A 68,876-nucleotide genomic window follows, 5' to 3' on the forward strand; every position below is an offset into this window, starting at 1 on the left:
CATAGTTTTTAATGATTTTATGATTTATTTTTCAAAATATTTAGAATCTAATTTTGTTGAAATTGTAAAGCCTCGTAAAATAAATATAATTGGCTGCATTTATCGTCATCCTTTAGTAAATAAACACGAACTGGTTTCTAACTCCTCTACTTGAAAAATTAAATTAAAAATAGTATTTTTAATGGGCGATTTTAATATGCATCTAATATGTCACAATGAATTTAATCCTGTTTCTCAAATATCTTGAGACTTTAACGACTTACTCACTAAACTCTTTTACTATTACACATAACGGCTATATCACTAACATTCATTAATAACATGTTCATAAACTTTCATCCTTATTACCAGTTTTCAGGTAACTTTACTATTTCAATCTCATACCACATAGCACAATATAAAGCGTGTACACAAAATAAATGTGAAAAAATAAATACGCATTTTTTTTTTTCAGTGGTTGTATTAATATATTTTTCATTGGGTTTATATTTTGTTGGCAACATGTTATAATGATGATTGATGATTGATGAGATCGCAACATGTAATGATGATAATTAATGATTGATGACATCACAACATGTAATGTTTCAAAAAAAGATTTTAGTTTTACCATTTAACTTCAAATAAAAGTTATAAAAATGACAAAAGAAGAAGACGTTTAAAAATATTTTGCACAGATTTTATGGAAAATCAAAATTCAATAGCAAAAAAGTTGTAAACACATTTCTACATCTTTAGTCATGTTGTTTAAGGTTTTTCCTAAACAAAATCAATCAAATGCAAATCTGGTAATGGAGGAAAAAAGGTTTTTCAAGACATAAAGCAAGTTAAAAAACTGGTTCACAGTTTTAAAGAAAAAAATTTAATAAAGAAAAAAATTTAATAAAGAAGTATTTATTGAGGAAATATCTAATATCAATTAGGCTTTTTCTATTAAAAAAATTATGATGTCAATTAATCCATGAAATTCATTTTTAAAACATTTGATGATATCTTAGATTGACGATCTTCCTACCTAAGATAATGAAATACCTAAATCTATTTCAGTAAAAAGCAAACTTTTTAAAAAGTTTTTAAAATGCAACACCGATACTAAAAATAACTGATTCTCAAAATTTAAATTTTGTAGAAACAAAGTCAGCGACTTGTTAAAATTTAGTAAAACGTACTTTATAACATATTTTAATAATAATCTAGACAATTTAAAGTGGGAAAATGAAAATCATTATCCCTGTACAAAGCAGGGGCGGATTCAGCACTTTTTAAAATTTGAGATGACTAAATTTTAGAACGTAGAAAGTCAAAAATATTTATATGTTTATACTTATGTCAAAGAAGGATGCTTTGCATAAAATTGCGAAAAATTGGAGCCTGGCAACAAAAAATCTTTAGAATTTTAGCCTCCCTGCCCCAAACGTTAGAGCAACAAATTAATGAAAAAAATTTTTTATACTACTCTCAACTTAATTTATTTTCATCGATAAATTTTAAATTTCATAGTATTATCTCTGAGCGTCCAAAAATTATGACCATATAAAGTTTGCCACCCCCCCCCCCTCCACCTTCTCAATTTTAGGAGATAGCAAATTTTATATGTTATAATTTTTGAATGTTAAGAGATTATTGTATGAAATTTAAAATTTATCAATGAATATAAATTCAGTTAAAAATAGTAAAAAAAAAATATTTATCTACTTGTTCCTCTAATAATAATACATAAGAATATCAAAAGGAAAAGCACTACAAAATTAACGATATTAATGCAACAACCACTGTTTAAAACTTGTACTAGTAATTAAAGAACAATTTAATCCTAATTGATGACTTGACATAATAACTAACAAATAAATTTGTTAGTCATGACAAACAAATAAATCATCATGACTAACAGTAAATTATTAGTTATGATTAACAAATAAATTTGTTTGTCATGATACCAAGTTATCAATTAGGATTAAATTATTCTTTGATGATATTAATTAATAAAGATCTTTCTGGATATTGGTGGTATTTTCTAAATCAAATTGTCTAATACAAGATAAAGCGCCAAGATTGACGTTGTTAAATCTTTTGTTAAAGGCCTTAGAGTAAAGTTTTTACACCGTTTTTTTGTATGTAATAATAATTATTAATAACAATATAAACATTCATTCTATTAACTTTTGTAAACAAAAGTTGAGTTAAAATTAATTAAATTTTGATTATATGTTTTACGCAGCTAAAAAAAATAATAAATTAACCTCCCAGAAACCATTTTAAAGCTTTATATGGCATTTGAAATCATGAAAAAAAATTAGGGCGTGAATTTATAAATATACTGAGCGCTTTCGTAGTTGCGAAGAGCAGTCGAAGATATCGTTTTCATAGATTTAGAAAAAAAAAAGCTGAAGAAAAACTTAAATATTTACAACTATGGCAGATCCAGGGGAATTGGAATTAAAAGGAGTAAGAAACTAGTACACTTTTAAAAAAAAGCATTATGTTACGTTAGTTACAATAACAAATTTTTTTATTTTATTTTGTACTATAAAATTTACTTGGTGCAATTTGCATAAAACATTACCTATTAAGCATATGCTATTTATAATATAGATAAGTTTATATGCATAAACTTATCTATTGTATTTATACTTTGATCCCTTTGCTTAGGGAGAAACCAGTATAAACAAAATAGTTTAAACCGATTAAGTTAAATATAACTTAACGCATCAGCACTTACATAATACTATAATGCACAATATTTAAGAAACAGTTTAGTAAGAATCGATTTTTTGAAAATTCTAAGGTGCCTTTTAATTCTCAAAATCTATTATTTGTGTTATCATAAATTTTAAAGGAATTATCTATAAAATTTTCTAAATTATTTTCTCACTAAACAAATAATTTTCCAAAACTTTAAGTCTTTGTTGCATTTAAACTAATGTCATTTATTTGCCAAGATTATGGAAATAATAACCATAAAATAAACCAAGATTATGGGAATAGATTAGTTCATAGTTTTAGACATAGCAATACTTTATTTTTTGTTTTTATTAAATTTTTAATACCAGATGTTAATAATGAGAGTTGTTTACAAATCCAGAAATATTGCTATTTATAAGCAATACTTATGATTATATAAATATTGACAAAGGCCTCAGAATGAAATTTTTTTGTAAGGCCTAGACCACAGACACCTTGCAATCAAAAACTATGTGTAACTGATAACACATATAAAAGTTATGTATAACTATGATATAGCATAGTGCTGCAAGACCAAAATAAATATCAATAAACCAACTATATAACTCTAAATTATCTATAAATTTTATTTTTAAAACTCTAGTGATTTGCATAATCATTAAAATCACTTTGATAGTACAAAACTTTAAAAATGGTTATATACTTTAATAACTTTATCTGAACTTAAGAGTTTAAAGTATATTTGTATATTTGGATTTTAAAAAATAATAAAGTTGCATGGTGTTTTATTTGACTGCCTTCAAATGCACACTAATCTGTTAAAAATTATGCATACTGTCGTACAGAATACTATAGATAGAGATACAGCATGCTATAGCATATATTTTCAAATGATGTATATTCACCTACAGTATATTAAAAAGTATTTCAATGTTTTGCAACTCAGGTGAAAAAATGTATTACATTGAATTATTTAGTTGATAATTTTGTTATAATGTGTTCAAAAACTAAATGTGTATAACTAAAGAATTGTTATGTATTAATTAAATCAGCAGATTACAATAGCAGGGTCAATTTAACAGTCGGACATCGCTGCCCCTCAGACTATTTTTGAGACCTTCTAGAAGAGGGCAACAAACCATTGTTGATTTATTCATTAAAAATGTGAAATGGTTGGTTGCCCCCATAAATCAGATCTCAAAAACAGTTCGGGAAGCAGCAATGTTTGACCTTTAAATTGAGCCCTGAAATAAACAGAAATATAAAAAAATACAAACTCTTTTTATAATTTAAAATATATTTATACTTAAATATAATTTGATTATATTTTTTGTTGTTATCAAGTTTTGAAAGTTTTTTGAGTTGTTATAAATATATGTTCTTAATTTTTTTCTAGAATGCAGATAGCTATTCTGTTATTACAAAAAAAACTACTAAAAAAAGTCAAAAAAAGACTAAAATGGATGACCTTAAAAAAGAATTAGAAATGGTAAGTGTTATAAATACAAGTAGACAATATATATATATATATATATATATATATATATATATATATATATATATATATATATATATATATATATATATATATATATATATATATATATATATATATATATATATATATATATATACATATATATATATATATATATATATATATATATATATATATATATATATATATATATATATATATCAACCTAACTATATAGCAGACCTAACTGCTGACCTGAAAGTGTTTAAGGTCAGCAAAAAATTGCCGACCTCGTTTCTATGTTTTATGGTAAGACCTTTGTATCAGATAGTTTTTGCTGACCTGATGCCGACCTCAAAAAGATTGAGGTCGGCAAATTATTGCCGACCTCATTTGTCCTGATTCTACGGGTTGATATATATATATACGTGTATATATATATATATATATATATATATATATATATATATATATATATATATATATATATATATATATATATATATATATATATCAGGCCTTGTTTTAAATAAAAAAATGCTTAACGCAATAGCCTAATGTGAATTTGATGTTATAAAAGTCTCTTTATTTTTTTATTTTTTAAAGACATTAATTTTTTTAATTACTGCAATAATATTAATTACCGCAAAACGAGTTAAATATTAATTAACTTCTTTTTTATTATTACTATAAGGGAATGTTTTTTTTCTTTAATTTTTTTTAATAGTAATTTATTAAATTTAATATCAGATTTTTAAAAATGTTTGATATTAAAAAATTTCTTTCTTTTCTTGACATTTGCTTAAATGAATTAAAATATGTTAAATTTTTGAATTTTTAAATGATTATATCTCAAATTTCCAATTGCGACTTTCCAACTACAAATGATTTTTTTACTTTATTTATTAACAGTTTATTATTTTTATTAACAATTTTGTTGTGAAAGCAAAGATTATTTTTCCAAGCATCATTTATTAAAATGATATCGCTGTATATGTCATTTATTAAAAAATAATTGCTGCGATTTAACTTGCATTTTAATAAAAGTTTAACTTACGTTTTGTGCAAATTTTTGATGCAGCCGTTTATTTAAAATTTAATTTTGAGTAATAAATAATGTTTAGGAAGAAAAACAGAAAAAAGAAATTGCGATAAAAATGAGCTAATTTTTTTATAAAATAATAAATAAAATTTAAATATTGAACAATATTTAGTAATATTTTTAAATAAATTTGACAGTTAAGTTAAACCCAAGCATTAACTTTAATTTTAATAAACTTGAATATATTTTATAAATCAAAATTAAGTTAAACATTTTTTAAATCTAAATTGAATTAAATACTTTTTTTATCAGAATAAAATTATATTTTTTTATAAAGTTAGTTTTAAATTAAATTATATATTTTTTATCAGAATTAAGTTATATTATTATGATCTTTGCTTCAAGCTTAAAGCATTAGCGTTTTCTAAGCGAAAGAATCAATCATTACAATTAAATAAAAATAAAATATAAATTTTTAATTTTATATTACGATATTACTTTTAGTACAATATTACTCTTAGTAATACGTTCATATTGATGATAAAATGCGTTATTTTTAAAGAATATTGAATTGTTATTGTAAAAAACTGTAAAGCAACAATAACACAAACTGCAAAGTTTAGAGCTTTTGTTAATATAAAACAACTTTGTGACGCTATTCATGTTGCTGTTTTATAAAGTTAAGTTTTTATAACATAAAACACATTTAAAATAAAACAAATTAAATAAATAGAAATGTTTTAGAAAAAAAAAATGTATACGCATGCATATCTGTAGATCAAACGAGTAAGGTCGAAGCAAAAAAACATTACCACCTATACCACATACATACGATATACAGTAGCGTGCAAAAGTAACCGGACAAGAGCATAGCTCGAGAAAACTTTTGAATGAAAAGTCCAATTTCTTTCAAATTTTCACTGAAATGTTGAAAAATTGATTACAAATCTCAAAACAAATGAGTTTTTACTAAATCTAAGCAATCTAATCTTAAAAGTTCATTTAATTAAAATTTGTGCGTGCTAAAGTATCCAGACAGAAAAAAAACTTGAATTAGATTTTTTTTAAACATTTTTTAAAATGGAAATGCTTTTTATTTTAAAGTAAATTGCTTTAGTACTTTGTCGGGAAGCCCTTAGCATTGATTACTGCTTGACAGTGACAAGGCATTGAGTCCACCAGTTTCATAATCACAATAATTTTGATTTTTCCCCATTCTTGTTTCAGAGTATTCAATAAATCACATTTACTTGTTGGTTTTTGACCTGAAATTTGTCGATCACATAGACATTCAATAGAATTAAGGTCAAGAATTTCGATTAATTGAAAGTCCTGACCTTAATTAACTTACTAACTAATGCTATTCGATTAATCGAATTTCTTTGCTTTTGAAAATGTTTTTCGCAAGGGTTGAAGTGTGCTTTGGGTTATTGTTCTGCTTAAACATCCTTCTTTGAAGCATTTTTTCTTTAGCATGTGTAGCATAACATCCTTTATACATATTTTTGTCCATTTTGCCATCAATCAAATGAATAGGACCAATACAATCTCTATTCAAGTTAGCCCAGTTCATAACGTTTCGACCTCTCTGCTTTACTGTTAGTAGCTAGTATTTAGGATCGTTTTTATGGCTTTTTGGTCGACGGACATATCTAATATTATCAGATCCAAATAACATAAACTTAAATTCATCACTAAAAAGTACTTTCAATCACTGTTCTCTTGCCCAATTCAAATGTTCATTAGCAAATCTTAAGCATGCTTTTCAATACATTATATAAATAAAAAGTTTCTTTGTAGGACGTCATCCAAATAGATTTGCAGATCTCACAAGATGTTTGATTGTGTTAACACTACATTTTACATTATAAAGTTCTTTAATTTTAGCATTTACCAAGACATTTTGTGTGGATTATTTTTCATGGCTCGAGGATGGATATTTTAGCAGGGTAATGACCCAAATAACACTTCAACCCTTATAAAAGACATTTTCAAAAACAAAAAATTCAATTAATGGAATAGGCATTGCAAAGTCCTGACCATAATTCTATTGAACATCTATGGGAACACATAGATTGATAAATTTCAGGTTGAAAACCATCAAGTAAACGTGATTTATTGAATATTTTGAAACAAGAATAGGGAAAAATCAAAATTATTTTGATTATGAAGTTGGTAACCAATGCTATGGGCTGTGTGACAAAGTACTAAAGCAATTTACTTTAAGATAAAGCATTTTCAATTAAAAAAATGTTTAAAAAGAAATCTAATTCAAGTTTTTTTTTCCTGTTTAAATACTTTTGCACGCGCAAATTTTAATTAAATGAACTTTTAAAATTAGATTGCTTAGATCTAGTAAAAATTTGTTTTTAGATTTGTTCATTTGTTTTTAGATTTGTAATCTATTTTTCAACATTTCAGTGAAAATTTGAAAGAAATTGGACTTTTCATTCAAAAGTTATCTCAAGTTATGCTCTTGTCTGGTTACTTTTGCACGCTACTGTATACCACATACATACAATATACATACAATACTACATTTTTTATAATTTATTGCTATTACTATTAAAATTCTTAGAATAATAAACGTACCATTAAAAATTTAATTATAAATAATTTTTTCATTCAAATAGTTTTTAAGTTTATGTTTTCATTTAAGTTTTTCATTCAATTTTTTTCGTTCAAATTTTTTTGTAACAAAAATTGAGAAAAAAATTTGGTTTAATAAATCGATTTATATTTCATTAAGTTTAAGTATATGCTTAAATTATTTTTTTTGAAAAAAAATTTCCTTAAACGCCGTTTTTTGTAAGAATCAGGCAAATTCCTGAATCTGTGGAAGTGACCTCCTCCAAATTGCTTGAATTTTTTATATATTGATCAGAATATAGAGAAAACCTGTTGGGGAAAAGTTTTTGAATCCATTTTTTTGGCAAGGCAAAAAGCTGCACAAAACTTTTGTAGTTAATATCAGACATAACCCAAAAGCTCTCTCCAAAAAATATAAAAAAGTTGTGTGACACTGTGCAGTGGGCAATTATCATAATTCAAAAGTACAAAAACATTCAGTTTTGTTAATTAATATAGTTGTTAATATATATAATAATAATAAATATAATAATAATAAATAATATAGTTAATAATAAATAATAATAAATAATATAGTTAATAATAAATAATAATAAATAATATATATAATAATAATAAATATAATAATAATAAATAATATAGTTGTTGTCGGTCACTTTAATGCTCACCACTCTGAATGGCTTGGCTCTAGTGTCAGTGACTCTGCAGGCATTAAAGCCCACAACTTTTGCCTTTCTCAATCCCTAACTCAAATAGTCAGCTTTCCAACTCGCTTTCCTGACAACCCTAATCATTTACCTTCTCTACTCGACTTATGTCTTGTTTCTGATCCTAGTCAGTGCTCAGTTTCTCCACATTCACCCTTAGGTGCTTCTGATCACAGTTTGATCTCTTTAAAACTAATATCTCATTCTTCTTCATCACCTGAATACCCCTATTATCGAACCTCTTACAACTACAGTAAAGCTGACTGGGATTCTTTCCGTGATTTTCTTTGTGATGGCCCTTGGGTAGAAATCTTTCAACTTCCTGTCGACAAATGTGCTTCTTACATAACTTCGTGGATTCAGGCTGGCATGGAATGTTTTATTCCCTCTCGACGATTTCAGGTCAAGCCTCACTCTCCTCCATGGTTTTCCTCACACTGTGCTGCTGCGATTGCCAATCGAAACCGTTACTTCCATATTTATCAGCAAAACAATTCTCCAGAAAACAGACGTCTGTTTATTACTGCTAGAAACAACTGTAAAAAGGTTTTGTCTAACACCAAAACCCGCTATTCTCAGGTCATGAAATCTCGTATCTCATCTCAAAAATTAGGCTCTCGTGACTTCTGGAGAATCTTTAATAATATCAATAATAAGGGCAAATCTATAATTCCACCTCTCTTGTATGGTTCAGACTTTGTCACCTCACCTAAAGACAAAGCCGAACTGTTTGCTAAAAACTTTTCATCAATATCATCTCTTGATTCCACTAATTGCGTTCTACCTGATATTGCCAACAAACAGGTTGATCCATTGCTTGACATTCATATCACTCCAGCATCTGTATCTAAAGTGATCTCCTGCCTAGACTCTTCTACAGCTTGTGGCCCAGACAACATACCTGTTATTGTCTTGCAGAAGTGCTCTCCGGAGCTGTCGTCTATACTCTCAAAACTATTCAACAAGTGCTCATCAGAGTCTTGTTTTCCAGCCTGCTGGAAAGCCGCATCTATTATCCCTATCTTCAAAAATTCTGGGGAGCGATCTGATTCGTCTAACTACCGTCCCATAAGTCTTCTTCCTATCATAAGCAAGGTTTTTGAATCTTTAATTAACAAACACTTAATTTCTCATCTTGAATCTAATAACTTACTTTCTGACCATCAATATGGATTTCGATCTTCTCGTTCTACAGCTGATTTGCTAACAGTAATAACTGACAGGTTTTATCGTGCATTAGATGAAGGTGGAGAGGTTAAGGCCATCGCTCTTGACATTTCAAAAGCGTTTGATAAAGTTTGGCATGCTGGTCTTCTCCATAAGCTTTCTTTTTATGGTGTATCCGGCAACATCTTTAAGATCATTGAATCCTTCCTTTCCAATCGTAGCATAAAAGGTGTCCTCGATGGACAACACTCTTCTTCTTATTCTGTAACTTCAGGGGTTCCTCAAGGTTCTATCCTTGGCCCTATACTCTTTTTAATTTACATTAACGATCTTACAGATATTCTCACATCTAAGGTGGCATTGTTTGCTGATGATACTACCATTTATTCTTGTCGTGATAAGAAACCAACACCCTCTGATTGCCTGGAGGGGGCATTTGAGCTTGAAAAGGATCTCACTTCTGCTACAGCATGGGGCTCACAGTGGCTGGTGAACTTTAATTCAGATAAAACTCAATTTTTTTCAGCCAATCGTTATCGCAATAATTTAGACCTTCCTATATTTATGAACGGTGATGTACTCGATGAGTCACCTACTCTTCATCTTCTAGGATTAACTCTTACTTCCAATCTTTCTTGGAAACCATATATCAAATCGGTTGCAAAATTAGCATCTGCTAAGGTTGCATCTCTTTATCGAGCTCGCCACTTTCTTACTCTGGATTCTATTCTCTATCTCTATAAATCTCAAATCCGGCCTTGTATGGAATACTGTTGCCATATCTGGGGCGGATCTTCTAATGATGCCCTTTCTCTTTTAGACAAGGTGCAAAAACGCATTGTAAACATAGTTGGACCTGCTCTTGCAGCCAACCTTCAACCATTATCACATCGTCGTAATGTTGCTTCTCTTTCTCTTTTCTACAAATACTATAATGGGCACTGCTCTAAAGAGCTAGCGTCTCTTGTGCCATCTACTAAAATTCATTCTCGTGTTACTCGTCATTCAATTAAGTGTCATCCTTTTTCTGTGACTGTTCCTAAGTGCTCCAAAAACGCTTATTCGTCTAGTTTTTTTCCTCGAACATCAGTTCTTTGGAATTCGCTTCCTTCATCTTGCTTTCCTGATTCATATAATTTGCAATCTTTTAAATCGTCCGTCAATCGTTATCTTGCTCTACAACCTTCATCTTTTCTCTTACAGTAACTTCCAACTTTAATTAGTAGCTGCTTGCAGCCTTGTTGGAAGCGAAGATGTTTAAAAAAAAAAAAAAAAATTTAAATGGGAGTTAATTCTAACGGCAAAGTGTTGCACACGATTTTTCTTTCAGGATTTGTAAGTATCGTAGGTATTGAGTCTAAAAATAAAAGAAAGTTATGTGATCCCTAAGGCCTATTTATAGATTAAGGCTTGAAATTGAAAAAAAATGTTATAGTATACTTACAAAAAGACCCATTATGGCAGAGGCTATGTTTTGTGAAAATGTAAACATGCCTAAATGTCGATACAACATGGTTCTAACATAATTAAAAAAAATTGTGTCATTTTGTCACACACATGATATAACATGAATTAAAAACTGAACAAAAATTGAACAGCAAGAAAACTTTATTGCTAATTAAATAAAACATAAGTCAAACATTTAATTGTAAAAAACCTCCTCTTTCCTTAAAACTGTGGCTGCGACAATGATTTTTTATCATCATTTCAATCATTTGTGTTTATCTTGTTAGTTTTATCCTAAGATAAGGAGTTGATTTAAAGACATTTGTTGAATACATGAATTTACTGGTGGACGATGTTACTCTCGTTTGGATAAGAAAACTATTTTACTTAAGACTTGGATAAACGCTTTTGTTCCAAATACCACGCTATTAGTAAATATTTATTGAAAATTGTTTAAAGTATTTTAAGCATTTATTAACTATATTTTGTAAATTTAATTTTAGTAGTTATTAATATTTTAAATAATTATTATTTAAATGATTAAAAGCTTTAAACAATTTTTAATTAATATTTACATTTCATAATATATTTTTTACATATCGGGTAATATTTGTAAAATTAATAAAATAGTTTTATGTCTTCAAATAACTATTTCAACAAAAAAAATGTTTATGTCTTGTATTCAAATAACTATTCCAACAAAAGAAATAGGCATTTAATAAATGTATTTAATATTATTTTAGTTTTAAAATTTTGATTTAAATATTAGCAAATCTGTTCAATGAATTTTTACTAAAGGTTAATAATTTTTAAAGTGATTTTAAGGCGTCTTTTAAATTAATCATAATTAAAGGAGATATTATTAGATAGGAGATATTATTAGATAGGAGATTTATTAGATAGGAGATTTATTAGATAGGAGATATTATTAGATCATAATTAAAGCGGTAAACATAATTTTTAAAATGTTATATTTTTTCGATTAAAAAACGTATTATATTTTAAAAAACATACTTTTAAGAATATAGAGTATTTTTTTAGTTATTATGTATAATTTAAAAAATTACGTTTAATAAATAAATTACATTTACTATGGGTTATTTTAAACAGATCGTAATAAAACCTTTATTAGCTTATTGTAATTGTTATTTTTATTATTTTAAAAGCCAAAAAAAAAAAAAAAAAAAGGAAAAGAAACAAAACTTTCTGAAAAAGTTTAAATTTTGTCTTTTCATTTTCCTCCAGTAAACTAAAATAGCAAAAGATGAAAAGTTCATTCATTAAAAAATTAAATTTGCGTGATAGTTATTAACACTGAAAATTTTGACTTAAGTTTATTTATTATCAAAAGCAGTTTACTCTTAATTGCCATAAAACAAAAGTTAACTTCACTCTGAATGAGAATTTTAAAATTGCTCCTATCTTTCAAAATAGCAAATTTATATACATTTCATTGTTATAAAATTTTGCAACAAGTTTTTAAAATGAGGTTTTGTAACGAGATTCTTTTTTTTTAAAACAAACATAACCAAAGGACAGTTTAGTCACGTAATTACGTAAAAAAGCAATTTCTTTTTAATTCATTTTATTGACCTGAAGAAAAAACGAGGTAGCTAAAATTAACTGAAAGTTATTTATATTTTTTTTTTTTAATAAAAAAAGTAAAAGAAAAATTAAAAATAATTTTAGGGTGCCTTTTTTTGGGCGTCCATACTGCTTCAGCGGTACTAAAACAGGTCTGGGTTTGTCCCTGTATACAGTAGCAACCCAATCATTCACTTTTCATGCAAGACAAATTTCTTTTCCAAGGTCGGCGATGTCTTCCTTATATTTATCATCATCTTCATTGTCCCCTGTCTGATTACAGTCATCGTTTTTGCCATAAACTTCTTTGTTACCGTTAATCTGACTGTTTTCATCATTTTCTGTTGTCGGTTCTACTAGCGTACCTTTTCTTTTCAGGTTACTAAATCTACAACAATGTCAATTGTACATTTTTTTAAACATTGTGAACAAACAAAATTACAGTTTTCACTGAAGTTTTAGTTTCATATTTGCAAAAGAACTATTTAACAATCAGAAACATAATCTAATTTGTAAAAGTTTTAATATCAACAATGCCTACCTTGAAAATAAAGATCTTATCTGTTGGCTAGTTACATATTGATCAGGTGGAAGGAGGAGGCTGAATAAGTGCGAATTTCATAACTGCGAATCTGCATAAGTGCGAAGCAGTTGCAAAGACTGGCATAAGTGCGAACTGGCATAAGTGCGCCGAAAGAATTTGCAAAAATTGGCATAAGTGCAAACTGGCATAAGTGCGAACTGGCATATGTGCGAATCAATTGCAAAAACTGGCATAAGTGCAAACTGGCACAAGCGCGAACTGGCATAAGTGCGCCGAAAGAATTTGCAAACATTGGCATAAGTGCGAACTGGCATATGTGCGAACTGGCATATGTGCGAATCAATTGCAAAAACTGGCATAAGTACCAACTGGCACAAGCGCGAACTGGCATAAGTGCGCCGAAAGAATTTGCAAACATTGGCATAAGTGCGAAGTGGCATAAGTGCGAACTTGCCAATTCGCCACTTATGCCAATTTGCACTTATGCCAATCTTTGCAAATTCTTTCGGCGCACTTATGCTAATTCGCGCTTGTGCCAGTTCGCACTTATGCCAGTTTTTGCAATTGGTTCGCACTTATGCCAGTTCGCACTTATGCCAATGTTTGCAAATTTTTTCGGCGCACTTATGCCAGTTCGCACTTGTGCCAGTTCGCACTTATGTCAGTTTTTGCAATTGTTTCGCACTTATACCAGTTCGCACTTATGCCAGTTCGCACTTATGCCAATGTTTGCAAATTGTTTTGGCGCACTTATGCCAGTTCGCGCTTGTGCTAGTTCGCACTTATGCCAGTTTTTGCAAGTGATTCGCACTTATGCCAGTTCGCGCTTGTGCCAGTTCGCACTTATGCCAGTTCGCATATGCCAGTCACACTTATGCATGTGAACCTGCTCAGAGCTCATTTTATTACCTGATTCTCCTCAATGAATAAAGTATCTATATAACAGTGCTTTCTGTTGACTTAAAAATCTAAAAAAAACTTCAAACTGGTAATGTCCAACCTTTTAATACAAAAATGTTCATGCAATGTGGTTTGTCTTTAACAGAAACATTGTTAGAGAATGAAGAAATCTGTATATTTAGTTGTGAAGTAATTTTCATCTTATGAACAAATGAGTTGCAAACTTTATCCAATGATGTTAATGATTTTGGAACTGTATGAAGACCAGATAGCATGTGTTCTTCTAACTCGGCATCACTTTCAAATAATAAGGTACAATTGATTTCAGTGCAAAATCTTAATAAACATAATTGTCTGTCAATTTTCTGATTTTCCTTTAGTGACTTTTTTCGCTTAATTGAATTATCTGTTTTGCTATATGGCAACAACAAATTAATCAAAGGTTGAATTTTAAGATTTCCATGCTCTTTTTCAATTCCCTCACCGATATCGAAATAGCATCTTCATACTTATCTCATCAAACTCAAATAAGTGATGGTTGCTAATGTTCTTAATCTTTGGCCCAGTAACTACAGTTTTATCATGCTAATTTGAGCAACTGCTACTTTTGCATCTTTAGCGCCAAAACTATAATGCATAGTCTTGTGTATATCTTCAGCAGTCAAAAGATTATTTCCAGAATCAACGTAACTCCTTAAGATTGTCTTTCCAACTGCACTATCCCTGCCACATTGATCTTTTTCACAACAGGGTTCATTATAATCATATCTCAGCAATTTTATATTTCTCTCTTTGTATATATTGTAGATTGCTTCAGCTGAAAGATTTCCCTGATAGCAGTCAGCATTATCAGATTTGGTAAACATCTTGAAATGCAATTGATCAATTCTGAATTGGTCTATAACTGCAGTGGCTAATGAAACAACATCGCCTATTCTCTGATCACACCTATACATTGAAGTAAAGTAAACACGCTTTAATAACTTTCCTGCTATTTTTATGAAGAATATATCCACATGTAAACTCATTCCTTTCTTGCCAAAATACTCTCTTTGGCCCTCTCTGTATCGAACCGGAATAATTTTTGACAAAAATCTTTAAGCCAGAAAGCTGTTTCATCGTTTAGTTGCTTAAAAGCTTCGATTTTTGCCTTTTTCTGTTGAGAATCTCTAATCAGATGTAATATGTAGTTTAATACATCCTTTACAGCAATTTCCAAATCATAAATCAAATCAGCACCAGAATTTTGAATTGCTACTTCTTTAATCATCTCGATAGCTTTGCACAAATCATAACAATCAACACATAGCACTTCTATCTCTGTGTTGGATTGAAGATTTTTTTTAGATGGATCTGATAAAGCATGTTTTGAGCTATGAGAAGAAATGTTTGAGTCATTGACACTACAAATGGTTTGATAACTTGTTTTCAGATACCTTTTTTCTTTCTCAAGGGCAGCTTCGAGAGGTTTAGAATTAAATCTTCATGCCAATTTTTGTAATGTTTGAAAACCATTCATTCCTGAAGCAGTGACATCATCTTATCCAGCTAAGCTTTTTCGACTTAGGGTTTTATTGCATGCAATACTTTCCACATACTTGAATCGGATAATGGTACATAATTATTTTCGATGCAACTTTTTTGATAGAACATGATAGCGTGGCTAAATCTTTTGCTCTTCACCGCTGTCGTATTTCAATTTTTTTATTCCATAAGCAAAATCATGCAAAATGCTGTGTGTAAATATAAAATCTAAGAAATGTTCACACTTTGTTTGACCAAGACTAAATTGGATGAACACTTTCTTCTCTGGAAATGCCAACCCTTCATGCCATTTTCTTGCTATTTCTATACGGTGTTTGGTACACTCAAATGTATTCATTATAAACATTTTGGTATACTTAGTATGGTCTAATAATGAAAGGATAACTAACTTTCCCATGGAATCACTTTGTTTATATACTTTCTGAGCATGAATAATTTCATTTGGGAGAGGGCTATTTATTTTATTAACATTTTTACTGTTAAGAAAATCTATAAGTACTTTCTCTTGTCCAGGAGCTACAGGTTCCGCAAACTTTTTTTTTAATAAGTTTCCTAAGAAAACATACTTGCGCTTTAACTTATCTTTAGTAGTATCTTCAAGATATTTGAACTTCCTTTTTAATCTATATTTTATTAGACTTGCATTAAGAACCTCAGTTACACTCTCACAGCTTCTAAGAGATTCGTCCTAAATCTCTTGTGAAACAATAATTTCACCGGGGTCAAATTCTTTATCTGGAGTAGCAGGTGTCATATATGTTTGTTCTTGTTTTGTTTGTTTTTCTGTACATAAATTAGTGTTTTCATTGACTCTAGATAAAACAGTTACTTGTTTTAAATGAGTAAAACACAGCATTGCACCAACTGAAAATACTTCATTGTATCTCATTGACGTTGATAAGACAACATGTATTAGTGATGCTTTTGACTTTTGTCCAACATTTGCATGTTAGACGAAAGTAAAAACCATTAATTTAATTACAAATAAATCGTTTTTAAAAAAAACCACAAAAACGCAAATTTAATTGACCAGAATGTTTTAAAAACATTCTGAATGTTTTTAACAATATAAACAATGTTTTTATTTTTATTTTTTTTAATAAAATGTTTTTATTTTTAATTTTTTTAATAAAATGTTTTTATTTTTACTGTAAATCATGCGCAGAGTGTTGCTACATCGACTATCTTATAGCCTGACTTGCAAGGGAGTGCTGCTACATCGACTAACAAATAGCCTGACTCTCAAGGGAGTGCTGCTACATCGACTGACAAATAGCCTGATCCGCAAGGGAGTGTTGCTACATCTACTATCTTTTAGCCTGACCCGCAAGGGAGTGTTGCTACATCGACTGAGGGTTTGGTTAGGGCAGGCAGTCTATCAATTAATAAAAAAAAAAAATTCCGGGCTTGCATTTTAATTTTTACTTTTTGTCAACAAAATATGGAAAAAACTTTCAGACAACATCTACGGGTTGTATATATATATATATATATATATATATATATATATATATATATATATATATATATATATATATATATATATATATATATATATATATATATATATATATATATATATATATATATATATATATATATAAGGCTTGAACAGGAATAGCGTGCGATCGCATGCTGTAACTGATCACATTTATAGTTTTTTTTCTTTACAATTTTACAAGGCTGTTTTGATGTTTTAACAATTTAAATGCTATAAAATAATTGTTGCACTATGAATAACTTTTAATCATTGATCTTTTCTGAAGTTTTTAATTTACGTGAAGATTTAAATAAAATAAAAAAATAATTATAATGATTGTTTAAAATAAACGCATTTTGTGTAAATTACCAAAAAATGATATGTATACATTTTTTTTATGTTGGCATTTATTTTTAATGATTAAATTTATGATTTATTGTTTAATTAAATGATAAGCGTTTAATTAAATGATACACGTGATAAAAATTAAATGATGAGCATTTAAAACTAATTTTTCATATCTTTCTAAAAAAAATTTAATTGATTGTTTTTTGAAAAAAATTTTAAATGTTACTTTAAATTATGAACAAATTAGAGACTTTTTGTTACTGCAAAGAACAAGTGTATGAACAATTTATATAAGTTATACAATAATGTGTTTTATTGGCTAGTGTAAAAGTTTTGAAGTATCTTGTAATCTTACGTTGTTGTTTTTTTAATCTTTTAAACAAATGTTTTTGATGGCTATCATAATTAAAAGTTAAAAAAAAGATTTTTTTTTTTTTTTTCAATTATGATAGCTATGAATAAGTTTAGACTATTTATTTATTTTTTAATTAAGTTCATTACTATTTAAAATATTTATCTTTTTTTTGAAAAAATAAATGTTTATACAATTTAAAAATATTATATATAAAACTTTCTAAAAACTTAAATAAAATTTGTTCATTTATTAAACGATAATTAGAAGCAATTTGTTGCTTAATGTAAAAGCGTTTTACATAACTTTAATAAAACCCTTTAAAAAGATCAGTTTTAAAGTAATTTATTTCAAATGCAATTAAAAATATAACAAAAGTAATTTTTGCTTTCGAGTTAAAGTTTTTTGAGTTTTACATTAGTGCTTTTATTTTTTATTTTTCAAAAGGAGTTGTTTTCATTTTTTTTTAAATTTCTTTCTAGTTTAAGTTTAGTATAGTGTTTCTTTTTCAGCGCATTTTTGATATTTTTAAATCGTCAAAACATCTAAACAGTCGTGGTCAAGTTGTCAAAAAAAATCAAAAATCATTTACATAAGCAATAACATTTGATCGCACACTATTCCTGTCCAAGCCTGTATACATACACATATACAGCCCTCAGAATTAGGGTTGGCATTCGGCAATGCCAACCTAGCTGGTAACTTAAAAGTGTTTGTGGTTGGCAAAAAATTGCTGTTTCTGTGTTTTATGGTAACCTCTTTGGGGTTATCATAAAGTTTTTTTGCCAACCTGATGTTGATCTCTTACAGTATGAGGTCAGCAATAAATTGCCAACCTCATTTTTCCTAATTCCAAGAGTTGCATATAGAGGGCTTCAGTATATAAATTGACTTAAAATCTAAATCCTATAACATGCTGCTGCAAAAGAGTGTCGCTTCATCAAATGAGGGTTTAGCATGGGGCAGCAATCTTCTTTCATTTTTCTTCATTTTTTTCTTCATTTTCTGAAAAAGTCCTATGCTATAAATATAAGCACAGAGGTGGAAAAAGTAACACAATTTTCTACTTAAGTAAAAGTACTGTTACTTGAGTGAAGTTTTACTCAAGTACAAGTAAACGTTACAGATTGAAAAATTAACTCAAGTAATAATAAAAAGTAGCTCATTACTAAGTAGTTACTTTTTTTATTACTTCTCATTAAGTTATTTTTTCAACAGCCATTTTCAGGTGACAGACCTGTTGAATAAAAAACATGAACAACAAGGTCTATTCTTTTCTGTATATCTTTACAGTTATTATATTTAAGTAATATTTTTAAGTGTGCGTTTATTAATACAAATAATACAATATTACAATGTCATTATTTAATACTCATTTTATCAGTTAAAGCATTTTTTTTTTCTTGTTTCTTGCAAAATTTGCAGAAATGTAGAATAGGCAAATTTATCATTATATTTTGTGAAGATATGCTTGCTATGCAAATATGTAAAAAATGCTTTAATAAATAATTTTTTTCCTCAATAAAAGGAGCATTTTAAAGGAACATCTTTAAAATAAAGCCAATAATTTGTGTAACTATGATATATAATTAATTAAAAATAACAAGTTATTTTTCATGTATAATGTAAACATAATAAATCTTCATTTTTAATTTTCTTTTAAAGTTCTTTTTAAAATTTTATTTTAAAGTTCTAAAAGAAAGATTGAAATTCAAAAAATAAGCGACGCACGTTTTTAATGATGAAGACATTAAAAACGTGCTTACTTAAAACATTAATAAATGAAAATTATAAAGAAACACTTTTATAAAACAGTTGCTATCTTTTATCGACTAAAAAAATTAAATCATTCTTTTTGTAATTTTTTAATGCGCAATATTTTTTTTACTCAGTAATGTATATGATTTAAAATGTGGCAAAGTACAATACTTTAAAAAATATTTTTAAGTAAAAGTAGATATTAATGGCAATAAGCCACCCAACAATCAATTATTATTCTAAAACTGTTTTAATTTTTTAAGGTTGTTTATAAACAGTAAGAATACTTATTTTATGACATTTTTTTAACCCTCAGAAAAACAAGATCAGCAAAAAATTGCTGTTCTTGTTTAGCAAAAAATTGCCGTTTTAGGTTAGCATCAGATCAACACAAAATTTTGAATCAGAGTTTGACAAGTTGACAAACTTGTAAATATTTAACGATTGATAGAAAAATAAGCACAGATTCGCCGCTGTTTGCTTAAAAATCAGAAGAAAAATTGTACTATTATGTATTTTTTTGCTAATTTTGATTCCTTTATTTTAATTAATAAAACATTTTTTCATTTTTAATTTAATTATTTTGTTTACAACTTGAATGAAATGTAATATTTTTGGAATTTAAATAAAATGTTTGTTTTGCCGTTTTAATTTAATTATTTTATAAGGAATTAATTTTTTATATAAATTTAATAATTTTAATATTTTATAACGAATTAGTAAAAACCTTAGTTTTTTTTATTTTCCAAAGTATTTTATTTAAAATTAATTTAAAACATTTTTTTATTTTTTGTTTATTTTTATTCTGATTCTCTCTCAACTGCAAGCTGGCTGCAAGCAACCACTATTAAGTTGGGAGTTACTAGAAGAAAAAACTAGAATTATAGAGCAAGGAAAGTTGGCAGAAGACTTAAAAAGTTGGAGTTGGCAGAAGACTTAAAAAGTTAAAAATTGTATGAGTCAGGAAAACATGAACATAGGAGAGAGTTCTAGTGTACTAAAGGGTACTAGTGTGGAAAAAAAACTAGACAAATAAAATTTTTTAGAGCATGCATGCACAAAATTCTACAAAATACAAAATTATTTGAAATATAATATCTATAATAAGCTTATATGATCTTAATAAGCTAATATAAGCTTCTTTGAGTTAATTAGGACTTTTCAGTCTGTTTAATGTTTTTTTCAACCCAAAAGTTCCATGTAAAATTGTATAAATTAACATTGCTATCCTAAACGTGATACCAATTTTGAAAACCTATTCTTCCGATATATAATACATGCAAAATATTATATATATAATATATAATACATAATAATACAATATAATATATTGTAGATGTAAAAATGTTATTTTATAAATATAATTTTCTCATAACTTGTAACGTTAGCGTGGTCTAGTGGATACTGCCTTAGGTTAGTTAACCAAGGGTTCCAGGTTCACTTCTCAGTATCGATATTTTTTTCTTCTAGTGCACCAAGGTTGTTTTTTTGTTGCTGCACACTTTTTTGCACTAAATAAATAAAGTTCTTACCATATAAAGCCAAAGCGCAGAATGTGCACTGCTCATAGATTATTACAGTCGTAACAGTCTGTTAACAGGCTGTAACTACTCCGTTAATGGAGTGTACACATCGACTAAGTAAGATTTAGGCATAGTTTTTTTTTTACAATCAACATGTAGATACATCAAATGAGGGTTTTGGCATGGTCAGATACTCTTAATTAAAAGAAAGTCTCCTCTAGATTTGAAAGTAAAAAAAAAAATGTTGCATCACAAAATCAAGACCCCTCCCCCAAATAACAAATCGTCACAAAATTGCCTACTCCTGCAAAAAAGCATGATGTAATTTATGGACGACCCCTTAGCAGATAGAGCGGGTCCAACAACATTTACAATGTGTTTTTGAACCTTGTTTAGAAAAGAAAGAGCATCATTAGAAGAACCAGCCCAAATATGACAACAGTATTCCATACAGGGACAAATAAGAGATTTGTAGAGGTAGGTGTATATGGTTTCTATGAAAGGTCAGTAATAAACAATAATCCAAGAAGACATAAAGAAGAGGGCTCAGTGAGAGGGTTCCATTCATTATAGGATTTATTATATTCATTATAGTTGCCATTCATATATCGACAGTATTGCGATAGTTGTTTGCAGTAAATAACTGAGTTTTGTTGGAGTTAAAATTTACAAGCCACTGTGAGCCCAATATTTTCCAGAAGTGAGATCAGATTCAAGACCAGTTGCCTGTTCTTGGCGATCGAAAGAAGACATTTTGTCCAGATAGGAGTATAAATTTGAGTCATCAGCGAATAGAGCCACTTTAAATGTAAGATTGTTGGATAGATCATTAATATAGATAAGAAATGAAACAGGACCAAGGATAGGACCTTGAGGTACCACAGAAGTTACTAGAAATAAAGAAAAAAAATTCCTTCTAGGATGACTTTAATAAAGTATTTAGAAAGAAACCATTTCATAATCTCAAAAACGTTCCCAGATACACCATATGAAACAAGCTTTTGGAGAAGACCAGCATGTCAAACTTTGTCAAAAGACTTAGATATGTCATGAGCAATAGCTTTAGCCTCTCTGCCTCCATCTAATGTACAATAAAATCTTTCAGTCACAGCAGTTAGCAAGTCAGCTGTAGAGTGAGAGGATTGACAACCGTATTGGTTGCCTGACACTAAGTTATTTGACTCAAGATAGAATATGAGAATTTTGTTTATCAAGGACTCAAAGACCTTGCTAATAAAAGAAAGACTGATCAGATGATAATTAGAGGGGTCAGAATGTTCAGAGTTTTTGAAAATTAGAACAAAAAATTATCTAGCAGGCAGGAAAACAAGACTCAGTCAAATACTTATTAAATAGTTTAGAGAGAATTGAATAGAGTTCTGGAGAACAATTTTGTAAGACTATGACAAGAATGTTGTCTGGAACACAAGCCGTAGAAGAGTTTAATAAATATATGACTTTAGCAATGGAAGCTGGAGTGATTAGAATGTCTAACAATGGATTAACATGTTTAGTTGGAAAGGAAGGAAGAGAATGGCCATAAGATTCAAGAGTCAAATTTGAAGAAAAGTTCTTTGCAAATAGTTCTGTATTATCATTTGAAGAGGTAATAAGATCAGTCTTATGAATGAGAGATGGAATGTTAGACCTAGCCTTGTTAATGACGCTGTTGAAGATTTTTCAAAAGTCTCTAGAACCTAAATGAGAGACAAGATTTATTGAACTGAGAACAATGGAGCTTAGCATCTGACAGCACCTTTTTACATTGATTTCTACATCGTTTGTTCTCAAGAGAGTTGTTCTTTTGAAAAAAATTATTATGATTAGATATAGCAGCTGCACAAGAAGGTAAAAACCATAGAGTAGAATGAGGCTTGACTTGGAACCGGCAAGAAGTAATAAAAGCTTCCAGTGTAGCTTTACGTAAAGCTTTAGGGTAGTATGTAGTGCAATGATAGGGTGTGTTCGAAAAGGAACTACGAGAATAAAGATTTAAAGTGATCATAGCACGGTCAGAACCACCTAAAGGAGAAAAAGGAGAAACTCAGCACAAGCTAGGATCAGAGACAAGCCGTAAATCAAGGAGTAAAGCTAAATGGTTAGGGTTGTCAGGGAAACGAGTCACAAAGTTAACTATCTGGCTTAAAGATTGAGAAATGCTTAGGTTATAGGCTTTAATGCCAGCAGGGTCAGTGGGGTTAGAGCCAAGCCATTCAGCATGATGAGCATTAAAGTCACCAATAACAACAACATTGGCAGAAGGGTAAAGAGAGAGGGCATGGTTAATTTGATCAGAAATTGCATCTAATAAAGTGCAGTCTTGGGAAAAAGGAGAACGAAGAGAAATGTGTAAAGAACAAAGAGAAATGTGTAAAGAACAAAGAGAAATGTGTAAAGAACAAAGAGAAATGTGATAGAGTGAAGAGGGGCTAAGCGGAAGCACATAAAAGAATTGTCAAAGGATTCGAACCTGATTTCATGACAACTAGGTGAATTGGTGCAAATGTATACCCCCTAGCTAAGCATGTGACTATTGGAGTCTTTGCATATTAAAGGATAGTACCCATCAACACTGAGATTAGATGAAGGAATAGTAGAATTTAAATTAGTCTCACTAAGAGCAAGCAAGTCTAGTGAATTTTTCAAGAGGTAAGGTTCAACTGATGGAAGGTTGCTTCGCAGACCATGAGTATTTGTAAAAGATATATTAAAACAGTCAGTTGGTGAGGATGGTTTTTTTATGTTTAAACGCTACATGGCACTATTAAGACTCTGATATTTTGCAGCTGTTGATGGAATCAGCCTCTTTGAGAGCTACCACAAAGTTTGGGAAACCTTACTACCAGTCAGCCTCAGAACCATTAAACTGGGTTTTAGAGCTGTACTTTCATTAGGAGATAACAGGAAGAGTTCCATAGCCACTATCAAAGAGGCACAAGCAAAAACCTATAAGTAGAGTCAAGAAGATCCAGCATTCATCATCCTATGCAGGAAACAATGTAACACAGATTTACATCTATGCTAACCTAATAGATGAAGAAGGGGTTTGAGGCTGGTTAGCAGAATTATTCTGCCTACCCCTAAAGTCTTTGCCTAGGAGGTCTCCTACAAGACAGTAGCTGGATGTATTTTTAAGTATCTGATGAACTATCATTGGATAATATTTCATCAGATACTTTTAGAAAGCTTTACCTAATGTTTTTCCATATGCATATATTCTATATTTCTATCTGACCCGATTTTTAGTCTCAATTGAATTTTCTCATAAAATAGTTACATCAATGGTTAATGGCTTCATCTTCTTTTGGTTTATCTGAACTTACTCACAAAAATCTATTTACTTTTCATCAGGTTATTTATTTCATGTCATAAATAACTAATTTGTACTGAAATTTGTATTTTACAGAATACAAATTTCTTCGATTTTCACATTGAACTATATACCAAAAATATTTATTATAAAGGCTTGTTAAATTCAATAAGGATAATGGATTAGATTAGTTCTATTTTCTGGAGGACTCCAAAATATATATAAAGTTTTATTTTATTTTAACATGAGTTTATCCATTAAAACCAATACTTTTTTTAATATATGAAAATCTGCAAAGATAATCCCTTTTTTCAAATCTGGTAACTGAACTTCAACTTTCAATAAATTTTGTTAGCATTTTTCACCAAATAGGTGTCAATATCCAATGAGAGATTAACAATGGGTAAAAGTTTAGTGTTATATTCCTGTATCAGTCAAAAGCTTTTGACTCAATTGCTAATGGCCTTATGCTGAATAAACTGCTTTCTTATTGATAAATGTAAAATTGCTTGACTGGTTAGCAGACAGGAGAAAATTTTGTTGAAACTTTTCTCCTAATGTTGAAATAAAAAACACCAGATCAAGTTTTGATACTACTTCTTGTTGAACTTCTCAAAGAAATGTTCTTGGATTGCTCCATTTATAATTTTCCCATAAATATTTCCAAACAATAAATTATTTTAAGACTACTACCAATTGATAGTGTTTTACTTTGATTACCACCAGTTAAGCTAGAAACTAAAAAAATGGTTATAATTTTGGTCAGGTTAGACTTAAATAGTCTCTCACATGAGCTGAGACTTAAATTTGATTATAAAAAATTTTTCTCGCAAGAAATGCATCTTATATTACTTTTTAAATTTAAAATAAATATTTATGTTATTTATAAATGTTATTTTTACTTTTGTTTTTTAAGTTTTTTTGCATACTTTTAGTTTTCTTTTTTTTTACTTTTTTTACTTCTTTTTCAAGCATTTTAACTAGACTTTCAGAATAGTAGATTTAAAATTGTATTTATAAAATGCAAGTACAAAATTTGTTCTGATATAGTTAGATATAGTTTTTTTAAAAACCATATATTAAACCAAGTATTAAAGAAATTTGATATAGTTTTTTAAAAACCATAGCCATACATATTGTTTTTTTTTTCTATAATATTTTTAATGTAATCGTAGAATGAACACAGCATGAGCCTTGATGATTTGCTAATAAAGTACGAAACAAGCTTAGAAAATGGGTTGTCAACTGATGTTGCTGTTCGCAATTTACAACGTGATGGACCTAATGCTTTGACCCCGCCTAAGCAAACTCCAGAGTGGGTGAAGTTTTGCAAGCAAATGTTTGGTGGTTTTTCAATACTTTTGTGGGCAGGTTCTATTTTGTGTTTTTTTGCGTATGGTATTCGTGCAGTTAAAGAAGAAAATCCTAACATGGATGAATTGTATTTGGGTATTGTACTAGCAGTTGTCGTAATTATTACTGGTTGCTTTTCATACTATCAGGTTTAATTATATTTTATTAAAAATTGATTCAGTTCTGCTCTGCTTACAATTTGTTGGCGACTTGATTGTTTAAATTACAGTCCCTGGCCACAATATTATGATCACCTAAAATTTTTGTGTATTTTTAACTTCAAGGGTTTGTAAAAAGTATAAAAAAGTACAATTGCAATCTTAGTTATATTTTATTGATAAAATATGTTTCCTTAATAATAAAATAATATTTCAAAATGAATATACACATATTTTAACAAACAATTACTCCTTTTGATTGCAAGTCATTAAAAAATATTAATATTTTGTTGTTCCTCTTTTCAACGAAATGACTTTAGCTATTTGATCTGGCATACTTTTAATACAGTTTATTGTTGCTGTCTTAATTTTTTCGTTGTGGTGCCAATGATAGAGTAGAGGAAGAGATTTTCTTCTTGAGAATGATCCACAAATTCTCAATCAGATTCAGGTCAGGAAAGTTCCCTAACCAATCTAAAATGGGGATATTTTTTGTTTTAAAAAAGTTTGTGATCCTTTTAGCTTTATGGCATAGAGCACTATCATGCATAAACCTAAATGTATTGTTATTTGGAAACCACTCATATATTTGGGGGATAAGTTGGCTCTCCATAACCTCTTGGTACTGTATTTGGTTCATCATCCCATTGACAATATATAGTCTTCCTGTGCCTTTACCACTGATAACTGACCATACCATAACTTTAGTTGGATGTTTAATAGTTTGTACAATGCAATCTGGATGATATTTTTTGTTGGTCTTCTTCGGACAATAGTGGCTTTTTCCAACAAGATCTCAAAAGTTGATTCGTCTGAAAAACATACCTGAAAAAATCATAGCGTGGTTGTAATCAAGTTTATGTCAACATTTAAACACTTTTTTAACAATATTTCATTCAAAATTGATAAACTTACACATTCTCAATCTCCAATAGCCATATACTTATGATTTTTTGCCCATTGCAATCTCTTTTTTATCATTGCTGGAGTTAGCTTTGGTTTTTTAGCCGGTTTGTATGATTTTAAACGAACTTCACTATGCGCTCCGAAACTTGTATTCCAGATTCTTGAACAAGTTTTGACAGCAAGAGGGGTGATTTTTTCTATTTTCCAAATAAATATCCCTTATAATTCTGTCTGTCCTGGGAGTGGTTTTACATTTTGACCCACTTTGTCCTTTCCCTGTTTGGAGAAAGAGTGATGTCGTTTTCCATTTTGTATTTAATTTTATTGATAAAAGGTTGCAATTTATAAATTTTATAAAATGTATTAAACTTTATAAAATGTATTAAAAATGATAAATTGCTTTTCACTCAAAAAAAACTGTTAAAATATAAAAAAAATGTATGTGACAGACCAACCACGTTTTTTTTTTAAATTGACAAAAACTCATATTGCTGGCTTAAAACACACCTAACTTCACATTGGTCATAATTATAAAGAATTTTTCTTTTCTATTTTATTCAATAGATGTCAGTATTGTATATTAAATTAGTAATAATAATATACTCACCTTAAAATTTCTTTAAAATAACTTTAAAACAAAATATATGGAAAAACTGAGGTGATCATAATATTGTGGCCAGGGACTGTAATTTAAGTATTAGGGCTACTTATGATAGTTCGCGCATATACCAATGTTTGCAAATTTTTTTAGCGCACTTACACCATTCACTTTTATGCTAGTTCACACTTATTAAATTTGCGGTTATTCAGTCATTCCAGTTCAAGACATTAAAATTTTTTTAAAAAAAACTTTTAATGTCTTGAAATTGAATTTATATGAAATTATTTATAAAAACTGAATTTATTAAAATTTTTAATAAATTCAGTTTTAATAAATAATTTCATATAATAATAAAAGATTTTCAGGTTTAATAAATAATTTCAGTTTTAATAAATTTTCACTTTTAATAATTTTTAGTTAACTTTTAATAAGTTTTTAGTAAACTTTTAAAAGAGGTTCATTAAAACTACTACATAGTAAGTTGTTCTAATTTGCTGCTGACTGTGTTTTTCTCACTTGAATAATTTTTTATTTTAGATGAAAAAGTAATCAACTTTTTAATTTGAAATAAAAAAATAGACCATTATATATTAAAGATTTTTTTTAATAAGTTGTCTCTAAACTATAAATTTAATATCTTTTTAAAAATTCTTACTGAAATTTATTGATAAACTTTACTACTTCATTTTTTTTTTTTTACAAATTCAGTTTTTGAAACAGTTTTTAATTTGTAAAGTTTTAACTCGTATATGAAAAGCAAGTTAACAGCAGTGGCGCAGTGGTAGCGCACTTGCCTCAGAAATGTAAGATCTGTGGTTCAAACCCCACCTCTAAGCAAGTTTTTCGACATCAGTTGGAAAGGAGGCATGGACTTCCTATTAAATGCTCTTCTGTGGTGCTTTGTGATAAGACCGTAAGGACTTCTTGGGGCTCCTAAAAAAAACAAAAAAACATTACAATCATTCAACCTTACTATTTAAAACAAGAAAAGATCAAAATAGTAGACGCTAAACATATTGTGACATTTTTTAAAATAGTTAACAACATGTGTTTTGTTTGCAGAAAAAAAAATTACATTAAAAATATAGTGTCAATTTTTAGTTTAATGGCTATTTGTTGTTAGTATGACTTTCACTGGTCATGCAACAAACTTTTTTCATGTTCCTTTAAATGAAAATATAGACTTTCACTGGTCATACACACCAAACTTTTTTCATGTTCCTTTAAATGTCTGTTTTTTTGTACTTAAAAATCTCTTTAGCACAACAAAAACTTTTTAATAATAAGTAGTACATATTTTATAAGGTTGATATAGATGGACTTTAATGACTATTTGTTTTGATGATGACTTTCATTACCACTTATTATGACTTTTATTACCACTTGTTACCATTTTAATTACTACTTATTACTACTTTAATTATCACAACATAGATGTGCACATGGCAACGCATTTAGATGTACACAGCGTATTTAATTGTGCGTATGGTATTGTTAAATATGCTAAGGATTTTTAATACTAATAACAGTAATATTAGTAAATATAGATAAATGAGTTTTTATATGGTTAAAATTTACTTAGGAATCCAAGAGTTCAAAAATAATGGAGAGCTTCAAAAGAATGATACCACAAGAAGCCAATGTGTTGCGTGAGGGTCAAAAAATTACTATAAATGCAGAACAATGTGTTGTTGGTGATGTTGTTTTTGTAAAGTTTGGAGATCGAATTCCAGCTGATATTCGAATTGTTGAATGTAAAGGACTAAAGGTAAGTAGTTGCGTTTAAAAAAGTAACCATTAGTAACCAAGTAACCATTTATACTATATTTATACTATATTATATTAATCCATAATGATGTTTATGTAGATATGAATCCTTTTTTTTTTTTTTTTCAATTTAAATAATTATTATATTATAGTTATAGATAATTATTTCTATTTTTATGTATAAATTTTAAATTTTGTTTACCAAAGTTAATTTCTTCAACAGCTACAATTTAACGGTGCTTGCGTTTTTAACATAAATATTAATTGCAGTCTGGTAAAAGGAAATTTTTTTAACACAAAGATATTTCTGAAAATTCTTTTTTTCAAAAAATTTATATTTTTTTCATTTTTATTCTCAAGGTTGACAATTCCTCACTGACTGGAGAATCAGAGCCTCAAGGTCGTGGTGTTGATTGTACATCTGAGAATCCTATTGAAACAAAGAACCTTGCTTTTTTTTCAACTAATGCTGTTGAAGGTACTGCTACTGGAATAGTTGTTAGGATAGGTGATAATACTGTTATGGGTCGAATCGCTAATCTTGCATCAGGATTAGGAAGTGGTAAAACTCCTATTGCATTAGAAATAGAACATTTTATTCACATTGTAACAGGAGTTGCAGTTTTTCTTGGTGTAAGTTTTCTGATTATTTCACTTGCAATGGGTTATCATTGGTTAGAGGCAATTATTTTCCTTATTGGTATTATTGTTGCCAATGTGCCTGAAGGTTTACTTGCAACTGTTACTGTAAGTTTTTATTTTTTTAAACAACGGTTTGAACAGTTGATGAGTTTAATGTCTAAATCTTTATAGCAACTATGGTTTTATTGATTATAATTATAATAATTATTAATAGTTATTGTTAATATTTTCACAGAAACTTTTATTAGTTTTTCCTTTAAGTTATTTTATTTTGTTTTTATAAAAGTTAAAAAATATATATAAGTATATAAAATATATAAAAAGATATGTAAAAAAAAAATTAATATAATATAAAAATTAAAAAGAAAAATAGTTAAAAAGACTTTAAAAAAAATATTTAATAATAGGAACACGAGTTAAAATGACAAATAATTTTTAATGAGTTTTTAATGACATTTTTTGATGAGTTACTATGACAACTTTTGAGTGGTATAATAAGTAAATTTACAAACGATTGAAAGGCTTAAGAGATAGCTCATTAAATAATCAGTTTTATTATTTTATGATAATATTTTATATTCAATGATATTTCAAGAATATTTTATGATAATTTTTTTATATTCAATGATATTTCAAGAATATTTTATGATAAGATTTTATAGCTCATTAAATTTTCAGTTTTATTATGCTCATTTAAAGTCATGAACGCTGTTTTAATGAAAAAGTTAATTCGTCGTATTGGAAAAATTTATGAAAAAACAATACGATAATTTTATGATTGCAAAAATCAAAACTTACATAATTTAGTTTATTGTTTGTTTAAACACCGGTTAATTCAAGTATTATAAATAAAAAAAAACAAAGTTTAAAATAATAGTTACTAAAAGTCTGAAAAATATGCACCGTGATCTTAAAATTGACCAATTAAATTATATTAAAACTATTTGTGCGTTGTACGAAACATTAAAATTCGATTTTAGTTTTGGGAAAACTTTGAAGGTTTATTTATTCAAAAAATAAAATGTTTTAAATTAGACATGAATTAATTGATAATAAAAATAATGATAAATGTTAATATATATGTTTTTAAGTTTTGTTTTAAAGTATAGTATAAACAAAATAACTTAAAGAAGCTAACTATAGCTTCTTTAAGTTTGTTTACAATTAGTTTGTTTACAATTTTTAATTTTATATAAATTTCTGTGCTAGAGAGTTGCAAGCATTTAACTGACAGTTTTATTTGATAAGAAAATGAGATTTAAATAAATATTAAATGAGATTTAAATTAGTAGTTATGATTTTTTTAAATTAAAAAAATTTGATCATTACTAAAATTTGATCATCGCTAAATTCCAATAGGCTGTTGTGATTTGCAGTTGTTTTCTTTTTAATATTGCATTGTGCTGTATGCTTTGTTTTTCTTGTTTTATCTGATGATTTTTAAATGAATTAAGGTATTGAAGTTTAAATCATAATTAATAATAAGTTTAAATCATAATAATAATAATAATAATAATAATAATATGATTTTATAATGAGATTATTTATCATAATTTCAAGATTAAAGTGCGATTTTTTTTTTATTGAATTACAACTAATGAAATTTGTGATAAAAGCAGTGTTGATGGTTTTTAAAAAACTAAAAATTTAAAGACCTGAAACATTTCCAGATATTGCAATTTGCCATCATTTAATTTGCCTCTCACATGAATCTAATTTGAAATTTTTAATTTTAATAATAATTTACTAAGTTGATTACCTTGTTTAATCAGAGCGCATGAATAAAGTTAAAATTTTAATAATAATTTACTAAGTGTTGAGATTTTAATTTTTAGGTATGCTTGACTCTGACTGCAAAAAAAATGGCAAAAAAAAATTGTCTTGTAAAACATTTAGAAGCAGTTGAAACTCTAGGTAGCACTTCTGTTATTTGTTCTGATAAAACTGGTACATTGACTCAAAATCGTATGACTGTTGCTCACATGTGGTTTGATAAAATGATTATTGAAGCTGATACTACTGAAGATCAGTCCGGAATAGCACATGATAAAGGATCTTCAACATGGAAAGCTCTTGCAATGGTTGGTGCGTTATGTAACCGAGCTGAATTTAAGCCTAATCAAAATGATATTCCAGTTCTCAGGTTTTAATTTTGAAAATTATGTTTGTTTTAATATACCTAAAATTAGGGTGGAGGGATTTTCATAGCAAAAAAAGAAAGTTTAAAAATAAACATTCCTGAGTTGTGAATGGTTTTCTACTAGTTATAACTGGAAACCAAAAAAATATTTTTGGATTTAGATGGAATTAGAATTTTCCTTCTCTGACAAAATAGTTTTAGTTACATTTTTTTTTAATAAAAAATTTTCATAAAATAAAATGAATATTTTCAAAACTAGCATTTTATTGCGTCTTTTAAGTATCAAGTTGAAATAGTTTAGAAAAATTTTTTTTTCTTATATTAGGATTCCACAAAAATCTTGATTCCTAGAAGAGCCTTAAAAAATCATTTTAACAAATGAGTAAGGTTATTTTTTTACTAAAAGACAACAATTTAAAACTCAGGCAAACCTAAATTCAAAAATTTTTCAAATTACTCCACCCTATGTATATAATCATGTCTTGTAACACAAGACAGAGTTTGACATAGTAAGGTTATTTGTAAGTAAGGTTAAGTATTTGAAGTAAGGTTATTTGACATATACTAATATAACATGAAACTAATGACAGTTTGTTAAATGTAAATTTGTATTCTCTTTTTCTTCTCTTTTTGGTCTTCAAAGCAATTACTTTAGTTTTTATCCAGACATTATAATATTAAACAAACAATGCAATATTTTTTGTCTAAACTTAGTTGACAAAACTTTATATATGTATGTCAGGCCTTGTTTTAAATTAAAAAAATGCTCAACGCATTAGCCTAATTTGACGTCATAAAGTTCTCTTTTTATTTTTATTTATCTTTTTATTTTTTAAAGACATCAACTTAAATTACTGCAATAATAATAATTACCGCAAAACAAGTTAAATATTATTTAACTCATTTTTTATTATTACTATTACGAAATGTTTATTTTCTTTCAATTTTTTATTATATTGAATAAATTTAAATTACATTAAAATTTTTTTTTTATATAAACACATTTTTTTTCTCGACGTTTGTATAAATGAATTAAAATATGTTAAATTTTTTAAAATGATTATTTCTTAAATAATCATTATGAAATTTGCAACTAGAAAAGATTTTTAAAAAATTAGTGAATAACAATTACAAAAATTACCTTGATTTATCTACTTTATTTATTAAAAGTTTATTATTGTATTAGCGATTTTGTTGTGAAAGCAAAGATTATTATTCCAAACACCATTTGTTAAAATTATATCGTTATATATATCATTTATTAAAAAAAAATTGCTGCGCTCTACTTGTATTATAAAAATAAGTTTAACTTATGTTTTGTGCAAATTCTTGATACAGCCTTGGAACACGTTCATTTAATATTTAATTTTGAGTAGAAAAAAATGTTTAGGAAAGAAAACCGAAAAGAGGATTGTGATAAAAATGAGTTGTTTTTTTTTAAGAATAAATAAAATTTTAATATTAAACAAGATATTTAGTAACATTTTTCAATTAACTTGACAGTTAAGTTAAACCCAAGTATTAACTTTAATTTTAATAAATTTAAATATTTTTTTAAATCAGAATTAATTTTTTTTTTTTTAAATGGAAATTAAATTATATATTTTTTTATCAGAATAAAATTATATATTTTTATTAAACTAGTTTTGAATTAAATCATATATTTTTTATCAGAATTAAATTACATTATAATGATCTTTGCTTCAAGCTTAAAGTATTAGGGTTTTTCAAGCGAAATAGTTGATCATTGCAATAAAAAAAAATTACAAATTATTTATTACTATAGTCAATTTTTTTAATGCAATCAAAAGTTGCATAAATATTCTTATGATTCTCAAGATGATAAATGTTTTTATTATATATATTTCTTTTATGGTTTTTTTTTTTTTTTTTTACATTCTGATTAATAACTTGCCATTAAAAAAAAAATTGTTTTCTGTTTGATAGAATAATTAGGTTAGTAGAGATTTTCGTAGTTTTTAATTTTATTTTAGCGCTTACATCTAACATAAGCATTTTTTTAACATAAGCATTCAAACTTTTTTACATAATCATCATTCAAAAGTTAATGTGGTTTTTTAATTACTGAATAAGTGAATTACTTCTTTTACCTTACCGGTTATATAATAATTTAAAAGTTAAAAAATGATGAAAAGTTGCTTTATGGAAATTGCTCTAGGCGCGTATGTAACGCAGACATAAATTTCTGGCAGCTTAACGCTTTAAAACAAGGTCTGGTGTGTGTTGCCAAGGTACATTAAATTTAATCACTTTTTAAAAAACTGCAAAAACTATGACTAGAAAGTTTTTTAATTAGGGTTAACCACCCAGTGGTCAACGTTTTTTTTTTTTACTTAGTCTTATATAAATGATAATTTTTCACTTGTTACATCATAAATAATAGATCTTAAAGTCTTATCATATAAAGGGATAGTTTCTCTTTACAATACACTTTGAGTGAATGACGTTCAAAAATAAAGGATTTATAGCCTCTAAAATGTCAAATTGTCGAACACAGGACAACATTTTATGATTGATGTTTTTGTTCTCCAGTATTCGACACTTATAAAAATTTTATAAGTATTTTTTTAAAGGTACTTAAATGATACGTAGCAAAACGTAGCAATGATACGTAGCAAAACGAAAAAGTTTTTTATTGTTTGCAACTTAAACTTTAAAAAACATACTTTAGAGAAAACATTTAAAAATGTGTTTTTTATATTATACACCATAAGATAAAAACTTACAATTTAAAGTTAGGTTACATTATTTTTCTGCTTTGTTTTTGTGGTTTTCTTAGCACCACAGCTTAACTTTCTTTTAACACCAGCAGTAGTTGTATTTTTTTTCTTTTCTGCATTTGTTAATCATACTCGTTTGCAAATTTTTTTGTCAGATATTTCCTTACATGGAAACTATTTAAGGTGTTGTCAAGACAGGTGTTGCATGGAATTCTTGAGCAACTGTCCTAACTTTAGAAACAGTGAGTTTAGTTTAGCAAGAGAAACTATTTATGATGCAATATGGCTTTGCTTATAGCTGCTCGTTTAAAACGTTGATGGAGTTAAGACAGGAGGAGGTAAGAAAGTTTCTTTGATCACGAAAAAAAAATATTTGAAAATGCAAGAAAACAATATTAAAATGGAGTGTCAAGGCAAACTTTTATAAAATATGCGCAACTTAATATAGGCTTGCTATTTTAATAGAATTAGAAAGGAAATATAAATATTACCTTCTATATTGTTTCATTCCTCAAAATGGCTTCTTTCTTCTACAGGGCTCGTTTATTGTCTGCATTTTTTTCTTTGTTCATAGATTGTCTGCATTTCTTCTTTGTAAGCAATTAAACCGTTTTTTCCTTGTGGGAAAGTTGAATGATTCTAAATTAAATTTTTTTTTATTGCGTCTGCTCCCAGTGATTCTTTAAAATTAGCGCAATATTTACCAGATAAGGTTTGAGACCTAGCATTGAGCTTCTCAATAGGATCTACTTGCGTACAGTAGAAACTGATTATAAAATTAATTAACTAATAGTACATTAAAAATGCCAAATTTACCTCTTAACATCTAGAACTGCATTGCCAATATCCCCCTCAATATATCGGGATCTTAGGGGTTGTCTATAAATTATGTCACACTTTAGAAGAGGGGGAAGGGTAATGTTTTTGTGACGACTCATACGGAATTTGTTACTTAAGCATTACAATGTTGTGACAAGGGTGGGGGAGGCATCTAAATAGTCAAAACTTGCATGACATAATTTGTGGACAACCCCTTAATGCCATTTTTGAGCAGCATCAATAAAATTCAATAACTTGTAGAAGTGTTAGTTTCAAATATAAAACACTGAAATGGCAAACGTAAATCACTGGCACAAATCACATAAAATAATATATTGTGGCTCAGAACCCCTATTATACAATAAAGTAAAAATAGTAATTTTTAGTGTTTTAGTGTTTTTAATTTTTTTCAGTGTTTTGATTTTAAAGATTTATACATTCATCTTATCTATTTTTCGTGTCAGCATAAAAAAAAAAAAATTCAATTACATTGCATTTGAGAAAGAGTCTCTAGGCAAAAGTATCTCTCTAGGTATCCACTCTAGGCAAGATTATTTCTGTTTTTTATGTAATATATGTATGTACTTTATTTTGCCCGTATACAAACTTTTTTGGAAAGTCTCTAAACATGTTGCATAAATTTCAACACATCAAAGAAATATTAAACATAAACTTTATTAAACATAAACAACATCTTTAAAGAAATTCAAATTATTTTTAAGCTTTTTCATACAAAGTTTCAATTTTTTACCACTTTTACTATCTCAAATTTTTAATTTAAGTTTATGGTCATTATGCTGTTACTTATTCTTTAATAGAAAATATTTTAGTTTACAAAGATAATAATGACAAGAGTGATTATGTGCGATTATCAATGTGATATCTTTTTTTTCTCTTGTCATAATCAATCTTGTCATAATAATGACAAGAGTGATTGTGTGTAATTATCAATGTCTTTTTTTTTTTTAATACTTATAATAATTTTTTAATTATTTTAGCAGTACATTAAGTATTCTCATAGGTTTTAATATCTTTTTTTAATAGTTTTTTTTTTTTTTAATAATTTTTAATGCTCTTATTTTTTATATAGAAAAGAGTGTAATGGAGATGCCTCAGAAACTGCCATTTTAAAATTTGTTGAGCTTTCAGTTGGTAATGTTATGGATATTAGAGCAAAAAACAAAAAGGTTGCAGAGATTCCATTTAATTCAACCAATAAATATCAAGTGTCAGTTCATGAGCAAGAAAATAGTAGTGGTTACCTACTTGTTATGAAAGGTGCACCTGAAAAGGTGTTAGAAAGGTGTTCTACAATTCTTATAAATGGTGAAGAACAACCTCTTAAAGATGATGTTATAGAGATTTACAATAAGGCTTATGATGAACTAGGTAAGTTTTTTTTTTTTTAAGTTTTTCAAGTTTTTTTTTTTTTAAGAAATTTATAAAAAATGTATAATTAAGCCCTAAACCAGCCTATACAAGAAAATTTAAAAAATTGAGTTTATATTAAAAAATAATGTAATGTTTCTTTGCAAACAACAGTGTAATAATTTAAAGTTCACTGTGTAGCAATTATATTTAGTTTGTTTGGTGTAGTGGCTAATAGTTTGTTTGGTGTAGCAGCTTATAGTTTGTTTTGCAGCTTTTGTTGAAAACTTTTAAACTTTGCATTCATAGTTTCATTTTTTTTTATTACTTGAAGCTTGAAATTTATTATTGAAGTCTAAATCAATACCCTCAAGTAATATATCATTATAGTGTACAAATACAAATATTAATTGAGGTTAAAGTTACTAAAAGATTTACAGTTTGTTCAACATATTTCTTTTTATTACATGTTCAAACCAAAAGTTCAAACCAAAAGTTCAAACCAAAAGTTCAAACCAAAAGTTCAAACCAAAAGTTCAAACCAAAAGTTCAAACCAAAAGTTCAAACCAAAAGTTCAAACCAAAAGTTCAAACCAAAAGTTCAAACCAAAAGTTCAAACCAAAAGTTCAAACCAAAAGTTCAAACCAAAAGTTCAAACCAAAAGTTCAAACCAAAAGTTCAAACCAAAAGTTCAAACCAAAAGTTCAAACCAAAAGTTCAAACCAAAAGTTCAAACCAAAAGTTCAAACCAAAAGTTCAAACCAAAAGTTCAAACCAAAAGTTCAAACCAAAAGTTCAAACCAAAAGTTCAAACCAAAAGTTCAAACCAAAAGTTCAAACCAAAAGTTCAAACCAAAAGTTCAAACCAAAAGTTCAAACCAAAAGTTCAAACCAAAAGTTCAAACCAAAAGTTCAAACCAAAAGTTCAAACCAAAAGTTCAAACCAAAAGTTCAAACCAAAAGTTCAAACCAAAAGTTCAAACCAAAAGTTCAAACCAAAAGTTCAAACCAAAAGTTCAAACCAAAAGTTCAAACCAAAAGTTCAAACCAAAAGTTCAAACCAAAAGTTCAAACCAAAAGTTCAAACCAAAAGTTCAAACCAAAAGTTCAAACCAAAAGTTCAAACCAAAAGTTCAAACCAAAAGTTCAAACCAAAAGTTCAAACCAAAAGTTCAAACCAAAAGTTCAAACCAAAAGTTCAAACCAAAAGTTCAAACCAAAAGTTCAAACCAAAAGTTCAAACCAAAAGTTCAAACCAAAAGTTCAAACCAAAAGTTCAAACCAAAAGTTCAAACCAAAAGTTTCACAGTATACTACTAAGTAGTATACTGCGAAAATGCTTTCAATAGTTTTTTTTGGATAGTTTATCAAGTTCTTATTGCCAATACTTAGTCATGTCATTTGTACCATTTGTACCGGATAAAATCTGCTAAACTTGTCATCTCTTTATTCCAGTTGTTTTCCCTGGTACTCCTAATATATGTGACAGGTACTAGGCTCGGATATATTAGATTATAAGTTTTAACAAATAAGTTTTAACAAATTAAAACTAATTTTAACAGATAAGTTTTAACAAATTAAAATTAATTTTAACAGATAAGTTTTAACAAATAAAAAAAAAATTTCAATTGTGTTTTCAAATATATTTGACAAAAATAAACAAAGTGAATTAATTGTCAGAATTTTTAAATACATTGACAATTTTAGAATTTATAACCATTATTTATTTTTAGGTGGCCTTGGTGAACGAGTTTTAGGATTTTGTCATTGTTTCTTACCTGTTGATCAATATCCTAAAGGTTATTTGTTTAAGACTGATGAGGAACAAAATTTTCCATTAGAAGGACTATGTTTTGTTGGTTTATTAAGTATGATTGATCCTCCTCGAGCAGCTGTTCCTGACGCTGTTAGCAAATGTCGAAGTGCTGGTAAGTTGTAATTTTAAAAATTATTTAGGTTATTAATTATGTAGGTTATGTTTTAACATTTTACTTTTAAAGTATTAGATTGTCTTTTCTAAAAATGAAGCCATTATTCCTATTTTATTGTAATATCAAAATTATAAGATAAGTCTATAAAATTAGTTTCAATATCAGACTTTTTGAAGTCAGCAAATACTTCTCTATTGCAATCAACTTAATATTTTTTTATTATCATTTCTCTATTATTTATCTTAGTTTTTTCATTATGTTATAAATAGACATTTATTGGCAATTATAGCGGAATCTTCATGACTATTTTTTGCCATTCATTGTAACGTTAATCAGTAATTTGCGTTTAACATAGCAAAAGGTTAATCAATTCAACATTGTTGAGTTGATCACTTGTTGCACTACCTTGTGGTGGTGTCGGCAAAGTTTAAAATCTTCTCTCAAGCCATAGCGTTGCATTCAAAATAGTGCATTATAAACCAAACAATAATAACAACAATAAACAATATAACAACAATTTTTATGTCATATCCTCATATCATCTTTATAATATTCTTGCGCAATCCTGACTCATTACCTTTATCTTTACAGTTGTATTCAGATATTTTTGTATTTAGAATTTATCAATTGATCTATCTATACCTGATACTTGTTCCAGGTCTTTATTCACATTAAACTTGTGAATAAGCTTGTTTAACGCAAAGTTCCTATAAGATACACAACCAAATTATCAATTACTTGCATATCATATATGCAAAACTAATAAAAAACATCTGATTGAGGAAACTGTTTGATTAGCATTGCTTATTAAACTAGTGATACTCAGAAATGACAAAAATCTGATTCTAAAAAGAAAAATATTTAAACCTAATTTAAAATTTTATGAAATATTTTCTCAGTGTGCTAATAAATTGTAGACAGCTTTGTTTTGCTCTGCAGTTTATATGCTTTTATATGATAGAAATGATGGAACAATGTGAGAAAAAATCAGGCTGTCATCCTGGAACACCAATTAGCAAATCTTTTTTTTTTTTAATAAAATATTGTGTGCCTACAGAATCAATTCTAACTTCATTACTAATGCAGTTGCTTTATGCAATAACCTATGCAATCTTGTTACTCAAAAGCATGCAACCACTAACTTGTTACTTATAAACATGCAACCACTAACTTGTTACTCACAAGCATGCAACCACTTACTTGTTACTCATAAGCATGCAACCACTAACTTGTTACTCATAAGCATGTAACTAATAACTTGTTACTCATAAGCATGTAATCACTAACTTGTTTCTCATAAGCATTCAACCACTAACTTGTTTCTCATAAGCATGCAACCACTAACTTATTACTCATAAACATGCAACCACTAACTTGTTACTCATAAGCATGCAACCACTAACTTGTTTGTCATAAGGATGTAATCACTAACTTGTTACTCATAAGCATGCAACCACTAACTTGTTACTCATAAACATGCAACCAATAACTTGTTACTCATAAGCATGCAACCACTATGTTTAAAGCTTATTGTATTTTGATGTTCTCTTATTGATTTAGAGAAATATAGTATGTATATATAGTAGTATATATGTATAAAATTGATATTTATATATATATATATATATATATAGTGTATAAATATAGTTTTAGTCTAAAATGTATAGTAATATATAAAGTAAAGTAGTAAATATTTCTCTTACAGGAACTCTTACAGAATTAGTGTTTCAGCCCTCAGAATAAGGGTTAAAATTTAGTAATGCTGATCTAACTGCCTACCTAAAAGTGTTTGAGGTGGGCAATTTTTTGTTGACCTTATTTCTATGTTTTTTTTTTTTTTGCCAACCTGATGTCAAGCTATAACAGTTTAGGGTCAACAATTTATTGCTGACCTCATTTTTTCTGATTCCAAGGGTTGGTATTTTTTACTGCTTAATCTTATACTTTTAGAAATCTATTACAAAAGTAGTTTTCAAGATTAGACAAAATCATGTTGCTGCATCATCACAGCAGCACCATCACATGCAATTGCAGCATAATTAGCAATATTTTAATTGTAATTAAGCCATGTTGTTCCACATCTTGAATAGATTTTTTTGTAAACAATACTATGTTGGTAGTTACTAAGAATTGAGGAACAAAAAGTTTTAAAAAGCTATATATTATTTGAAAAACATTGACAGGACGAATTCCAAGAATGAGAATTTAAAACTGCTTTTTGAGGGAAAAAATTAAATTTATAAAATATTTTGGAGCATAAAAAAACATTTTACAGTAAAAGATGTAACTATGCTGAATGGCGAGTAACAAAAAACTGTGTTTTGGCTGGTGAATCAAGATATAAGAGTTAATTTGTGCAGCAACCATGGTAACCATATAGGAACCATGGTTGTATTTACAGAAAACATAAAGAGATGCAATTTATCATTAATCTTTAAAAGACTTTGAACGTGTTAACTAATAGGTTATTGTTGTTGATAAGTTCTTTTTTTGTTTCTGATAAAAAAATGCATGAACATTTCCATCATTTATTACTATTATCTTTGTTTATCTTGTGTAACATTTCTGAACTAAAATTTTCTTATATGCAGATTCTTTTTGGTTATTTTCTGGCTACAAAGTTACTCTGTCAGGAATTTTATGCATATTTTTAACTTTATTACAGTCTACTGACTGAACATATACAATCTGTTTTTAAACTTTTTTAAATAGATAAAGCATCATTTGAAAATCCTGGCCAAATGTGACAGCAAAATTCCATCAAAGACAAATAAGAAATTTATAGAGGAAAAAATCAGAATCAAGGAAACAGTGAGCACAACAAGAGGCAGATGCTAAATTTGCATTGGATCTGATATATAGTTTATTTGAAGGGTAGTAGTAAAAGATTAACCCATTATTTGCTAGAATAATGGGTTATCTTTAGATAATAAGATAAATACAGGGTGACCAGAAAGTTCTGTCAACACTTCACAATCAATATATTTAATGTAATATACATAAACTACTGAAATTACAGTAACAGATCAAGTAACATATGTAGTGTAAGTATACAAAGAATTATTCAAATTGGTCTCCTTTTTGGTCCACTGTCAATGATAATCGATGACGCCATGATTGTATGGCGGCACGAATGGTTTCCATAGGAAATTTTTCCCATTTGCGGATCATCATTCGTTTCATTGAGGCCAAGTTGGAATGTTGTTTACATTGACCTTGGACTCCAAAATACCCCACACGCCAAAATCAAGTGGATTCAGGTCGGGAGAGGACGGAGGCTACTCATCCTTAGCAATAAACTTAGGGTAATTCTGTTGGAGCCATTCTTGCGTTGTTTTAGCTGTATGAGCTGGTGCTGAATCCTGTTGAAAACACCAGTCTCCATTGGGATATAACAAATTGGCTTCTGGTTGCAAAATTGCCTTCAGGAGACTCTTTTGATAAGATACTGCATTAATTTTGGTGCCTCGTTCAATAAAGACCAACGGCAATTTTTCTTTGCTACACACTGCTGCCCATACCATCACTGAACTTCGATTCTGATACCGCTGAACTGTTCCTAAAGACTGAGGTATGTCCTTTAATGATGTTGACCACACCATTGTTTTTAGCATTAAAACTTTGTTCCATCACGAATAACTTTTTCATCAGAAAAGATAATGTTCTGTACCGCACAATGCCCATACTGACGTAACAACGTTTTGCATCTTTGCAACCTGGCCAGCTTTTGATTTGCAGTCAATCCATGAACTTTATGCTTGCGATAAGGTTTCAATCCGAGGTCTAATTTTAATAATTCCCTCATTGACTCTCTGGGTAATCCTTCCTCCTGAGCCAATTTTCGCGCTGACCTTTCAGGGTTTCTCCGAATTTTCTCGCGTATTCGTTTAATACGATCTGGGGTTCGAACTGTTCGTGGACGACCTGACCTTTCACTGTCTTCAACACCATCAGTCTCACGCAACCGTTGGATAGTTTGATAAACACATCTCTCAGTAATTCCATGCACCTTTACTAATTTGAATATTTCAGCATCCGTAAGTCCTTCCTCATAATGTCGTTGTATCAACAAACGATGAACATTCATAATGACGACAATAGAAAGAACAAACCCAGTTACTATTGACAAATTCAGTTACAATTGATAAGCATCATTGTACAGTTACAATTGTACTAAACTGATACAAAACTGATAAAAAATTTAATGATAAACACTTGTAAATAATGAAATATGGGAGACCAGAAAGTATGCACATTGATTACTGACAGATCTTTCCCTGTAATAGAGGAATTAGTAAGAATATTTTTGTCTGATCTGCAACCTGTTTTGAGCATTCAAAGTTGTGAAATCAAAATGATGAAATTAAAATTTTAGCAATATAAATGAAGAGTGGTGTATATTGTTGTATTATTAACTACTTTAGAGGAAAGATTGTCAAGAAGATCAAGAATATAGATGAGATATTAGAAGTTTGACACAGGATGTAATATGCATGAGAAGTTTGACACAGGATGTAGAAGAGTTAAAGTGATATATTGTTTTAATCAACAAAGAGTGATTAAAATGTCTAACAATGACTTAGTTTGTCAAATTAGTTGTTAGATATATTAAAAATAAAATTAATAATGCATTAATTTTATATATATCTATGTATATATATATGTATATATATATATATATATATATATATATATATATATATATATATATATATATATATTAGTAGTAGAAAATCACTTAACAAAAATTATATATATATATATATAATATATATATATATATATATATATATATATATATATATATATATATACAAATATACAAATATATATATATATATATATATATATATATATATATATATATATATATACAAATATATATATATATATATATATATATTATATAATTAATAAAAGTTACTACTTAACAACTGCTTGACAATTTACTGTATAGACTGATAATTTAATGTGGTTTAAGTGCGATTATTAGATTCAAGAGAATAAGTGGTGGAAAAAACTCATTGCAAATAGTTCTGCTGTATTGATAACCTTTTGAATATTAAAAAACTTATTTTTCATCAGCAACAGTATATAAAGCCACAAAAAAGGGAAACCAATCAGTTCCAATAAGTTTAAGTATGAGCAGCATACTAAGAGTAGTGTGAGTTGCATAATATTATCTGAATTCAAGTCAAATTTTCACAGCATATTACTTATAATTTCTTCAGTTATTTTGTCAGCATGTTACTTATAATTTCTCCAGTTATTTGAGAGCATGTTACTTATAATTTCTCCATTTTCTTAGTCTCTTTATGCCAAACATTTTTTTCTCTTTAAATAAGTTGTTGCTGCATCAATACCTTTGCAATGAAGAATATCTGTATACAAAGATATAACATCAGATGTGGCAAAGATGTATTTGTTAGTTGTCAGTATATGGGATTCGAGGAGTTTCAGGAAATTAGTAGTAACTTTAAAGTATGCTGGTAATTGTTCAGCAACTGTATGAATAAACTCTGTATTAAAAAAAGATTGTTGGCTGGTTTGTCACCATAGGAAACAATTGGTCTGCGTAAAATGTCTAATAAATTTTGGGATAGACCATAAACCATGAATGTATGAAGGGGTCTATTGTCTGCTTTTTTTGTTGATTGTTGTATTAACCATAAAGGAGTTAATTGTGCATTAATTCTTTATGATTTATTTGTTCAAGACTACTGACAATCAGTTCTAAAACTCATAAGAAATTAGGCTTTTTACAGAAAGAAGCTTACTATTTTCAAAGCTGATTTGAGTGATCAATGTTAAATGCTAGCAAATTATATATAACTACACACAGAAGACAAATAGAAACATTTATTTAATTTTGTTAATATAATTTTTAATTCAGGTATAAAAGTCATCATGGTAACTGGTGATCATCCAATTACAGCAAAAGCAATTGCAAAAGGTGTTGGAATCATTTCAGAAGGTAATGAATGTGTAGAAGATATAGCTCAGCGATTAAACATAGCTGTAAAAGATGTAAATAAAGATCAAGCTAAAGCCTGTGTTATCAATGGTGGTATGTGTTCGTTTTTGTTGATTTTACACCGTTGATTGCATTCAATTAGCATCCATTTTTGTTCATTTTAATCTTCTCTTTTTAGACGTCTATCTTAATTATAAAGTTTAAAAATTGTAATTTTGAAGTTAAACTATATTTATTTCAATAGCTAAGTTAAAAGAAATGGAGTCACATGAACTGGATGAAGTTTTACGGCACCACACTGAAATAGTGTTTGCCCGAACATCACCTCAACAAAAGTTGATTATTGTTGAAGGATGTCAACGCCTTGGTGCAATTGTTGCTGTCACTGGTGATGGTGTCAATGATTCACCTGCATTAAAAAAGGCTGATATTGGTATAAGTTCATTCCTTCTATAAATTTATAACTTTATTTAATTTTAAATTTTAAATCCAAATGTTTAATCTTTTTAATGTATAAAGGGGTTGCGATGGGTATTGCTGGGTCTGACGTATCTAAGCAAGCTGCTGATATGATTCTGTTAGATGATAACTTTGCTTCAATTGTTACTGGAGTGGAGGAAGGAAGACTAATATTTGATAACTTAAAGAAATCAATTGCTTATACTCTTACCAGTAACATACCGGAAATCTCACCGTTTCTTATGTTTATTTTATGCGGCATCCCCCTTCCCCTGGGTACTATTACAATCTTGTGTATTGATCTTGGTACGGATTTAGTTCCAGCTATATCCTTGGCATACGAAAAGGCAGAAACTGATATTATGAAACGAAAGCCGCGTGATCCAAATCGAGATAAGCTTGTTAATGAGCGGCTCATTAGTTTAGCATACGGGCAAATTGGTATGATTCAGGTGATTAGTTTATATTTTTTTATTTTGATTTTTAAAGGATTTTACTTTTCTGGTTTTTTGAAATAATTTTTGATACAATTTTTAAATGTTGAATTTTTAAAAAGGCAACTGCAGGATTCTTTACTTATTTTGTCATTTTGGGTGAAAATGGATTTTTGCCGTCTTATTTGTTTGGACTGAGAAGTCAATGGGATAATCAGTCTATTAACAACCTTGTGGACTCTTATGGCAGCGAGTGGTCATTTGTTCAGCGCAGAGAGTTAGAACTGACTTGTCAGACTGCTTTTTTTGCCACCATTGTGGTGGTGCAGTGGGCTGATTTGATAATTAGTAAAACACGACGACTTTCACTTTTTCAACAAGGAATGACGTATGTTACTATTTAACACATATTTTATCAAAGTTTTTTATATTGCATTTTTAATGTTTATAATAATATTAACATTTTTTTCTCTAAATTTTATTCAGAAACTGGTTTTTGAACTTCGGACTGTTCTTTGAAACTGCTCTTGCAGTGTTTCTTCAGTACACTCCTGGTGTAAATATCGGTCTGCGTCTTCGTCCTATGAATTTTGCTTGGTGGTTACCTGGTCTTCCGTTCAGCTTATTAATTTTTGTTTACGATGAAGTTAGGAGATACCTTTTACGCAAGTACCCTGGAGGTGTGGTATTAATATTTTCTGAAAAGTTTTCACGCCACAATTTTCATATTTTTATCACTTTTTTATTTAATATACATTTTATTTCTTTTTACTTTTAGGTTGGGTTGAGCAAGAAACTTACTATTAATTCTAGGTTGCTATGGTAAAATAAAAAAGATATTTGTTTTGTTTTTAATTTATGTTTTAGTAAATATTGAAACCTTTCAACATATTTTTAAGTGCTAGTAAAGAACCCAAATAAAACTTATTTTTCTTGCATACAAGAACGTTCTAAAGTTTTTAAAAAAATGCAAGTGGGCTCAAAATTTTGCATTTCTTAAAATAGTTGATTTTTGTTTCATTTTTCGTTTCTAACAGCAAAAAAAAAAAAGTCATTTTTAAAAGAAGGGTCTGTTATTTCTGTGATAAAAAAGTATACTGGAATTTTTATGATATTTTTAATTTATTGCTTATTGCATTAGTTATCCGTTCAATTTTGACTAAAATATTTTTATTTCAACGTCATCTGCTAAAAATGTTACTACAAAAATTAAAACATTCAAAAACACAAATTAAAACTTCACCTAAAAATAATCAACAAGATAATGAAATAATCAACAAAATAGTGAAATAGTTTATAAGTTCTTTTTTTATAATTTTTTTATTGCTATTGGCTTGTGTTGTTTATATTTTATTTAATATTCGTATTGACATAAAAAAAATTTTAAAATGTTAGAATATACGTAAATTTTGTTTTATTTAATATAGAATTTATTTATTTTAGATTTTATTAGATGTTGGTTTTATTTATTGTACAATTTTTTAATATTCTAATAAATTATAGTTCGCATCTTGCTTTTATCTTTCTTTTGTTATGGTTTGTGTGTGCGTGACTTTTTTATTAGCCAAAAATATTGACTATGTCAATATTTTTTGCTTATAAAAAATTATGAAGCTGCACTTAACTCAACAGTGGTTTTATATACGTAGATATCTTTTGAACACCGTTTCCAAATCATTCCATTTAGTGATTCATTGTTATAAATTACTAAATGGAATTTAGTAATTTATATTTGTACTTCTCTTAAGTTTGTTTGTTGCTGCATTATTTATTTTGTCAGTCTAATATTTACACCAAATACCAAGAGTACGTGGATATATTTGGTTTCTCGACATTTTTTTGCCCCAAAGCAATGGAAAAGCACTGTTCCGATTGCTTTTTTCTAATGGTAAACAGTAGAACCTGTTGATTGCCAAACTGCAATACAAAATAGTTTTGCAAATTTTATTTAAAACTTTCTTGGTAAAACGACCTGCACATCCTCAGGTTTTTCCATCAGGTAATTTCTCCTTATTTGTTGTTTTGAGTTTCCTTAATCGCCCTCCTAATCTCTTTTGGATATGTCCCACATTCCAATTTTTCAACAACTACTCCGCTGTATGGATCTCTAGCCACAATATCAGTATATGACTTAGAGCCTTTATATCCTATATGTTTTGTATATCGGAGCTTACGACTAGCAACTAATCAATATTCTAAAGCAGTAGCTTCCATAGATCCAACTGAACCAGTATAATATACTCCCTCTGTTCCGAAATACTGTTCCAATTTGCATTCAACGTAAAGAATTATTGAAAATAAATTATGTTTTTAATTAAACACATTTTTTATATAAAATATAGATGTTTTTCTAATGTTATAAATAACTTATTCCAACAACATAATACCATCACCATTAATTTTTAAAAACGATGTTTTTTTTATGAAATAATTTGTTCCAAAATACTGTTCCGATTTGTTAAAAATGAATTATAAACTTAAAAATTTAGTAACAGTTTATCGTTTTTAGTGGAAAAAAGAAGACAGTAACAGTTTTTTAAAAGACTTAACCAGTAATAAATTATTTAATAGTGGTTAAAACCATTTAGTTTAAATACTTTATGCTCAAAAGATGATTTTGTTCTTTTTAATTAAAACAGTCAGGTGGTTATTTTGTGGCATTTTTATTGAATTTTTATACTGCAGTAACAATATATTTTAATTTTAGAAACAGCTAAGATAATTTATTTAAATTTGCAACTAAGTTTTCGCAAAATGAATAAAAGAGATACACGTGAGCTTATGAACGAGCAATGTAGAGTGATTTACGATGAGTTGTTTTTCAAAGCATTATTGGAAAACTAAAAAAAGGCTTAATTAAAAATAATGCTGAAATATTTAGCCTTTGCACTAAAATATTCAGTAACCTTTGGCTTCGTGGACGAGAAAGTATACCATCTAATGTGTGCTCCAAAAAGAAAGGAAAATGTGAAGAAAAAAAAAGAAAAATTATCAACTAAAAGGAAGAACCAGTAAAATCCCTTCGAACAAGCGTAAAACCATTCAACCATTGGCAGGATCTCTAAATATTTCAACAACAACCCTTTATCGTCGACTTAAGACTGATCTGAAAGATCTGAGAGTGTTCACGTCAGCTGTGAAACCTTTTTTAACAGATCAAAATAGGAAGCATCGTATTGAACTTATTCTTTCTCACTTGCAATTTTTCGCAAATGCTACAATTCATTTTGTAAATATATTCAACACGATTCATGTAGATGAAAAATGGTTCTATTAGACAGAAGAATCAGGACGGTACTACTTGGATGTTGATGAACCTTAACCCTATCGATATGTAAAATCAAAGAATTTTATCATAAAAAATATGTTCCTGGCCGCCGTTGCGAGACAAAGATTTGTCCAACATACAAATGAATGATTCGTCAAACTACTTTTATACTATAGGACAATGCAAAACCGCATATAGCCATTGATGATTCAGATATGGTGAACGCGCCTCAGGATGAGTTTAATTTGTCAGCCATCAAACAGTCCATGCATGAATATCCCAGGTTTAGGATATTTTAGAGCACTACAAAGTAAATATTTCAGTAACAGCCCCTCCAATGTTGACAAGATAATCAACCTTGTACATAAAACGTTTGACGAAATGGAAGGTGGTTCACTTAATAAAGTTTTCTTATCGCTTCAAGATGTATATCAGCAATACTAAAAGTCAAGAGGGGATATTGCTACAAACTACCTCAAATTGGAAAAAATACGAGGAAGAGTTGATTAATCAGCCAAGGAAACTTGCTAATTTCTTTTTTTGTAGAACAAAGTGTTCTAAGAAAGTCCCTTAAATTTTTACAGCAATGAGTAATCTGTATTTTTAATTTGGTTTATTGTGTTTTCGTATTTTGGCACGTGTAGATAAATAAATATACAAAAATAATATATAAGGATAGTTTAGTTTGGGCTCATTGTGGTATATAGCTACGCAGTTGTGTGTATACGCACATACACATAGGCCAGGGCGTGACGTTTTAGGGAAGGGGGCGGCGAAGCACCTAAAAAAACCTAAATTAATAAATAATGTTGTACAAAAAACCTACTTAACTAAAAAAAAAAATATTAAAAAAAAAAGTCTGGGGAGTGGGGATATGGCTGTCTCGGCCCCCCTTCACAGTGGCCCATAGTAAAAGTTTCCAAATAATCTTTTATTTTCTCAAAAAGTTAATTTTATTAAAAATATTTGATTTTTTTCTTATCAAAGTTAGTAATAAAATCAAATAGGAATAGTATTTCGAAACAAAAAAAACGTGAAATCGGAACAGTATTTCAGAACGGAGGCAGCATGTTATATTCATGAGTTGAAATCTTTTCTTCATATTCATCTAAACCCTTTTTTCTTCCGAAGAAATTATAAACTTTAGATTTTACACAACACTTTGCTGTGTCGCTTGCTAATAACGTTACAACACCATTTAACGATGCCTAATGCATCTTTTCCGTTGCCATGAAAACGGCAACTGTATCACATGATACAGTTGCCGTTTTCATCTCTGTCACTTGCAAATGTGAATTCTCTTAATTCAGTTGAGGCATTAATTATACGTTGCAACATCAAAATATAAGTAATACACATTTTACTGCAATTCATTTAATCTTGTAACAATCATCGGAGGTAGCATGTTTAAATTTCCACACAACTGTTGTAAACTTTTTCCGATTTCCCTCATTGAAATAATAAAACGTACATTTACTTCAAATTAGTGTCTAAAAATAATTTAAGTGACTTTCTCTGTTACATAGCTCTAATATTTTATTTATTGTTCATTATTATTATAAATATAAAATTATAACAAAGCTCTATTTTTTATGTTGTTGTTCATTATAATTGCTTCTATAAGAAAAAAATATAAACACAAGAAAACCAATTAAGTTAACTATAACAAAGCTTTACTACATGTTTTTTTAGTAAGCATTTGAAATTTTTGAAACAGACTCACGTATCCTTTTTCAAAAAACTCTAAGATGCTCAAAAATATGTTTAGGGGAGAGTGGGGCACCAGGACACACTTTTGGTTTTTGCTTCGTAACAATATCTTTAATACGCCTTTTTGTTAGGCTACTGGTTTAATTTGTAGAATAAATTTTTACCCACAAAATAAAATCTATAAATTACCAAAATATGTGAGGTGAAATATGTGAGACTAATTAAAGTAAAGATAGAAATTTGTTTCAATTTACTCCACCCATGGGGTACCTTAATACACACTATGAGTATCATTAAAAAAAGTAAATAAAAAGTATAAAACATAGAGAAAAAGCAGATTATTGTTTTAAATATAAAAAAATTGATATTAATAACCCAAATAATGCATCAAATGGTCCAAATCACATTTCAGAAGACCAGATAAATATCGTTTAAAATTTCAGAAGACCAGAAATATATCGTTTTAAGTGTCAATTTAAGCGTTTAAACAGCTTGAGCTTTAAAAACTAATAAATTACTTTGTCATCAAAAAAACACAAATTGCGACCCCTCGCAGGACTAATGGTGTCTAATGTTATAACTTTTTTTTCAAAAGACGGCTTTAGTAGTAACTGTTTCACTATATGAAAGTGGTTGTTACAACTCTTAAAATGCCTCCACAATTACAACGTTTCATGCTGCCCAATGTATCATGGTGGCCCACTCTCCCCTAAGCATATTTCTATTAAGATATGTTTACTTCAATTATTTTTAAAAAAACTGCGTTATTAATAACGCAAACATTTTTAAAAGAGATGTTGCAATTTTAGAATCAAAAATAATACATAAAGCTATATATAAATGTTATCGATAAAATCAAAAATATTAACTTAATTTTTGTTCTCCACGGACCAATAAAGGTGTCATCTGGACAAGTTTCATCAACATCTTTATTTATAGTATCATCCACTTCAACCGGTTGAAAATCATTTCTTTTGGGTTGTTTATTGATAGGATCAATTATGTATGGTGGGGGCAAATTGTAATTATCAAAGCCCTACGGTTTGATGAGTAATTCAAGCCATTATAAGTGATTGAGCACCCAGTCATCGTCTAGCATTTCCTTCTTTGCTTATCATACTTAAAACAGCTTAAAGTTTTCCAAGCTTTCCCTGCACAATATGTAATCAAAATTTGTCTCTCTTTTGAAGTCTAGGGCATTCTTTACTGAACTATTTATCTGAATTGGCGTTTCCAATTGGTTTTAACCGGTAACCGAAAACCGCGGTTTTTATTCAAAACCGATATTAATAAAAACCATCAGTTTTCAAATATATTTTCGAATATAAAGTATTTGAATACTCAAATAGAATGGCCAATTCTTTATACTAAAGATTTCGATTCCTTAAAAAAACAAACGGGTATAAATATAAAGCAAATATTAAACATTTAAATATAAAGCAAACAATGTTAAAAACATTTAGTTTGTATATATTAAGAATACTCATTTTAAATAAAAGTGGTTTTGCATGAGTAAAACGATCTTTAAAGTTTATAAGTCGTGCTAGATGCTTCTGTTGCCGATAAAGAGGATCTAATTGACTTTTTTAAAGCACTACCCCATGCGATATTTGAATAATTTAGATGGCATTAAATAAGTGAGTAATAAAGTAGAATTAATGCGTGTCTATTTACAAAACTTCTCGCTTTATATAATACTCCAATATTTTTTGAAACTTTGTTTTGCAAGGTTTCAATATGATTTTTCCACGTAAGGTTTTTATCAATAAGAACACCAAGAAAAAGTATAACTTTCAATTGTTTTATTTGAATATTATCTAATACATATTTGAGGTATATCGTTTGGCAAAAAATATTTTTTGGATTTTGGATGAAATAGAGCCCATTTAGTTTTTCCTATGTTAATTGATAACTTATTTGACTTAAACCATTTTGAAATTTTAATTAGCTCTTTGTTCATGTCATTAAATAGTGTTATGATATTATTGCTAGGCACAAAAAAGTTTGTGTCATCAGCAAACATTACTGTTTTTAAATTTGAGGCATTATAGAGATCATTGATATAAATGAGAAAAAGAAGTGGTCCTAGTATAGACCCTTGGGGACACCACATGTTATATCTAGTAAATTTGTTGTAGAGGGTACATCAATTTGCACATACTGTTTACGATCGCTTAAATAGCTCTTAAGTAATTTTAGAAAATTACCACAGATTCCATAATTTTCTTGTTTTTTAATAAGAATCTCATGATTTATCGTATCGAAGGCTTTTGATAGATCTATGAACATTGCAAGAGTAAATTGTGATTTTTCAAACGAATCTGCAATATTTCTAGTCAGATGAAAGAATTCTAGTCAGTATATTCAATATTTCTAGTCAGTGGAAGAATTCCACTGAACACGCAGTGCGTGTTCAGTGGAATTATTTTTTTTTAACCCATATTGGGTTGTATTTAGTATTTTATTTTTAGAAAGATGATCATAAATTTTATTGTAAAGGATCCTTTCAAAAAACTTTTGAAAAACCAAAAAGTACAGAAATTGGACGATAATTAGTTATATTTGATAATTCCCCCCTTTAAATATTGGTGTAACTTTGGCTATCTTTAGTTGATCAGGAAATATACCTTGCTTTATTGAACAACTAAAGACCTGAAAGAGTCTTTATGATCTTTATGAAAGAGTTTTTATGATTTCGTAAGAACTGATTATAATGTTACCATTTATTTGATCTGGGCCTATCGCTTTAATGATTTTTAGCATTTTGTAAGCACATTCAAACTCTTTAATGGAAAGTTGAAAGTTATTAAGTATAGAAATTATCGGAAGATTAAAATCATTTATTGAGTTAGTTCTAATGGGAATATTTTTTGCTAAATTTGGACCAATAGTTACAAAAAAGTTATTTATTTGATTTGCTATATCTTTAGGATTATATAAAAATCTTCATTGTTTTTGATAAATTTTGGTAAGTTGCATGTTTTAATTTTTTGATTGCCAGTAATTTCATTTAAAATTTGCCATTTGCGTTTAGCATTATTCTTAAACTTCTCTAATAAGTTTGAACAGTATTTTTTTTTTAAGTTTTTTTTTTGACTTTCAAAAAGCTTTACATAATTTTTATAAATTTCCTTATTTTTATCTGTTTTTGACTTTAAATACTTCATATACAATTTTTGTTTAACTTAGGAAGATTTCCTGAGATTTCCTTGACTCAAAACAGCATATGCTTTTATTGTTGTATTTGTTTGTTTGTTATGAAAAAATAAATGAATTTAGATCTTCTAAATGTTCTTAATTTTTCTAAATAATTTTTAATTTAAAAAAAATATTTTATTACGTATTTAAATTGTGAAAGCTTTATAAGTTTTAGTTTGTTTTATAAATTTTAAACATTTGTATAAGATTAGAAACTTTTATTCATATATTTTTTATTTTACAAAAGGGCATGATGATAAAACGTGCTGTTTTCTACTTGCCCCAGTCAGATAAAATATATATATACATTTGATAACTGTAACATTGACAACATTGTAAAATTTGTGCATATTGACGAAATAAAAATTATTAAAAACAAAAAAAATAAACAAAATAAATTTGTGTCATATGCAAATTTCCATGAGTTTAAAGTATTTAAAAAGTTATGGATCAATAACACACATCATATTTCCTTCGTCATATGATGTGTATTGTTTCTTATTGCTTAAATAATATTTGGCTCAGTCTAACTCAGTCCAAGTATTTGTTTTTAAAAACATAATTTTCAAGTTTTTTTTATAAGAATGACACTGTCTACTGTATCAAAAGCTAAGATCTATAAAAACCTTTTTTTCCGAAACCCTTTTTCATCAAGTGCCTTAAATATGTAATGAACAGTTAATAAATTGCATGGTCAGTGGAACTAATCCAAATTTTTAGGATAACTTGTTTTTTTATTTGTAATTGTAATTTTATTTTCAATATCAGTATTTATTGATAACAAAATAAAAGTATATTTTTAGTTTTTTTGGCTAAAATTTCAATTGTTAAAACCTCTTTATCGGCATCAGAAATACTCATGTCAGGTCTATTTATAAACCGCATTCCTTCACGTACATAAAAAAGTACTCCACCGCCTTGATTTTTGGTTTACGTGCTAAAGACACAGGATTAAAACCTGGCAGGTGAAGATTTGAGTTAGATATAGCCTCGTCAGACACTGTTAGAAAATTTTAAGGTGTATCATTATGAAAATTTTAGTTTAAATATTGATGAAAACACCCGAAAAAATCCTTTTGAGGGGTGATAGTACATACCAATGTGATATCATTCCAAGTATTTTTAAAATCCAGGATTGGCGTCCATGAGAGAAATTTTCATTTAAATATTTGCCTAAAACAGAAAAAAATGAAATTATCATTGCTTGAAAAAAAATGATTTAAACAACCAAATACTGCATTTCTTAAGGTTTATTTTTAAACAGATAAGCATTAAAATTGCACTTGATAAAAATTGAGTGTTTTTTTGTTATTTGCTACAGCCCTACAGGCTAAAATTTGTCAAAATTGTTATTGTTTTCTGTTACGGTTAAACTTGAATTTTTTGTGTTTTTAGTTATTTTGAAAAAAGATTTAAGTAAAGAAATTAAAGTTTTGAAATGCCAAACAAAGCAAAATCTCACACTGAGTGCCGAAACTATGTTTGCATTCTTTGCATGTCAAAAAGTGACCGATCACTGACACCCTTTCTGATAAGCAGACTGACAAAAATTCACCAGAACCTTTGGACTTAAATGATGATAGACTTCCACATGGGCTGTGCACAAACTGCCGTTTCCATCTTCAGAAAATTGATGAAGGAAAGGCTACAAAGCCTTTTCCTAACCTCTATAACTTTTCTTCCATCCTTGTGAAACAACCCACACAAAATTCACCTGATTGCAGCTGCATCATTTGCAAAATTGCAAAAACCAATGGAAATACACCATTACCAATGACCAACAATGTTGTCCCAGAGAGAAGCCCTCCCACAGTTCATAAGAGATGTTCACATTGTCTGACAATAGTTGGACCAGGATTGCCACATCATTGTACCCCTACAACAAGACGGGTCAACCTACTAAGGCTAGCAAAAGAAGACACTAAAGGTGCAGAGGTTGTGGCTTCTTCTGTGTTGAAAACACATGATTCATCACCCAATGGTACTGTGCGACTTAGCCAAGCAAGTGGAGGTCCTAAATTAACACTCAAACTTGGTATGTCCATTTGATTAATTTAGAAATTATTATTTTCTTGTTTATCCCTTAGAAAACCAATATTCATAAATCCACCATTCAATTTTTAAAAAATATTTAATTTTGTTTTAGGAAAAGCAGCACCAACTCAACTTTCCAAGGAACCACTTCCTGCTGAAAGCTTGGTGAAAGTTCAGCTTAATACAGGGTTATCCAACAATTGCATGAAACAACTTGCTTCAACACTAAACTTCATCAGCCCTCAAAGAGTTATTGAGCCTTAATTTGCTAAAAAATTTTCAGAACAAGGAAAGTTGCTCAATGACTACTTCACTGTTTCAAAAGTGAAATTTTCCAATTGTGATACAATCACAGAAGTTGTACATTGCAAGGATGTTGCCAGCCTACTGCAGTTTGTGTTATCTGCACGAAATGTTTCTGATCAGCCTCTTGTTAAGATTGGAATTGATGGGCGTAGAGACTTTCTTAAGATGAGTCTGGGTGTTCTAGAGACAACTCCAGAATCAACAAGTCCAGTCTTAAAATCACCAAAACTTTGCAGCTCTTCCTTCAAAGACTCTGGAGTAAAAATACAGCTTTTAATTGCCATCTCTGAAGGAATGCCAGAAACATATGAAAATAAACAAAACCTTTTGAAACTGACACAGTCAAACTCAATTCACTTTGTTTTGTCTTGTGACATGAAAGTTGCAAATATCATCTGTGGAATTCAATCCCACGCCAGTAAACATCCGTGATGTTGGTGTGATGCTGATTCTTCAAAACTTGGACTATGTGGTTCTTTGAGAACATTTGGAGGCATTAAAAAAGCACACCAAGAGTTCATTGGTCATGGAAATCATGTGAAAAAAGCTAAATAATTTGGAAATGTCATCCACTCACCTTTATTGAACTTCCCAGATGAGTCCCTCATTCTGGATGCAATCCCACACATGGAACTTCACTTGCTTCTTGGTGTTGTCAACCATTTTTACAAAAACTTGGCCAACATTTGGCCAGAATGCAAGACTTTGCCTAAGGCATTAAACATCCCTCTGCAGCCCTTCCATGGTGGACATTTTCAAGGAAACCACTGCCAAAAGCTGTTGAAAAATGTAGACATTCTTCAGGAAAATGCTGAAGCTGCAGCTGCAGCACTTCCATTCATTGATACATTCAGAAAGTTTGAAAAGATGGTCGTGGCTTGTTTTGGAATGCAGCTTGATAAAAATTACCAAAAAAACTTCAGAAGTTCATACCATGATCTTCCTGCAACCATCACACCAAAGGTTCATGCTGTATTCTTCCATGTGTCTCAGTTTATCTCTCAGAATCATAAAGGTTTTGGCCATTATAGTGAACAAGCCACAGAAACATTTCATTCAAATTTTAAGCCTCACTGGCAACGGTTCAAGAGGCAGAATACTCACCCAGAAAATGGAAAGCATTTGCTTAACTGTGTTGTTAACTTTAACGGTAAGCATGTTTAGTTAGTGTAATGGCATTCCAAACAGAAAACAGAAAGAAGAAAAATTTGGTAGAGTAGAATAGAAGCTTATTTTTAATTTATTTTCTGAAATTAGTCTTTAGAAGCCTCTTTTATTCATGTGTTGCTTTGCTATTTTTGCAAAATGTATAATTTTTGAATGAAATACAGAAAAAAACAATGTTCTATAAAGTTTTTCAATCAAGAATATGGGTTTTAATTATGACTATTATAGGAAAACATTGAAATGCAAATTTCTCTCACGGACGCCAATCCTGGATTTTAAAAATACTTGGAATGATATCACATTGGTATGTACTATCACCCCTCAAAAGGATTTTTTCGGGTGTTTTCATCAATGATACACCCCGAAATTTTCTAACAGTGCAGAACTACACCAAGTTTCTGTTAGGCATATAACGTTAAAAATATGTAAGAATTTTCTCAATATTATTCTTAAAATTTTCAAAATATTTTTTAAACTTCTTATGTTAAAATCATGATCTTGCTCAAGAAATTCTTTTAGTTCTTTGCTATAAAAATAAGAACAATTGTTTAACAAAGCACCTGCTTTACTAAAATAAATTGAATCAGTTTCATTGTTTATTGTTCGAAAAAAGTCAAAAGAATTTAACTCAAAATTGTTTGCATGTTTTGAGTCCATTTTTTAGTTTTCAAATATTAAAATAAAAGAATTTTGGTAAGAATTTAAGCTTAAGATAAATGTAAATGGTACATTCATTTAAAAATATCAAATTAATAATTTGAAAAATTAAAAAATTAAAAGTATCCCATAAAATATTAAGTATCGAAAAATAAAAAACTAATTTATACTTGGCGATTTTTTGCGTCAACTTTCTTTTCTGCCCATTCACGAATGATAAGTTTGTCGTAGGAGGTAAACGCATACTTTCCTTGTTTTCTTTCTCTTAACATTTTATCTCTTAAACATTTTCTTATCTGAACAGTTTCGTAACAGAAATCCTCGTTGATATAAATGTTCATTCCTTTAAGTCTTACAGATCTCTTCATTATATCAATCTTATCTTTATAGTTTAGGAGTTATAAAATTATTGTTCTATTTTATTTTAGCATCTCTTGGTCCGGTTCTATGTGCTCGTTCAATTTTAACATCTTTGATTTCAAGCGTCTCCTCAAATAGTTTTAAAACTTTTAACTCACTTTCTTCCCAGCTTTCGTTTTCACTTTCTTTAATTCCAGTTATCCTTAGGTTATTTCTTCTCGATCGATCTTCTATTTCCCTTAACTTGTTGTTTATTTTATTTACAGCGCTGTTATCTTTTACCTGACTACTTTCTTTGTTTACTCTTTTACTTTTTCAAATTTTGATGCGACTATTTCATCGTTTACATGAATAAATTTTATAATATCATTTAACTCGTTTTCTAAGGACGATATCTTTTGATTCGATATTTTCAAAGCCTTTGTAATACTAACAATTTTTGTTGAACTGTTTATAACGTCTGTTTCAAGTTTATTAAATCTTTCGGTAATATTTTTTAAATTAGCAGTCGTAATAGCAGTAAAACTTTTTTCTAATTCTAAATTCTAAAAAATAAGTCATTGAAAGTTTTATTTCGAATTATAAAGATAATATTAGAACACTTTGTTTAAATAACTTTTTTAATAAATAGTGCAAGATAAACTTACATAAGTTTTATTATTTAACAAGAAAACCAAAAACCACGGTTAACCGCGATTATTTTTTTTTTAAATTAAAACCGAAACTGCGGTTTTTTATAAATACGGTTTTTTGAAACCCTAATCTGAATGGTTATCTGTATCCAGTCATTTTTGATACTCAATGGCAATGGCCTTTTCAGAGTGGCAGCGTATTTTGCGTAAGCTGGTTGACAAAGGTTAGTGGCACATGGAAGACGAAAGAAGTCCTTTAGCATCAGCCACAGCACCTTTAAAATCTCCCTGCATCTGTCCCATTAAATTTTTTAACAAAAGAATAAATTTATCAAGTTTTTGTTCTTTGATGAACGGAAGGAGCGTTTCACCACACCAGCGTTTACAAACGTTTTGGTCTAACGAGCGTTTATTGAAAGTAAACGTAAATATCTTTCTGTCAAGTTAACTTTTCGTCTTTTGAAATTTTCTTTGACCTCAAAAAATAATAGCTAGTTTGAGTTCAGGTAGAAACATAATTTGATCTTTTCAGGTAGAAACATAATTTGATCTTTTCAGGTAGAAACATAATTTGATCTTTTCAGGTAGAAACATAATTTGATCTTTTCAGGTAGAAATATAATTTGATCTTTTCAGGTAGAAACATAATTTGATCTTTTCAGGTAGAAACATAATTTGATCTTTTCAGGTAGAAACATAATTTGATCTTTTCAGGTAGAAATATAATTTGATCTTTTCAGGTAGAAACATAATTTGATCTTTTCAGGTAGAAACATAATTTGATCTTTTCAGGTAGAAACATAATTTGATCTTTTCAGGTAGAAATATAATTTGATCTTTTCAGGTAGAAACATAATTTGATCTTTTCAGGTAGAAACATAATTTGATCTTTTTAGGTAGAAACATAATTTGATCTTTTCAGGTAGAAACATAATTTGATCTTTTCAGGTAGAAATATAATTTGATCTTTTCAGGTCTTTTTTTTCAATCCTGCACACTAAAAAAAAAAGGTAGAAATTTCTACCTTAGGGTAGGATATGTGATATACCTTTAGTAAGGTATAATTTTCTACCTTTTAGGGTAGAAAATTATATTAAAAACAATTATTTGTCATACAATTTTCTAACTTAAAGGTATAATTTTCTACCTTATAAGGTAGAAAATTATACCTTACTAAGGGTATATCACATATCCTACCTTAACTAAAAATTTCTACCTTTAATTTTTAGTGTGTGAGTCTAGGAACATATTTGTACATTTTTTTACAATAGACAACAAAGAAGAGTAATCATAGGCAACATTGAGCCTTTGTTCTGTTTGGTTGCGTCCCCATTTTCTATCATATCTGTTGGATCTTGAGAACCTGTTTTGGTACACTTTTTTCTATATGTTGCATGCCATTTCAGTAATGACGGTTCAATTTCTTTCCTACGTTTTCTTCCTTTGTTCCTTTGCTTTTCATTTTTAACTCTTTTTTTTAAAAAAAAAAAAACTGGCCTTTGTATTACAAATGATATTTTATTTCCACTTTCAATGTCTTTTCAATGTCTGATTGTATTTTTCTAGCTTTACTCGAAAGTATATTACTAAGTATTATAAAGCGATATTACTCCCCATGTTTGTTTTTTTTGAATTAAAAGAATAGTATTATGGAGTAATAGAAAATCTATGCATTTAAATTTGGAATCTTTTCCATTTATTATAACGGCTGATTTTTGAACGCTAGTTAAAACATTTTACAGTTTGCGAGCAATACCCCCTATTTATTTATTTATTTATTTTTAAACAGTGAGATACCCTTTCCAAAAACAATAAAATACCCTGCGGAACCTTTTATGTTTTAAGATAAATGTATTTAAAGAAGGTCCTAAATTCAAAAAGAAATTCTGCATATGATTTTTAGATTAAGGGAAGGGTTTTCCTTAATCTTAAAAGTTTTTTTTGATTTTTTTTAAGCGTTTACCTTTACATCTTTAATATAAAAAGAAAATTTGGACACAGCTGTCTAATTGCCTTTAAAAACAAACTTAAATTCTTTGACTGCAACAATAGAGTAATATGGAGCAACAATAAGGTAACGTGGGGCAAAATTAAATATTTCAACATTCATATATAAACTAGTGCTTAAGTGTCAAACTTTGCCACACATTACCTTTTTGTTGCTCCACATTGTCCTATTTTTTTAAAGTTTTGTATTTTTTAAAGTTTTACTCCTGACATCCTTATACTAAACAAATCACTTTTGTTCTCTAGTTTTTCTACTATGGCGTTTATAAAAGATGGGTAACTAAGGAGCGTTTTCTGAGGATAGACAATCCTGTCTAAATCTTTCGTCGAAGTGAAGAACTATTTTGATCAGGTCTAATTACTTTACAACCTTTTTAGTGGAAGCACTATTTTAAGAAAAGTCTTGGCCGAGAAAACTGGTATGTTTATCATAAAACCGTTCAAATTCAATGGAGTACAAGCATTAAAGTTGTGAAGCTGTTGGTTAAGAAAAATTCTATATATCTTTACAGAGGCTTCGTGACCTTGATTTAACTGCTGATCTATTTAATGAAGAAAAATATCTGGATAAATGAATTTAGTCATTTGAATTTATCATCATGAGAACTTTTTGGTTCAAAGCAATGTCTGTGTTTCACTTTAATTAGAAGGTTTCCTTACATGATAAGATGAAGTTTATATAGACTTTTATTTAGAATCTCATCAGGCTTAAATCTTCCTGACCCAAATTAATTAATGTAGCATATTTGATTGTCTCCCGTCAAACAAGTTTTGGTTTTTAGAAAAAATTTTTTAAAAAGAGGACAATAAGGAGAAAAACCTTACACGAAAAACCAAGAACAAAGCTCATTTTATCAAATATGAAGAGAAGCAGTTAAAGGTAAACGTGTTCAGTACCGCTATCAATACTCTAATTCAACAAATAAGGGACAGGCTACATAAAAGACAACGAACAGCTTTTCGTTCCTATGGTTTTTAGAATCTAATAATAGATGGAGGGAGAAATGAAAAACATTAATGCAAATCTATTTGAACAATGGGGATAAAAAGAAACTTGTTGGAAAGATTTGTCATTTGGATACTCTAAGAGGCGCCAAATTTTTCGGTGCAAAAAAACTTTTTACTTCAATGAATCTATTTAGTGGGATCTACCAGAAAGTGCCCAGTGTAATTATTGAAAGTTATTATTCCCAATTATTGAAAGTTATTATTGCCCAGTGTAATTATTGAAAATTATTATTCACTTTATTAGTTAAGTCTATTTGTCTTATTATCTTCTTTACGACAGGATCTTCTTTATGCTTTAAAAGAAAAGAAATCCGTTGTCCATTTTAATGGGAAGCTTGTGAGCTTGACAGCTGAAAAAAGAAAATAATCTGACAGTTACACTAGAGAGAATTGCAGTTAGTGTAATAAGTTCAAACTTGGAATGTAGTGATAATTTTTTGCTTGGCAAAGTACATGCTTTCAACATTTAATTGGGTCAGAGAACTGACTCAGTTAATGCTCAATTTCTTAAAATACATTGCTATTTAAGACAATATTGTTGGTGTTTGCTGTCACACAAGTACATCCAGCACCTGAAAACTTGCTAGTACAGTTACAATCCTATTAGCTATCCTTATTACTAATCTCGTCAGATGCATGTGTCGTTGTCATTATGATGACTGCACTAACTGGCGCCGAGACCAAACTCCAAGAAAAGAAATTTATGTGCACCAACAGAAAACTTTGTCAAAGATTGTTGACAAGATTGACACATTATCAGAGTTTTCATTAGAGTTCACCTACCTATAACCAAGGCGGCATTAAGGTTTAGGGAAACTGCAATAAATGAATATATTTTCAAAAGAGGAGACTAAAAAAATCTTTGTTAGTTATATGTTTACTACCTTGGTGAACATGTTCCTGATATAAATTTCATCAGCCAGAAGCTTGCCATAAAACAAGATTAGAAATGACAAAGGACATCTAAATCATCATAAATGAAAAGGAGTGTTTAAAATAAGTAAAAAGAACGTGTTTAAAATAAGCAAAAAATATCCTGAGTTTTCTCAATTACGACTGAAAAGCATGCAAAATTATACCTGGTATTTAAGTCAACAGCTTAGTGTATTGGCTTTAGCTGGTAATGATGTTAAAAAAGACAAGAAGAATATACTCCAAAAATTCTTAGAGTTTCCAATTCCTAAAGAGTTCACGAAGGGTGAACCCTAAAATGCTTATAAACACATTGTCTACAACACTACCAGAGGTAATTGTAATCAGAGATGGATCTTTTTTTACCTAGCCCATGTTATTCATAACTGCTGCCAATTGGTTGCCCTATTGTGCGCCACTTCTTACCCTGCAGAATCAGAAAGGGCGTACAATCAAGATCAGAAGGGGTGTACAATCGCCGACATTTTTTTTTCTACTTTATTAAATTAGATTGATAAGGAATTAATGATTTTGTTCGTTAAGCTCCTTTATCTAAAAGTTATGTTACTTGGTTACCCAATTAGCTCTCTATTTAATAGATGTCAATAAAGTAAAGTACAGTAAAGTACAATCCATACTTGACGTTCAAAGATTTTTTTTAGAAAATATCGCTAAATATCATAAAAAAAAGTTATAGAAGTTTCTTACATTTAAGTTTATAACTTAAATTTTCCTTTTTAGAATAGTCAAACTAAGTAGAAATTATTGAAATTGTATGAACTTTACAATATTATAAACTTATGAATCTGTATTAAGCTCTTTTTTTAATAATAGATCAAAATAGTTATTGATTGGTCATAGTTTCTTTACTACGTACAAAATTGAAAATATTTTGTTTTAAGAAAAAATGTCCTGGCTCTGAAGGTAGAAAATTTACACTTGGAAGATATATTCCGCTGCCAACAAGAAAGTAAGAAAATAAACGCCCATTATTTAGGTTAGAGTTTTTAAAATAAATTAATCAAAGATTGCGGAGTAACCATTCAAATCAATAAGGAGGCTCATAAGGCTATTTACTACTCCAATTTCGCTCACGAAATTCCTAATATCTTTTATACTGAGCAAATCAACTTTGTTATTTTGTTCGTCAACTATGATGTTGTTAAAAGATGGCTGTTCTCTCAGGTTTATAAATCTCGAAAAAAAGAAAGGTGCGGCCAATTTAATTATGAACGTCTTAGATCAAAACGACAAGAATTTAAAAATGCTGAGGTCAAGAATACGATAACAGAGCCAACGTGTCTGATGTGTACGAAAGAATAGAAACAATTTAACTTCAGAAGAATCCTCAAGCTCTTTACTTGTCATGCAGCGCTCATAACCTTAACCTTGCTGGTGCTTATTTCACTAAGTCTTCCGTCGAAGTGAAGAACTATTTTGATATTTAGTTACTTTACAATATTTTGACTTTTCCTCTTCTTCATCTATTAGGCTGGCGTAGATGTAAACCTTTGTTACATTTTTTCCTGCATATGATGATGAATGCTGAATCTTCTTGACTCTTCTCATAGGTTTTTGCTTGTGCCAACTTGATAGTGGCTACGCAACTCTTCCTGTTATCTCCTAATGAGTGTACAGCTATAAAACTCAGTTTAATGGTTCTGAGGCCGGCTGGTATAAGGTTTCTCGAACGCTGTGGTAGCTCTCAGAGAGGCTGATCCCACCAACAGCTAAAAAATATCAGAGTATTAATAGTGCCATGTTGCGCATGGACGGTATTCCTGTTAATGCTTTTGGTGCACATTGTCAAGGTCACATAAGGAGCCCTATGTTACAACTTAGGGTTAGTTGACAGGACTGAGAAAATTACATAGCTTTGGAGGCCGAGCTCTATCTATGAATGAGTCAAGTTCTCTTTAAACTTAAATTATACCAAAAGTTACCCAAAATATTAAACATAAAAAACCATCCCCACCACCTAGCTGTTTTAATATATCTTTTACTAATATTCGTGATCTGCGAAGCAACCTTCCATCAGTTGAGTCTTACCTCTTGCAAAACTCATCAAACTTGCTTGCTCGTAGTGAAACTAATTAATATTCTGCTATTCCTTCTTCTGATCTAAGTGTTGATGGGTACTATCATTTGATTCTTTAAGACTCGAATAGTCACGTGCTTGGCTTGGAGGTATTTGTAATTAATTTTTCAAATTAATTACAAATACACACCAAATTATTTGTTGTAAAATCAGGTTCGAATCCTTTAACCAATCTTTTATGTGCTTCCGTTTAGCTTCTTCACTCTATTACCTTTCTCTTTGTTCTTTGTTATTCTCCTTATCGCCAAGACTGTACTCTATTAGATGTAATTTCTGATCAAATTGACGATGCCCTCTCTCTTTACCCTCTGCCAATATTGTTGTTAATGGTGACTTAAATGCACATCACACTGAATGGCTAGGTTCTAAAGCCACTTACCCTGCTGGCACTAAAGCCTATAAATTTTGCATTTCTCAATCTCTTACTCAGATAGTTACTCTTTCAAAAAGTCTTATAGGATCCTATAGGATTCCGGTAGGATCCATAGGATTCCTATAGGTATCTTTTTCGGTTCTATAGGAAACCAATAGGACCTATTGGATTACAAGGGGAATCCGATTACAATTTTATATGTCTTATAGGGTTGCAATTTTTTTTTTATTTTTTTTTTCTTATTCACCTCCTCAAGGCCAAGAAGGCCACTACAGATGAGGAGGCTACTTAATAGTGGTTATAACCCTCTCTCAACTCTATAACTCCGAAACACGAACCTCGACGAACAAGGCCGCTGCGCGGAGAAACAAGTTGAGCGCGGTACTACCAGGGACATGGTGGGGATCGAACTCGGAACCTCTCGCTTATGAAGCGAGCGCTTTACCACTACACCACTACCGCTGGACTAATAGAATTCCTATAGGTATCCTACAGGTTCTATAGGAATGCTAATGCAACCCCATAGGTCCTATAGGATTCATATATGTATCCTATAGGTTCTACAGAATACCTTTTTGGTTCCTATTGCACTCCTATAGGTTCTATAGGATTCATACATGTAACCTATAAATTCTATAGGATTCTTATACAACCAATATGATACATATAGGAATGCAATTGGAATCCTATAGGTCCTATAGGATATAAATAAGAAGAACAAAACTGCTATAGAGTTAATAGTATAATCCTATATAAATAATATATTTCCTACAAGATTCATAGAACTCCTATAAGAATAAACCAATTTCATAACAAAAGTAGTTGTTTATAGTTGTTTATAATAACTCCTATAAGGTTGTATAGGCTTTTTAAAAGCAAAATACAACTTTCTCACTGTAAATTTATGGTCAACTAACATTACAACGTGCATTTGTCCAGCAAATTTCAAAGCAAATCAAACCTATTGTAATATAATATATACCATTAGGTTTTAATTTGCTTGAAATTATTTTGCATTTGATAACAACATTTTTGATTAATTACGTACATATTTTTTGTTAATAGTGAGCTTTTTTTTTTATGATGGCGTTGTAGTTTAGTTCGATGATAAATTTAAATGTTTTAAAATAACCAATAGCGCTTCGATAAGCTTGGCATTCGATAAGCATATTTATGGCTTTGAAACTTAATAAAGGTTAAATTACTTTTAGGTCATTTAAAATTAATGTTACTTTCGCAAAGTATACATAAGACTATTATTCAGTTGAAATATCAATTGAAATTTATTTAATAACAGTTTCAATGTCTGAAAAAACAAAATATTCTTGTCTTTATTCATTAAATGATTCTGAATCTGAATATAAAACATTAGCTCGCATTAAAAAAAGAAAATTGGAAAAAAAATTAAAACCGGTTAAAAAAAATAATTGATTAAACCCATTAAAAGCGTGGTATGGAATTCTATATATTAATAATGATAAAAGTAATAAAAATAATAATAATATATATAACACAAGGCTATTAAAAATTTGCACAAAAAAGAATTGCTTATAATTGTCATTCAAATTATATTATTGCTTCACAACTAATCAAATAAGTAAGGATAACAATAATAGATCATCTTATTACTGAAAGTCTCCCATGATCAACAGCAAAGCGAATTTTAGTCGTAAGCGAGCAAAGGTTTTCAAAGTATTCTGGAATGAAACCTCGTAACTTAAGTTGAATTCTCTTTTTCAGGTGGTTAAGATTTTTTTAAATCATTGGAATAGATTCTCTGTTTTAAGTGAGCCCAAAATGTCTCAATAGGCCTTAATTGCGGTACATTTGGTGAATTATCATCCTTAGAAACATAGGTTATATTAAACTTCTTGTAAGTTTCAATTGTTAGCTTTGCATAATGACAGCTTGCAACATCAGGCCAAAATATATATTTTATATTTTTGTGATGCGAGTTGATGAAAGGAACAAGTTTCTTTTCAATGGATTTTTTGGAATATATTTTTGCATCAATGGCATTATTCTTAATTGCGAAGAAAGGTTTTGATTTACCAAATCTACTGATTGCAATCCTACTAAAACTTTCGCTTGAAACTTTGACTTAAACTTATATTTAATATTATTTTCAGCTTTGTCTTCATCTTGACCATAAAGCCATCATTTCCTGGTGTGTTTTGACTGCTCAATGTAAAATAGGACTCATCATCCATGATAATTTCAAACTCATTTGACGGAAAAAAGTTTTCAAAGGTTTTAACAGTTGTTATTTTTGTTTAATTATTTGAATTTCAGAGCTTTCTGTTGATTTCTTTTGAAATACTTAAGTCCATGCATGTTAAAAATTTTATAAACTTATAAAATTATTTATTTTTATAACTTCTATGAATTCCATATTTTAATGCAAGTTTTCTCTGGGAGATTCCAACTTTATTTTCAGCCTTGTTAATGAGTGAAGTAATTTTTCTTATATCCATTTTGTATGGTTTTCTGCCACTTCCCGACTTACTTTTAAGGTCAATATTGTCGTCAACTCTTTTAATAACATCATAAATTGTTCGCCTTGCAACTTTCTTTTGCATAAAATGATGTACTATAAATGTTTTCTCTTTGTCTATGTTATCTAAATAGAAGTTTCCAATAAGCTTTCGTTTGTCATTTTCTTTAATTCCATCCATTTTATTTATATAATTTTAATTGCCAAAATCAGTACCAGATTATGAAATAAGAATGTCTAGTAAATATTTATAAATAACTTCGAACTGCAAAAATATTCTAATTTGTTCGCAAGTTTCGAACGTTCAAATTTAGTGCAAATTTTTTGTAGCCTCGTGTTGTATATATATATATATATTTTATATATATATATATATATTTATATATATATATATATATATATATATATATATATATATATATATATATATATATATATATATATATATTCTCTTCCTGATGATCCAGCAATGGTGAAACTCCAAGTCGAAGATAAAAGTTAGATAAATGTTTTTTACTAATTAATTATTGCTCTGTTCTGTAAGAAGATTGAGCACTCTATTTGTAAAATACACTAACATAATTTACATATATATATATATATATATATATATATATATATATTATATATATATATATATATATATATATATATATATATATATATATATATATCTACATATCTCTCTCTCTCTCTCTCTCTCTCTCTCTCTCTCTCTATATATATATATATATATATATATATATATACATATATATATTATATACATATATTATATATATATATATATATATATATATATATATATATATATATGTTATACATATATTATATATATATATATATTATATATATATTATATAAATATATTATATATATATATATATATATATATATATATATA

At 28.7% G+C, this 68,876-nt stretch overlaps 1 protein-coding gene and 1 long non-coding RNA gene across 2 annotated transcripts; one reads left to right on the forward strand and one right to left on the reverse strand.

The window, feature by feature from the left end:
* Nucleotides 1-2,291: 2,291 nt before the first annotated feature.
* LOC136080775 (sodium/potassium-transporting ATPase subunit alpha-like) lies at nucleotides 2,292-47,257 on the forward strand. Its single transcript, XM_065797867.1, has 14 exons — nucleotides 2,292-2,445; nucleotides 4,079-4,171; nucleotides 25,630-25,956; nucleotides 29,055-29,240; nucleotides 29,600-29,986; nucleotides 31,717-32,024; nucleotides 36,672-36,970; nucleotides 38,684-38,878; nucleotides 44,775-44,948; nucleotides 45,100-45,288; nucleotides 45,375-45,766; nucleotides 45,871-46,136; nucleotides 46,235-46,428; nucleotides 46,527-47,257. The coding sequence occupies exons 1-14, from the start codon at nucleotides 2,413-2,415 to the stop codon at nucleotides 46,553-46,555; spliced, it is 3,072 nt and encodes a 1,023-aa protein (XP_065653939.1). The 5' UTR covers nucleotides 2,292-2,412; the 3' UTR covers nucleotides 46,556-47,257.
* Nucleotides 47,258-47,698: 441 nt separating this feature from the next.
* Nucleotides 47,699-58,993, reverse strand: LOC136080776 (uncharacterized). Its single transcript, XR_010638635.1, has 3 exons — nucleotides 58,259-58,993; nucleotides 51,596-52,109; nucleotides 47,699-50,506 (listed from the first exon to the last, which is right to left on the reverse strand). It is a non-coding gene; the product is annotated as an uncharacterized LOC136080776 (long non-coding RNA).
* Between the last annotated feature and the right edge of the window lie 9,883 nt (nucleotides 58,994-68,876).

This window comes from Hydra vulgaris, chromosome 05, assembly GCF_038396675.1.
Source record: "Hydra vulgaris chromosome 05, alternate assembly HydraT2T_AEP".
In the NCBI taxonomy this organism is placed as follows: Eukaryota; Metazoa; Cnidaria; class Hydrozoa; order Anthoathecata; family Hydridae; genus Hydra; species Hydra vulgaris.

What these genes read in the sequence shown, in the direction of transcription:
- LOC136080775 (XM_065797867.1), top strand. Translation starts at nt 2,413, where the DNA reads ATGGCAGATCCAGGGGAATTGGAATTAAAAGGA. An exon ending in GGGAATTGGAATTAAAAGGA is followed by an intron (nt 2,446 to 4,078) that starts GTAAGAAACTAG and finishes ATTTTTTTCTAG; the next exon opens with AATGCAGATAGCTATTCTGT. An exon ending in TAGCAAATGTCGAAGTGCTG is followed by an intron (nt 38,879 to 44,774) that starts GTAAGTTGTAAT and finishes TTTTTAATTCAG; the next exon opens with GTATAAAAGTCATCATGGTA.